At 37.8% G+C, this 72,089-nt stretch overlaps 1 pseudogene; it reads left to right on the top strand.

The window, feature by feature from the left end:
• The first annotated feature begins 45,228 nt into the window (after window positions 1-45,228).
• On the top strand, window positions 45,229-53,772 carry LOC133090578 (nicotinamide phosphoribosyltransferase-like; annotated as a pseudogene).
• Window positions 53,773-72,089: the final 18,317 nt, after the last annotated feature.

Genomic DNA, 72,089 nt, shown 5'->3' with positions numbered 1-72,089 from the left:
AATCCTCAACAAAATAATAGCGAACGAAATCCAACAATACTTATAAAGGATCATGCACCACGATCAAGCTGGATTTATTTCAGTGTCACAAGGATTGTTCAACATACACAAATCAATCAACGTGATACACCACATTAACAAAAAGAAGGATAAAAGTCACATGATTATTTCAATAAATGCACAAAAAAATTTGACAAAATTCAAAATCCATTCATGACAAACTCTCTCATCGAAGTGGGTATAGATGGAACATATCTAACATAATAAAGGCCATTTACAACAAATGCACAGCCAAAATAATACTCAATGGTGACAAGCTGAAAGCCTTCCCACTAAACTCAGGAAAAAGGCAAGAATGCCCAGTCTTACTGCTTCTATTTCACATAGTATTGGAAGTCAGAACCACAATAATTAGACAAGGAAAATAAATAAAATGTATCCAAACTGGAAAGAAGGTGTTAAAACTGTCTCTACTTGCAGATGACATGACACTCTATATATCCTCAAGTCGCCACTGAAAAACTATTAGAACTAATAAATGAATTCAGCAAGGTTGCAGGATACAAGATTAATATATAGAAATCTGTTGTGTTCCTACACACTAATAATGAATTATCATAAAAAGAAATTAAAAATCATTTCCATTTAAAATCATATCAAAAAAATAAAATGCCCATGAATAAACTTATCCAAGGATTTGAAAAACCTATACTCTGGAAACTATAATACATTGATGAAGGAAACTGATAAAGATTCAATGAAATGGAAAGATAGCCCATGCTCTTAGATTAGAAGAATTAATATAGTTAAAATGGCCATCCTACCCACAGCAATCTACAGATTCAATGCAATCCCTATCAAAATACTCATGATATTTTTAACAGAACTAGAACAAATAATCCTAAAAATTCACATGGAACCACAAAAGACCCTGAATTACCAAAGCAATCTTTAGAAAAAAGAACAAAGCTGGAGGTAGCATGCTCCCAGATTCAGACAATACTACAAGGCTACAGTAATCCAAACAGCATGGTATTGGCACAAAAACAGACACACAGTTCAATGGAACAGAATAGGGAGCCCAGAAATAAACCTGCACACCTATGGTTAATTAATATACCACAAAAGAGGCAAGAATATTCAATGGAGAAAAGACAGTTTCTTCATTAAGTGGTGTTGGGAAAACTGGGCAACTACATGTAAAATAACGAGATTAGAACATTACCTCATACCATATATAAAAATAAACTCAAAATGACTTAAATACCTAATGAAAGGTCTGAAATCATAAAACTGGAAGAGAACATATGCAGAGCACTTTTTCACATAAATTGTAGCAATATTATTTTTAGATATCTTTCTTAAGGCAAAGGAAATAAAAGCAAAAACACACAAATGGGTCCTAATTAAACTTAAGAGCTTTTGCACAGCAAAGGAAACCATCAGGAAAACAAAAAGACAACCTATGGAGTGGGATAAAATATTTGCAAATGATATGTCCAACAAGAGGTTAATAACCAAGAATATATAAACATCTCATACAACTCCATATCAACAAAACAAAACAAAACAAACAACCCAAACAAAAAGTGGGAAGAAGTCCTAAATAGATATTTTTCCAAAGAAGACATACAGATGGCTAACAGGCACATATAAAGATGTTCAACCTCACTAATTATTAGAGGAGTGCAAATCAAAATAATCATGAGTTATCACCTCACACCTGTCTTCAGAATGTCTACAAGTAGTTGTTTGCAGGAATTTGTGCACTGACTATGGAAAACAATATGGAGGTGCCTCAAACAACTAAAAATAGAGGTACCACATGATCCAGGAATTCCACTCTGGAGTATATATCCGGAAAAAAGGAAAACACTAATTTGAAAAGGTACATGTACTCTAATTAGCAGGACTATTTACAATAGCTAAGATATAGAAGCAACCCAAATGCCCATCAACATACAAATGGATAAAGAAGCTATGGTATATATGTACAATGGAATATTACTCAGACGTAAAAAAAAAGAAATTCTGCCATTTGCAGCAGTGTGGAGGAACCTAGAGAATGTTATGCTTAGTGACATAAGTAGACAAAGACACATACTTGTATGTGGAATCTAAAAAATAACACAAATGAGTACATACGCAAAACAGAAACAGATTCATAGATATACAAAACAAACTAGTGGTTACCAAAGCGAAGAGGAAATGGGTTGGTATGTTAGGGGTATGGGATTAAGAAATACAAACTACTCTGTATAAAACAGATAAGCAACAAGGATATATTGTACAGCACAGGGAATTATAACCATTATCTTGTAATAACTTTTAATGGAGTATAATCTGTAAAAATACTGAATCACTATGCTGTACATCTGAAACCAACATAATATTGTAAATCAACCAAACTTCAATAAAAACTTGTCACCTGGAATAGGAGAGTCTATAGTTACTCCTGGTCATTTTGCAAGTTAATTCTGATAACACTCAAGGTGGTTGGAATTCAGCAATCTCTTGTTCCCCTAAATAGTGCTTTAACTTATTTTGCCATTTACAAAAATTTATTAAGCATATGCAATGTCATTGTACTTGGTATACATCCATGAACAAAACAAACTAAGATACCTGTTCACATGTAGATTGCATTCTAGCAAAGTTTTTATTATTGTGCCAATTTAAAAAAATACACTAAAGTAAAAGAAATAGCACAATGATCTCTGATGTACTAAGTACTCATCTTCAATATTTATCAACACTTGCTAATCTTAATTCCCATATTCCTCATGGGTTTTTTTTACTGAAATATTTTAAAACTAATCTCAGGCATCATTCATTTCATCCGTAAATTTTTCAGTTGCCCAAATATACTATATATATACTATATATATGTATATATATGCATATATACACACATATACAAAGTATAACCAAATATACAATAATTCCATAAATCATGATATATTCAGTTCATTTTCAAAATTCCACAAGTATTCTCAAAAATGCCTTTTTTTAGTCATTGGCTTACTTGATTCAGGTTCTAAACAACTCTGATATACTGCATCTTATTGTTATGTCTCTTAAGTCTTTCTCATTTTATAATACCTACCTCTCCCTTTTCTAAAGCCATTGATTTGTTGGAGAAACAGTTTTTTGTCCTGTAGTATGTTTCATATACTGCATTTGGCCTGGGTTATTAGCTATTGTGGCACCTGCCTGGCATGATGTAGCTTGAGTCCACCTAAAGAGGTCAAAATGTGAAGACGGGAAATCAAATTATTTCTTATGATCATTATATGTTGATGATTTACAAATCTTATCTCCAGCTCAGACCTCTCCACTGAACTTCAGACCCCTGTATTCTACTGCTTACTGAAACCTTCCCCTCTTTTACATGTCCAAAACAGAGCCTGATTTTTCACTTTCTCTTTGAGAGCTCATATTGCAAAGTTCCCGTATTCAGTAAATGCAACTCCATCTTTCCAGTCTTTCAGGCCAAAACCTTACAATCATCCTTGACTACTCTCTTTCACCCAAACCCTACATATTTTCCTGAAACAAAACCTGTTTATTCCATCTTCAGATCTATACAGAATTTGAGCACTTCATTCCATCCCCACTGCCATCAGTGTGATTCAAACCATCACCCTTTATCTCCTGGATTACTGGAATAGTCTCAGCTGGTCTTCTTGCTTCTGCCCTTTCCCCCAAGTTCTAGTCTCAACACAGCTATAAGAATTATCTTGTTAAAATCTAATCAGGTCACTCTGCTCAACACCTTGCATTAGCTTCTCATCTCGTTCAACATAAAAACCAATGTTTTTACTATGAAGTACTAAGAACTACAAGTCTTATGTTATCTGGCATCCCATTAATTTTCTGACCTTATATCATGTTCTATTGCCTTTTGTCTATTTTATTTCTTGAGCTACGCTGCTTTTCCTGCTGTTCCTTCAACATACCAGCCATGTTCCCCCATGAACTTGCTATTCCCTATTCCTAGAATGCTATTTCTCAGCTCCTTTACTGGTAATCCTCACTAAAATATCAACCTCTTCAGTATTTCATATCTCCCTTCCTTGACTGATTTTTTTTCTCTTTAGCATTATCACTCTATAACCGCTTTAGACTGAATATTTGTGTTCTCCTGAAATTCATATGTTGAAACCTAATGCCCAGTGTGATGGTATTAGAAGGTGGGGGCTTTGGGAGATGCTCAGGTCATGAGGGTGGAGTCTTCATGATGGGATTGGTGCCCTTATAAAAGAGACATCAGCGAGATCCCTTGCTCCTTTTGCTCTGTGAAGATACAGTGAGAAGACAGCCATTTGTGAACCAGTATCTCACCAGACACTAAATTCGCCAGTGCCTTGTTCATAAACTTTGCATCCTCCGGAACAGTGAGACATAAATTTCTGATGTTTATGAGCCACCAGTCTATGGTATTCTTTTATAGCAGCCCAAACAGACTAAGACAATAACTTATCTTGTTTATTATTGCTCCCACTAGAATGAAAGCATCATGAGGGTAGAATTTATTTGCCTGTTTTATTTACTACCATATTCTCAAGCACTAAGAACAGAACCACTCAACAATTCAATAAGCAGTTGTTGAGTAAATGAGCCATAACTGTCATCATCATCATTATCGTCTTCAACGTCTTCCATGCATGTGGGTATTTTCCTTTGATTTCTAGCTGTGTGGTGCCTCCCTCCTTATGTATATATCTGCTTCTTTTTTATTTTCCATTTTATCCTTTTCATAAACAGATTGACAAAAATCCTTAAGTGCTTCTGTATCCTCAGTTTTTTCTACCCTCAGTGGTCAGTGGTACGATGGCAGTAGCTCTAATTACCTCACTAGAAAATTATTTCTTTAGTGTGCAGAACTGCTTCTGTTTTTGGTCCTCCAGGCACAGAGACATCAAGAAAACAAAGTTAATTAGGCATTTCAGTCTAGAGATTTCTTGACAAAATCAAGCCAGAGGATTTCCATTTTACCCTGAAGGTTGGTAGAGTCTGTTTCTGTGAGAAGTGATTCAGAGATGCCCTAGTAGAAAATGATGCTAATCAAGCTATCACTGAAAGGTAATTCAGCCATGAAATGGGTGTTCTGCCCTTTTGTCTAGAGTGAAGGCTGCTAACTTTCTGTTGATGATTCTCTACCTTCCTTATAGAGGACCAGCTCTGCCTTAACCCCAAGGATTTTCTTCTCCCAGTCTTCTGGGCTTTCATCTTGGCAGGAGCTAATAAACAAGGATAATGTACTTTAGAATATGTGTAGAATAGTGGTTCTCAACTGGGGCCAATTTTGTCTCCAAAAGTAAATTTGCCAACATCTGGAGAATTTTTGGTTGTTGCATCTGGGACCATGTTACTGGCATCTAGTGCATGGTGACCAGGGATGTTGCTAAACATCCTACAATGTCCAGGATAAACCTCCACAACAAAAAATTATCTGGTCCAAAATATCAGTTGTGGCTCAGTTGAGAAATGCTGATGTAGAAGAATAATATCTTAGGTCTACAAGTATTACTCATATCATGTGACTTAAAAGCAACATAAAAGAATAAGAATCGCCACTATCTTCACTTGATTTCACTTCCTGCTTGTTATTTTTCCTCTTTCAGCAAACTTTATGAGGCTTCTTGGCTGTTTCTCCTTATCTTCCAGCCCTCTTAAAGTTGCCATGCCTCAGGGCTCAATTCTGAATCTTTTTGCTCTGCATACTCACTCTCTAGTTGACCTCATCCAGTCTCATGACTTTAAACAGCACTGACATGTTAACGATTCCTAAATTCATACCATTCCAGATCTAGAACTCCAGACTTGTATATCCAACTGCCCACTTGACTTCTCTATCATATGCCTATTAGATATTTCAAACCTAATATGTATAAAATTAAACTTCTAATTCCCTCCTACTTCCCAATTCTGCTCCATCCACTGTCACTCAGTTAATGGTCAGGTCGAAAATATTGCAGTCATATTTTATCTTTCTTTTTCTCATGTCCACATTCCATCTGCCAGCAAAACATTGATGGCTTCAACTTCAAGATATATCTAGAATCTGATCAATTCCTGTTATTTCCACTGACCCATTGTCTTAGTCCATTTGAGCTGCTATAACAAGACACTGCAGACTGGGTAGCTAACAAGAAACAGGAATTAATTCCTCTCGGTTCTGGAAGCAAGAAGTGTGAGATCAGGGTTCCAGTCTGGTCAGGTGAGTCCCCTCTTCTGGGTTGCACACTTTTCACTGTATCCTCACATGGTGGGAGGGGCTAGGGAGCTCTGTGGTATCTCTTTCATAAAGCACAAATTCCATTCATGAGGGAGCTATCTCATGACATAATCACCTCTCAAAGGACCCATCTTCTAACACTATCACACTGAGATGTAGGATTTCAAGATGTGGATTTGGATGAAACATAAACATTTAGTTCACAACACCCAGGTTCAAGCCCCCCTCATCTGGTGCCAGGATTACTGAAATAGTCTCCACACTGCTTTGCAACACTGGTTTGTCTATTGAGGTCAGGAGGACTAAATATCTCTCAGTGTTCAAAAATATATGAAAGCATGTTTGTGAACTTACACAAGTAAGTCATATACAAATATGTTTCATACAAGTAAGACACAATTACTATTGCTAATTATATTAGTTTTCTTTTACTGTGTGGGCAAGGAATGCTGCCTGCCATTCCAGTAAATAAAAAAAATGTTGCATGCCATTCCAGTAAACAAGCATCAAGCCATTAGCCACCTCAGCTGCAACCCCACCCTCACCCCGGATAGTGAGCCTTGAGGAAAATTCAGGCTAGAGAAAAATAGGAAGCATTGTGTGCTTTGGCTACTGGCCGTAGTTAGCTAAGATGCATATCTAAAGAATAATTTCAATGAACCTAGACTCTTATCTTCCCGTACATAGAAAAGCACTCAAGTCATTAACTTGAGATGTCTGTTTCTGTGATTAGGAGTAATCTTTTGATGTTCAAGTACATTTTTTTCCAGCAAAAAAACTCCTATATATCCTGGCTTCTCCCTTACCTTTTTGGAACAGTTCCTCAGAGCTATCTGAAAAGCTGCCTCTTGCGCTATAGTCCTCAGAAAGGTCTCCGAATAAAACTTGAATGACAATTTTAGGTTGCGCATTTTACTTCAGTCAATAACTGGTATAACAAATTCCCACAAACTGTGTGGCTTACACAACACGAATTTACTTTCTTATAACTCTATAGGTCAGAAGTCCAACACAGACCTCACTGGACTAAAATCAAGGTGTCCACAGAGCTGTATCCCTGTTAGGAGGCTCTAAGGGAGAATTTGTTGCCTGTCCTTTTCCAGATTCTGGAGGCATTCTGCATTCCTCTGTCTGTGGTTTCCTTCCTCCATTTTCAAAGCCAGCAGCAGTGAGTCTAGTCTTTCACACATCCCATTACTCTGACCTCGACTTCTATTTCCTTTCTCTACTTTTCAGGACCCTTGTGATTACATTGGGCCCACCAAGATGACTCAGGAAAAATTCCTTATCACCTGATTAGCAATCTTAACTCCATATGCATCCTTAATTCTTCTCTGGCAATCAAATTTGCATATTCAGTTTCTGGAGATGAGGACATGGATACCTTTGGGGTGAGAGTTGCAGGGGGGAATTATGCTGATTACCACACTAATCAGAGTTTTTCTAGTCCAGCACTGAAGTATTGATACGTATTGCTTGACTCCTCCAATTTAATTTAATTAGAGCTAACACTGGACATTATATATTTATAAAATAAAACAACAAAAGAGAATATTTTATCATAAACAGAACACTGATGTTTAAGCCATATAGTCTTTCATGGGAATATGTCTTCATTTAAAAAAAAAAAAATCAAGTCAAAGGAAAAAACATTATTTTCAGATGAAATGTCTTCCAAAACCAACTTTTCAGGGTAACGTTAATGTAGAAAAATGAGTAATATATGACCTGACTTCTTCTTTGATCAATTTGTCTGCTTCTCCATATATTCAGTTATTTAGATAGAAGTAATGACAATAATTAGCTGAGTGCCTGCTCTGTGCCAAGCTCAGTTTTAAGTGTTTCAATGTATGATTCATTTAAGTTTGCATGGCATTTTGAGAGAGGTGTTATTCCCTTCTTACAAATAATAGAACTGAAGTTTAGAGTGACTTGCCTACCATAATAAGAGACAGAGTGGGCATTTGAACTGAAACAGGAAAGCCTGAGAGGTTTAAGTGACTCTCCGTTGGGAATTCAGAAAGACAGTAGCAGAAACACATCTGGAATTCACAAGTATCAAATTCAATCCAGTCATTTTGTCACTAATCAGGCAAAAGATTGGGATTATGCTGATTAAGCTTTTTTTTTTTTAAAGAAAGATTTTTCTTTTTTTCTCTTCTGCCTGGGAGAACAAGGAGTTGGGAAAAGCCAATTTCCAGTCGGCATGTTTACCATGTTCTTCATTTGGAGAGAGCATCCAATTCCAGGAATATTTTTGCCAGCAATAAATTCACTTTAACTGGAAAAATTACAGAGGATTATCTTGAGTGCCTGCAGAGCAGAAATGACAAGTCAGAGGAACTATCCATTACGTTCGCTGGTAATTGGATACAAAGTGCTGACCCTAAAAGATTGTGCTCCAATAATGCAATTATTTGCCAAAAATCTTAATAAAAAGTACATTTCTTTTCCTCATGCTTCTCAGAGGCAAGCCACTTTAAAAATCCCAAGCAAAGTCAAATGCAACGATCCAGAATACTTGGTTTTGGTTACATACCTGATCTCTGATCTTTCTATGCTAAGATGATGAATATTAACGGTGCTGTCAGGACCAAAACATTGCTAAATGTGACACCATGAATCATCTCCATTAGTAAATGTAGTGTCAGGTTCTCATATATTTCAGTCTATTTTAAATCCACACTCCATTATTTCATGCTATGCTTGAATGAATCCTGGTGGTTTGATATAGGAAGTGGGTCAGCAGTGAAACCAACTTGTCGTGAATGTCTGAACTCCCAAGAGCATCTTGGAGGCTGGACTCCCAGTTTCAGCCTGCATCACCTTACTTGTTTCCCCAACTGCTGGATTGATGGGACCCCCTTCTCTTCCTCCACAGAAAAATCATTTTATCTTTTAAAACTTATTTTACCACTGGAGGGTGTGAGGATTGGCTAAGACTGCACATGTCTACTTCACTGGTTCTACCATCCAGGTAGGGAGGGGCTGGGTACCCATTTCCTCCCCTAAACCAGAATGACAGCATGACCTTTTACTTCAAAAGTTCATTTCTCCTTTAAAGACCCTGATTTACACAACCAAGTTTCCTTGCCTTTTATACTTAAAGGTTGAGATCTATCAGGGGACCCTAACTGTAAACAGCTTCAGGGTTCTCCAGGAATTATATGCAAAATTTTATGTGTATAAGGGGGAAATATGCATTTTTCAGGGAGAAGAATTCAGCAGATTTTAAAAGCCGAGACCAAAACCGAACCAAAATAAAATAGACAAAAAGTCCTGTGACCCCTAATAGCTTAAAAACCACCTGGAAAGAGGATTGATAAAGTCTTTTCTTTCTCTAAAATTGAAATGTTAATTCAAATGAGCTGATGTTGCAGTTCTGCTTTGACAGGTACTGATGGATACTGGTGCTTGTTCATGTCAGAAACGAGGTAAAAGAGGCTATATATAAATAAATAAATACACAAATAAACAGAAAAGCAAACAAATAGATAAATTAGGCGCTTGTGATGGGCAATTAATGGGGAAAAAAATCCTGCAATTCACAAAGTATCATGAAAGCAAAAGAGCTGCCTGCATCTGCATCCGTGCAGCAGCCTGCATCTACATTTTATGCTGTCAAAGGCCATGCAACAGCACCACCTGCAAAAGCTTTTGCCATAATTAATCATAGCAGGTTCCTTCCTTCTCTACTATTTCCTTTTATGTACAGATATCACTGAAAATACAGCAAGATAAGAGCTTCTATCAGGCTAAGCACAGAATGCTTCAAGCAATTACAAGGAGCACCTAACCTAGTTTAAGGAGTGGATGGATGTGGGAAGGCTTTTCAGAGGAGTTGAAATCTAAGTGTCATGCTCCACTGTAAGGTCAGAATTGGCTAGGCAAAGAACAGATGTTACAGCTAGGGAGAAAGAATATTCCCTGGCAAAAAAGAATAGGATATTCCAAAGCCCAGGGACCACATAGAACATGTTATCTTTGACAAACAGAAAGAAGTTCCAAATGGCTGGAAATTAGAATGGTAGGTCTTGGGCCTTCTATGATCACACTGTCCAAGTAGCCCGCTCTCAATCACCAGTGAATTTTCATGTCAAATTCCTTTATATCACGTGTTGCCATCTGAAATTCCTTTATTCAGTCATTCATTCAACAAATATCAACTGAGCACCTTCTATGTTAAGGTCCCATTCTTTTTTTTTTTTTCAATTTTTATTGGAGTATAGTTGATTTATAATGTTGGGTTAGTTTCTGCTGTACAGCAAAGTGAATCAGTTATACATATACATATATCCACTCTTTTTTTAGATTCTTTTCCCATATAGGTCATTACAGAGTATTGAGTAGAGTTCCCTGTGCTATACAGCAGGTTCTTATTAGTTATCTATTTTATATATGGCAGTGTGTATATGTAAGGCCCCATTTTTTTTGTTGGGGATAGAGCAGGGAACAAGACAGATCATATTCTGCTCACATGGAGCTTAGCATCCACTTTATTTACTCATTTATCTAGTCATCTGTTTCTCTCAGATCCAATAAACTGTCCATTCCGTGAAGGCAGGGACCTTCCATGTCTTCTATATTATTCTCAGCTCAGTATGTAGGACAGTGCTGAGAATGCAAGAAGTGTTTAAATGTTTTCTGAATGAATTAATTATGAAGGGTGTAGTGAGAGATGAGTTTGGAGAAATGACTGGAATTCAGCGTGTGAAGCTCCTGATAAGCCATGGTAGGAAGACTGAATTTTATTTTACATGCAATGTGGATATTTTAAGGAAGAATACATCTTCCAGATATATTCCTTCCGGGCTATGTTAGAAAGGCCATTCTGACTACATTACGGAAAATTGGTTGGTATGGGAAGATTATAGACAGAATAACTGTTTTACATCCTTGCTTCCTCCATGAAACACACTGTTCTTTGTATTCCAGGCCATCATTATCATCTGATTTTCCTCCTGAGTTACAACTCCTGCTGCTTTCTCCCCCTGGTCCTCTTAACTTTGGAACCCTCCCACCCCCTGCCTTGGATGGTGTTGGACTTCTCCATCTCACTTCTTACCTAGTTTACCTCATTTCATCCCTTGGTTTTAAACATGATTTATATGCTGACAATTCCAAATATTTATCACCAGAGGGACCTCTTCTTTGCATCCTAGATTTACCTTATGGATTTCACAGTAGCTGTTCCTCTGTCTGGAATGTTCCTTCCAGTAAGTTCATATAATTTCTTCTCTCATCTTTTTTAAATCTTGGTTTAAATGCCACTTTCTTGGTGAGGTTTTCTCTGATTTCTCAGTTTAAAATGGAAACCTCCTCTTCATTACTCCCTATATTTTCACTGCTTTTATTTTTACCCATGTAATTTATTACCTTCTAAAATACTATATGATATACTTATTTATTTTGTTTATTGTCATCTTCCCCCACCTATAATGTAAGTTCTTGGAGGTAAGGAATTTTTAACTATTTTGCACATACAGACACACATACACACACATACTGATGCACACAAACATGCATACAGACATGCATAGTAATGTTATTAAGTGAGCATTATTCATTAATAATCTGCAACAAAATGAATATCAAAATAATAAAATTGTGGTAGTTATAAATTACTGAGCACTACAGTGTGCCAAAAAAGAAGCCAGACCCTCAAGACGTAAGGATGAATGTCATCACTCTTAATGTAACAGACTTTAATTTGTCTCTGTGTATGTATATACATTCATTCTAACAGCAAATAGTAAAATAGGTGCTTAATAAACATTTCTGACTGACCTATGACTCAAAATATGCTTTTACTATTTTTTGAACTGGACTATACACAAGGAAACTCAGAAAGTAAGTCACTCTAGGTTTTATATAGAAAAAAACTTAAAGGGATAGGGGAGTCTGTGTGTGTGTGTGTGTGCGTGTGCGTGTGTGTGTGTGTAAATGGAAGTACGCAGAATTCCTACATTAAGTGTAGTAAAAAAAAAAAAAGGAGCTTTAATTTCACTCCTTCACTTTTTGGATAGTTTTGCATAGTGGTTAAGCATTACAAAGTCTGGGTTTTAGAATGTATATATATGTATAACTGAATCACTTTGCTGTACAGCAGAAATTAACACAGCGCTGTAAATCAACTACGCTTCAATTAAAAAAATATTGATAGAAAGTCTAGGTTTCTATTCTAGTTTGACAGCTGTGTGAACTAGGGCAGGTAACTTGACCTTTCTGAACTTCACATTTATTATTTGTAAAACTGAAATAACATCAGGTACTGGATGTTTTATGGAGGGGGCAGATAGTAAGGACTAAGTGGGATAATATCTGTTAAGCCCTTAGAGTGACTGGTGCCTAGTGAATATTTAGTTTTCTGACATTCAACAAATACCAGATGTGTATCTACTAAATACTTGGCACTATCTTTAATTCTGTATATACAGTGATACAGAACAGGCATGTTCCCTGAATTTATTACTGTTATCAGTATCATTATGAGCAGGTACAAGCTTCTCATTAACCTCTGACTTTTATCTTTCCTTTCCTTTTCCACTCTGACAATTCAATCCAACTCAAGAAGTTGAATTTATAGAGAAAATCTGCTGTGCTACTCTAGTATGGAAACAAATTCAGTATGGTTTGGCCACAGTCTATATCCATGTTCACTTGGCTGAGAAGCATGTCCTAGTGGGACACTGTCAGTGACCTGGAGCCTTCATATGGTGACAACATTACCAGGGTCTCCAAAAAGGAGGATAACATGGGAGCCATTTTTATGAATTGAATTCAGTTTCCTGAAGAATTCTTCCATATTTTACAATCTTGTGAAAGGAAAAGAAGGACAATATTCCAGTGCCCGGGGAGGTACCTTCTTCATCTCTGAGATAACATACTCTGTAACGAAGAGCCTTTGTAAGGGCAGGGGATTAGGCTGGGTTGACTTGAAGGAGGTGGAACTCTGTTCTTCTCTCACATCACTGCCATGCTTAACACTGTTACAATTATGAACTGGCTTGCTGACTAACGGAATCAAAGTGGCTAAAAACAAGCAAACAAATGAACAAATGCGTTCTGCCAAGGAATAAAATACTGAATTTTAAAACTCGACACTCAAGGAAGGCCTTCAAGATCATATGTCTTTAGTTTAAGATAATAACCTTACGCTTCCTTAATTCCATCCTAGCCTGGGTTATCTCCCTACGTTCCTCCTAGGAGAAAAATATTGACTATATATATATATATATATATATCTGATAGAAGACTTGCATGCAGAATTTATAAATAGCTCTTACAACTCAATAAGACAAACAACCAGGCTTCCCTGGTGGCGCAATGGTTGAGAATCTGCCTGCCAATGCAGGGGACATGGGTTCGAGCCCTGGTCTGGGAAGATCCCACGTGCCGCGGAGCAACTAGGCCTGTGAGCCACAATTACTGAGCCTGCGCGTCTGGAGCCTGTGCTCCGCAACAAGAGAGGCCGCGATAGTGAGAGGCCCGCACACCGCGATGAAGAGTGGCCCCCACTTGCCACAACTAGAGAAAGCCCTCGCACAGAAATGAAGACCCAACACAGCCAGAAATAAAAAAAAAAAAAAAAAGACAAACAACCCGATTTTTAAAAACGGACAAAGGATTTGAATAGACACTCCATGACAGAAGATATATGAATGCCCATTAAGCACATAGAAAGATGTTCAACATCTTTACCTAGGAAAGGAATGCAAATTAAAACCTCAATGAGACACCACAGCACACCATTAGAGTAGCTAAATGAGCTAAATGACAGTGATAATAAATGACAAGTGATAATACTAAGTGAAGGTGAAGATTTAGAGCAACTGGAATTCTCATACATTGCTGGTAGAAATGTAAAGTGGTCCCATCACTTTGGAAAACTATTTGGCAGCAGTTTTTAACAAAGGTAAATATGAACCTGTCATATGAACTAGCATTTTAATACTTGACATCTCCAGAAGAGAAATGCAAATGTATCTGTACATTGGTATCACTGGGAACTTGTTAGGAATGGAGAATCTCATGCACCATCCCAGACTGACGGAATCCAAAGATACACTTTTAAAACATCATTATGGAGTTTGTGTGCACATTACAGTTTGAGAAGTACTGTCCTGAAAGGTATTAAGCTCTCTCAGGGGAAGATATTTCTTTCACATTCTTCAAGTAAGAATTCTCAAATTTTCATGTTTCAGTCGCTCAAATCACCTCTGATAGGTAAATGACATCACTTAAACTAGTGGGCCATGGATGTCACTTAGAATCACAGCCAGAGAACTTTTCAATCCCATGTCATTTTGAGGGTTCATAGAAGGAAATTTACTCCATTGTCAGGTACCCAAACTCATGAGCAGAATACTATCAAGACATATGTATAGCAACGGTGGTAAGCCTAATAGTAGATTATAAAAACAATAAGAAGTTTTACAATTGCTAATAGCATTTTCTATCTGCCTGGCACTGTTGTAAGTGTATGAGTGTATAAGAACACATGTAACAATTTATATCTGACCACAACCCCTAGGAGGTCAGTATTATTATTATTCTCAGTAGCCTGAAAGATGGAATAATTTTCTCTTTTTTTTTTAATGATGAGTTTTTTTTTTAACATCTTTATTGGAGTATAATCGCTTTACATTGTTGTGTTAGTTGCTGCTATATGACAAACTGAATCAGCTATATGTATATGTATACATATATCTCCATATACCCTCCCTCTTGCATCTCCCTCCTATCCTCCCTATCCCACCCTTCTAGGTGGTCACAAAGCACTGAGCTGATCTCCCTATGCTATGCAGCTGCTTCCCACTAGCTATCTATTTTACATTTGGTAGTGTATATATGTCCATGCCACAGACTCACTTCGTCCCAGCTTACCCTTTCCCCCCCACCGTGTCCTCAACTCCATTCTCTCTGTCTGCGTCTTTATTCCCGTCCTGTCCCTAGGTTCTTCAGAACTCTTTTTTTTTTCTTCAGATTCCATATCTATGTGTTAGCATACGGTATTTGTTTTTCTCTTTCTGATTTATTTCACTCTGGATGACAGACGCTAGGTCCATCCCCCTAACTACAAATAACACAATTTTGTTTCTTTCTATGGCTGAGTAATATTCCATTGTATATATGTGCAACATCTTCTTTATACATTCATCTGCTGATGGACACTTAGGTTGCTTCCATGTCCTGGCTATTGTAAATAGTGCTGCAATGAACATTGTGGTACATGAACTATGGTTTTCTCAGGGTATATGCCCAGTAGTGGGATTGCTGGGTCATATGGTAGTTCTATTTTTAGTTTTTTTGGAATTTCCATAATGTTCTCCATAGTGGCTATATCAATTTACATTCTAACCAACAGTGCAAGAGGGTTTCCTTTTCTCCACACCCTCTCCAGCATTTACTGTCTGTAGATTTTATGATGATGCCCATTCTAACTGGTGTGAGGTGATACCTCATTGTAGGTCTGATTTGCATTTCTCTAATAATTAGTGATGTTGAGCAACCTTTCATATCTTTGTTGGCAATCTGTATATCTTCTTTGGAGAAATGTCTATTTAGGTCTTCTGCCCATTTTTGGATTGGGTTGTTTGTTTTTTTGATATTGAGCTGCATGAGCTGTTTGTATATTTTGGAAATTAATCCCTTGTCAGTTGCTTCATTTGCAAATATTTTTTCCCATTCTGACAGTTGTCTTTTCATTTCATTTATGGTTTTCTTTGCTGTGCAAAAGCTTTTAAGTTTAATTAGGTCCCATTTGTTTATTTTTCTTTTTATTTTCATTACTCTAAGAGGTGGGTCATAAAAGATCTTGCTATGATTTATGTCAAAGAGTGTTTATCCTATGTTTTCCTCTAAGAATTTTATAGCATCCGGTCTTACGTTTAGGTCTTTAATCCATCTTGAGTTTATTTTTGTGTATGGTGTTAGGGAGTGTTCTAATTTCATTCTTTTACATGTAGGTGTCCACTTTTCCCAGCACGACTTATTGAAGAGGCTGTTTTTTCTCCATTGTATAGTCTTCCCTCCTTTGTCATAGATTAGGTGACCATAGGTGAATGGGGTTATCTCTGGGCTTTCTATCCTGTTCCATTGATCTATATTTCTGTTTTTGTGCCAGTACCATACTGTCTTGATTACTACTGTAGCTTTGCAGTATTGTCTGAAGTCTGGGAACCTGATTCCTCCCGCTCCGTTTTTCTTTCTCAAGATTGCTTTGGGGCTTCCCTGGTGGCGCAGTGGTTGAGAATCTGCCTGCCAATGCAGGGGACATGGGTTCGAGTCCTGGTCTGGGAAGATCCCACGTGCCGTGGAGCAACTGGGCCCGTGAGCCACAATTACTGAGCAGGCGCATCTGGAGCCTGTGCTCCGCAACAAGGGAAGCCGCGATAATGAGAGGCCCGTGCACCGCGATGAAGAGTGGCCCCCACTTGCCACAACTAGAGAAAGCCCTCGCACAGAAACAAAGACCCAACACAGCCAGAAATAAATAAATAAATAAATAAAATTAAAAAAAATAGCTTTACAAAACAATGACAAAAGAATGGGTAATTTGATATATATGGGCAAAACTTGAAATTTCAAGATAAGGACACTGAAATCATTAAAAAACACATTAAAAAAAACCTATTTAAAAAAAAAAAGATTGCTTTGGCTATTCGGGGTCTTTTGTGTTTCCATACACATTGTGAATTTTTTAGTTTTGTTCTGTGAAAAATACCATTGGTAGTCTGATAGGGATTGCATTGAATCTGTAGATTGCTTTGGGTAGTAGAGTCATTTTCACAATGTTGATTCTTCCAATCCAATAACATGGTATGTCTCTCCATCTATTTGTATCATCTTTAATTTCTTTCATCAGTGTCTTATAGTTTTCTGTATACAGGTCTTTTGTCTCCTTAGGTAGGTTTATTCCTAGATATTTTATTCTTTTTGCTGCAATGGTAAAAGGGAGTGTTTCCTTAATTTCTCTTTCAGATTTTTCATCATCAGTGTATAGGAATGCAAGAGATTTCTGTGCATTAATTTTGTATCCTCCTACTTTACCAAATTCATTGATTAGCTGTAGTAGTTTTCTGGTAGCATCTTTAGGATTCTCTATGTATAGTATGTCATCTGCAAACATTGACAATTTTACTTCTTCTTTTATGATTTGGGTTCCTTTTATTTCTTTTTCTTCTCTGATTGCTGTGGCTAAAATTTCCAAAACTATGTTGAATAATAGTGGTGAGAGTGGACAACCTTGTCTTCCTTATCTTATCTTAGTGGAAATGGTTCCTTGTCTTCCTTATCTTATCTTAGTGGAAATGGTTTCAGTTTTTCACCATTGAGAATGATGTTGGCTGTGGGTTTGTCATATATGGTCTTTATTATGTTGTGGAAAGTTCCCTCTATGCCTACTTTCTGGAGGGTTTTTATCATAAATGGGTGTTGAATTTTGTTGAAAGCTTTCTCTGCATCTATTGAGATGATCATATGGTTTCTCTCCTTCAATTTGTTAATATGGTGTATCACATTGATTGATTTGCATATGTTGAAGAATCCTTGCATTCCTGGGATACACCCCACTTGATCATGTTGTGTGATCCTTTTAATGTGCTGTTGGATTCTGTTTGCTAGTATTTTGTTGAGGGTTTTTGCATCTATGTTCATCAGTGTTATTGGCCTGTAGTTTTCTTTCTTTGTGACATCTTTGTCTGGTTTTGGTATCAGGGTGACGGTGGCCTCATAGAAAGAGTTTGGGAGTGTTCCTCCCTCTGCAATATTTTGGAAGAGTTTGAGAAGGATAGGTGTTAGCTCTTCTCTAAATGTTTGATAGAATTCGCCTGTGAAGCCATCTGGTCCTGGGCTTTTGTTTGTTGGAAGATTTTTAATCACAGTTTCAATTTCAGTGCTTGTGATTGGTCAGTTCATATTTTCTATTTCTTCCTGGTTCAGTCTCAGAAGGTTGTGCATTTCTAAGAATTTGTCCATTTCTTCCAGGTTGTCCATTTTATTGGCATATAGTTGCTTGTAGTAATCTTTCATGATCCTTTGTATTTCTGCAGTGTCAGTTGTTACTACTCCTTTTTCATTCTAATTCTATTGATATGAGACTTCTCGCTTTTTTTCTTGATGAGTGTGGCTAATGTTTATTAATTTTGTTTATCTTCTCAAAGAATCAGCTTTTAGTTTTATTTATCTTTGCTATCATTTCCTTCATTTCTTTTTCATTTATTTCTGCTCTGATCTTAAGGATTTCTTTACTTCTGCTAACTTTGGGGTTTTGTTGGTTCTTCTTTCTCTAACTGCTTTAGGTGTAAGGTTAGGTAGTTTATTTGAAATTTTTCCCATTTCTTGAGGTAGGCTTGTATTGCTATAAACTTCCCACTTAGAACTGCTTTTGCTGCATCCCATAGGTTTTCAATCATCGTATTTTCACTGTCATTTTTTTCTAGGTATTTTTTGAGTTCCTCTTTGATTTCCTCAGTGATCTCTGGGTTATTTAGTAATGCATTGTTTAGCCTACATGTTTTCGTATTTTTTACAGATTTTTTCCTGTAATTGATATCTAGTCTCATAGGATTGTGGTCAGAAAAGATACTTGATACGATTTCAATTTTCTTAAATTTACCAGGCCTTCATTTATGACCCAAGATATGATCTGTCCTGGAGAATGTTCCATGAGTGCTTCGGAAGAAAGTGTATTCTGTTGTTTTTGGATGGAATGTCCTATAAATATTAAGTCCATCTTGTTTAATGTATCATTTAGAGCTTGTGTTTCCTTATTTATTTTCATTTTGGATGATCTGTTCATTGGTGAAAGTGGGGTGTTAAAATCCCCTACTATTATTGTGTTACTGTTGATTTCCTCTTTTATTGCTTTTAGCATTTGCCTTATGTATTGAGGTGCTCCTATATTGGGTGCATAAATATTTACAGTTGTTATATCATCTTCTTGGATTGATCCCTTGCTCATTATGTAGTGTACTTCTTTGTCTCTTGTAATAGTCTGTATCTTAAAGTCAATTTTGTCTGATATGAGAATTGGTAATCTACTTTCTTTTGATTTCCACTTGCATGGAATATCTTTTTCCATGCCCTCACTTTCAGTCTGTATGTGTCCCTAGGTCTGAAGTGGGTGTCTTGTAGACAGCATATATACAGGTCTTGTTTTTGTATCCATTCAGCCAGTCTATGTCTTTTGGTTGGAGCATTTAATCCATTTACATTTAAGGTAATTATCGATATGTATGTTCCTATTATCATTTTCTTAATTGTTTTGCACTTGTTATTGCAGCTCTTTTCCTTCTCTTGTGTTTCCTGCCTAGGGAAGTTCCTTTAGCATTTGTTGTAAAGCTGGTTTGGGGGTGCTGAATTCTCTTAGCTTTTGCTTGTCCGTGAAGGTTTCAATTTCTCCATCAAATCTGAAAGAGATCCTTGCTGGGTAGAGTAATCTTGTTTGTAGGTTTTACCTTTTCATCACTTTAAATATGTCCTGCCACTCCCTCTGGCTTGCAAAGTTTCTGCTGAAAGATCAGCTGTTAACCTTATGGGGATTCCCTTGTGTGTTATTTGTTGCTTTTCCCTTGCTGCTTTTAATATTTCTTCTTTGTATTTAATTTTTGATAGTTTGATTAATATGTGTCTTGGCGTGTTTCTCCTTGGATTTATCCTGTATGGGACTCTCTGCGCTTCCTGGATTTGACTGAGTATTTCTTGTCCCATGTTAGGGAAGTTTTCAATTATAATCTCTTCAAATATTTTCTCAGTCCCTTTCTTTTTCTCTTCTTCTTCTGGGACCCCTATAATTCGAATTTTGGTGCATTTAATGTTGTCCCAGAGGTCTCTGAGACTGTCCTCAATTCTTTTCATTCTTTCTTCTTTATTCTGCTCTGTGGTAGTTATTTCCACCATTTTATCTTCCAGGTCACTTATCCGTTCTTCTGCCTCAGTTATTCTGCTGTTGATTCCTTCTAGAGAATTTTTAATTTCATTTAGTGTGTTGTTCTTCATTGTTTGTTTGCTCTTTAGTTCTTCTAGATCCTTGTTAAACGTTTCTTGTATTTTCTCCATTCTATTTCCAAGATCTTGGATCATCTTTACTATCATTACTCTGAATTCTTTTTCAGGTAGACTGCCTATTTCCCCTTCATTTGTTTGGTCTGGTGGGTTTTTACATTGTTGCTTCATCTGCTGTGTATTTCTCTGTCTTCTCATTCTACTTAACATACTGTGTTTGGGGTCTCCATTTCGTAGGCCGAAGGTTCGTAGTTTCCGTTGTTTTTGGTGTCTGTCCCCAGTGGCTAAGTTTGGTTGAGTGGGTTGTGTAGGTTTCCTGGTGGAGGGGACTAGTGCCTGTGTTCTGGTGGATGAGGCTGGATCTTGTCTTTCTGGTGGGCAGAACCGTGTCCGGTCGTGTGTTGTGGGGTGTCTGTGAACTTAATATGATTTTAGGCAGCCTCTCTGCTAATGGGTGGGGTTGTGTTCCTGTCTTGCTAGTTGTTTGGCATGGGGCATCCAGCCCTGTAGCTTGTTGGTCATTGAGTGGAGCTGGGTTTTATTGCTGAGATGGAGATCTCTGGTGGAGCTCTCACCTATTGATACTACATGGGGCCGGGACTTCTCTGGTGGTCAAATGTCCTGATCTCGGCTCTCCCACCTAAGAGGCTCAGCCCTGACATGTGGCTGGAGGACTAAGAACCTGTCAGCCACACTGCTCAGAAGAAAAGGGAGAAAAAAAATTAAAGAAAAAATACTAATACAATAAATTTATTAAAATAAAAATTTTTTTTAATTATCAAAATATAAACCTTAAAAAGTAAAAAAAAAAAAAAAAAAAAAAAAGAAAGAAGAGAGCAACCAAAGCAGTAAACAAATCCACCAATGATAACAAGTGCTAAAAACTAAACTAAGATAAACATATAAATCAGAAACTAGTCAGTCACATACTGCAAACCCCAAGTCTACAGAGGCTCCCAAAGTCCACTGCCTCAATTTTGGGATGATTCGTTGTCTATTCAGGTATTCCAGAGATGCATGGTACATCAAGTTCATTGTGGAGATTTAATCAGCTGCTTCTCAGGCTGCATGGAGAAATTTCCCTTTCTCTTCTTTTTTCGCACAGCTCCTGGTATTCAGGTTTGGATTTGGTCCCTGCCTCTGCATGTAGGTCAGCCTCTGGCATCTGTTCTTTACCCAGACAGGAGGGGGTTAAAGGAGCAGCTGATTAGGGGGCTCTGGCTCACTCAGGCCAGGGGAAGGGAGGGGTACAGAGTGCGGGGTGAGCCTGTGGTGGCAGAAGCCAGCGTGACATTGCAACAGCCCGAGGTATGCCGTGTGTTCTCCCCGGGAAGTTGTCCCTGGATCACGGGACCCTGGCAGTGGTGGGCTCCACAGGCTCCCAGGTGGGGAGGAGTGGATAGTGACCTGTGCTTGCAGACAGGATTCTTGATGGCTCCAGCATCAGCCTTAGCGTTTCATGCCCACTTCTGGTGTCTGCGCTGATAGTCGCGGCTCACGCCCATCTCAGGAGCTCCATTTAGGTGGTGCTCTGAATCTCCTCTCCTCACATAGCCTGAAACAATGGTCTCTTGACTCTTAGGCAGGTCCAGACTTTTTCCTGGACTCCCTCCCAGCTAGCTGTGTCACACTACCCCGCTTCAGGCTGTGTTCACGCAGCCAACCCCAGTCCTCTCCCTGGGATCTGACCTCCGAATCCTTGATCCTCAGCTCCCAGCCCCCATCCGCCCCAGCAGGTGATCAGACACGCCTCTCAGGCTGGTGAGTGCTGGTCAGCACTGATCCTCTGTGCGGGAATCTCTCCACTTTGCCTTCTGCACCCCTGTTGCTCTGCTCTCCTCCGTGGCTCCGAAGCTTCCCCGTCCCCCCATGAAGGGGCTTCCTAGTGTGTGGAAACTTTTCCTCCTTTACAGCTACCTCCCAGAGGTGCAGGTCCCATCCTTATTCTTTTGTCTCTGTTTTTCCTTTTTTCTTTTGGCCTACCCAGGTATGTGGGGAGTTTCTTGCCTTTGGGGAAGTCTGAGGTCTTCTGCCAGTGTTCAGTAAGTGTTCTGTGGGCATTGTTCCATATGTAGATGTATTTTTGATGTATTTGTGGGGAGGAAGGTGATCTCCTCATCTTACTCCTCCACCATCTTGAAGGTCCTCTCGGGAATAATTTTCATAGAATCCATTACCGAGGAAAAAAATAGTTAAACAAAAAAAAGGAACTAAAGTATTCAAATTTTTTCTGGACAAGTAGATTAGAATGCAATAAAGCTTTAACTGTAAATAAAGTAAAATCCAAACCATAAAACTTTCTTGAAAGAAAGGGAGTTTGTTTTACAGTTTAATTGATTTGAAGGTAGAAATTGCTGAGTGGGTTCTGATTACCTTTCTGAAGATGCAAGCAATTGGCAACAATCATACCGCTTACAAGCCATTTAAGCAACCTCAATTAAATTAGTGGTAATTCTAAACTACTTCATCTTGCATAGAGATTGGTTTAATTTTTATGTAAATTCAAATTCTGGTTGTGCAAATCCTAATTGTCTAACAACAAATCAAGCTAGATTATTTTCAATTATCTTTGTGGAAATCTGAAAGCTGCATTCAAAGCTGTGCTAGGGGTACACAGAGACCAATATCATCCCTGCAAGAAAATCTTGTGAAGAAAACTCAAAGATCAAGCCCATTTTGTTGACTTAATGTGACAAATAGGCAGGCTGAATGAAATTAGAAAGTGACAGATTGAAGATCAGCAGCATTCAAGGGTACCATAGAAAAGAAAATGAACTGGACCAGGAGTTTATACCTCTGACTTAATTCTGATTCTGCCATCTACTTACTGTGTAATCTTGAGAAAGTCTCTTTCTATTAGTTAGCTATTACTTTGTGATTAAAAAAAGCCACACACTTTCAATGGATTAAAACAACAAGCATTTATTTCTTACTTAAGAACCTGCAGGTTGGCTGGGGTTTGGCTGATCTTGGCTGACCTCACCTGGGCTTGGCTCCAAGCTATCATCTGAGTCCAGGTCTGCTCCACATGTCACTCATCCTTCTTGGGCAGGCATTACCTAAGGCATGTCCTACCCATGGCCAAAGGCAGGAATGCAAAAGGGCAAGTTCAACCATGCAAGTGCATTTCAAGTCCTGGTGTCATGTCTATCTGCCAAATAACTGGCCAAAGCAAAGTACAAACCAAGCTTAAATTGAAGGGGGAGGGAAGTCTACTTCATCACTATGAGGCCATGACTAGGTGTGGATGATCAATAACTCAAGCTGTCATATTCTTCCCCTTTTCTTTAGCTTCCATATCCATAAACCAAGAAGGGTGGATTTCATAACTATCAGGACACTTACAGTTCTTAACATCATTCTGCAAATGTAGAAGCAATTCCATGAGATTCTATAGTACCATTTATAAACTACTGCCCTGCAGGCTGGATTAAAACATGGTTCAGCTTGTTTGCAGAGAATTTTAAAATAATCTTAATTGGTTGAAATTATTTTTAAAACCAGCATATTTCACACAAAAATCCAGAATTCAGATGTTTCTTGTAGGCCTATAATATTTGGCAATGGTGATACTGACTAGCAGCTGCCTCCTTTCCAAAGGGCATGCCTCTCCAGATCACCACTGCCCCCCAACCTGTCCTCTACAGACACACTCCACTGTCATACACCCAGCCCACTCTCTTATTTATATTACTTGCTCTAACCCTATGGCCATTTTGTGTTTCTATCTCAGGATTTCAAGCTTGAGCCCCTGCTCTTCTTCTATCACCAGCTACTCACATGCCTAGATAAGTCATTTAACATACCTGGATTATATTTTTCTCATTTGCAAATAGAGAAGGGGAATTCTGGAAGTAAGACTTAAAGAAGGGGCTTTCCTGCTCTACCATCCTGTAATTCTAAACATGAGAGGTCAAAGACTATGATATATGTGAAGATATGTCATGAGGAAAGGAAAATGATTTATTTCAAGAAGTGACTGAGTGGCTTTTCAAATGAAGATATGCAGACCAAGTTCTGGAAATTGAAAGCCAGCAGGGCAATCAGGAGTGGTGCTTTCACTGTGGGTCTCAAAGGAGCCCAAGAGAGAGAAGGGGCAATTAGAGAAAAACAGAAATTGTTGAGTTGGGCTGAATATCAGCAAGGTTTTCCTAATAGGTAAGTCTTTAAACTGGCATGCTTTCCCAGGAGAAGTGGCAGAAAGTTATTTAAAATAGGGCTGAACAAAGCATTTCAATAACCCACTGTAAACAAAATTCTCACGTAAACCAGGGTTATTGACTCAAGGATAGGTTGTTTCTTTCAGTCATTTTGTAAGTTGATTTAGGCTACAATTGAATAAATAATGAAAAAGATCAAATCCTGGGATGGGGCTGGGAGACTGACAAATCCATTCTACACTCACATACATTCTTCAGACCTATTAGTTTAATGCAGATGGTTAAGACATCTCCAAAATGATGATCTATTTTGCACCAGCAATGTGTGTTAAATGCACATGTACAAAGCATGAATGTAGACATATTGTTTTGTACATTGTTATGAATGTAAGGTCTCAGGCTGTCACCCAGTTTCCCCTTAAGAAGGCAGAGATTTTTGTTTTTTTCCTTATCTGCTGCACATATTTTTTGGAGGTATTTTGGGATAATAGTGCTTGTTATTCAATTATTTAAGACACAGTGTTTGCTGACAACTCAATATTCTATTTTTTCCCTCTCTTCTCTTTGAATAGGAAAGTGCAAAATGGGTAAAGGGAAATAACTGGCTTGGCTTGGGAATGGGTGAGGAAAACAAACAAACAAACTAAAAGCAGGGAAGCAAAGCCCCCCATCCCCACCACCCCTGCCCATCTCATCAGCCAAGGTATTAAGGGTGACCAAGGAAAAAGCTTACAAAAACACTTTGAAGTGCTACAGCAAATACATGCTCTCCTAGAGGATTAACATAATGAGAGCAAGCAGGACCCTGGAATCAGCTCATTGTCATAAAGGGCAAATTTGATTAGAGGCATACAAGAATGTGACCTGATTACATTTATAATAATCCATTATCCAAAGCTGTACCATATTCATTTATTGAACAAACATTTACTATGCATCAGAGTTATTCTCCTAAAAACTGAAAAGATAGCAAAGGTTGTTTTCTATACACCCCCACCTCTCCCAGTCCATTTCTAGCACTTTAAATGCACTAACTCCTTTGGCATTTTTGTGCTGCCAGGTAATCATCTGACATTCATGAAAGTTATCTGATAAACGTGTTAAGGATTAAACAAATTCCACCTTGTGGATCTAGAGAAGGAACTGATTAAAACAATGATGTGAATCATTAATGAGGACTATAATAGAGAGAATCTATGTGGGAGGAAGAGGACTATTTCACAGGCGGAGAGTACTTCCAAAGTTTTGAGCCTTCTCTACACAAAGGTTATCAAAGAATCAGTCCAGGGAATTCATAGAAAAAGGAGACACAAACCACCAAAAAGTGTAAGAAAAGAGGTACACCTCACAAATCTTCAAGAGAGTACAAAATAACAAAATACAATTTTAATTTATTTAATTGGAGAAAACACTATGAAGCATATGAGGAGCTAGGAGGAAATACGTCCTACCACACATGCTGGTAGACTGTAGATTAGTCCAGCACTTTGGAGGCAATGGTCACATCTGTTATAATGTTAAATGCCTATCTCCCATGATCTAACAGTTTGACATCACAGAATCTACTCTAGAGACACTGATTGGTTCTTAATAGAAGGCATGATCAAGCACTGTTTATATTAGCAAAAATTTGGAAACAACTGAAATATCCATCAATAAGGGAAGAGTTCAATTTGGATATTTGTATATAATCTCCAATTTAAAAATATTTTAAACTAATCTAAATGTACAACAACAAATAAACATGCATGCATATAATAAGCAAATCACTATACAGATCAAACAAAATGTGGCTGTAGGCAAAATTCAGCCCAAGGACCCCCAATATACAACCTCTGCTTCAATAATCATTCAGATCTTTTATATTCTTTAATTCAAAATGCACCTTTTAAAGTGAGTAATACTAAGTAACAAATATAAATTTTTTGAGTATCTATTAGGTGTAAGTTACTATGTCTAGTGTTTTATATATACATTTTCTTGTCCTTGCAGAAACCATGCACAACAGTTACTTTTCCAATGTTACAGTTGGGGATTGTTTGGGAATTTCCATTCACAAAGGACAAGCTTTGTCACCAGTGTGATCTTGAAATAGTCTCAGCCAGAGTGGGGCTGAGTTTATGTTCCCAGAGAACAGGGTCCACTTTAAATAGCTTTACAACTGAGCAAATCCAGAAAGATGCTAGAGCCATGTACGTGCCTTCTTTCGCTGCGCACACAAACACTGTACCTGGGGGAAATGTTAGGTGCATCTTTTATTGGTTGACAAAGATGGCCTTAACATTCCCCTCAGCTTCATCCAACTCAGACAGGCTTTTTCTCTTCTTGACTCTAGGCACTGACCTCCCTTTTCTTGAAGAATTTTTTTTAAAGAAAAGTTGTAATTAGAAATTCTTTCTCTGCTCCTTCCAGATACAAGTCTTTTTAAAAGCCTCTTGCCACTTGAGACTGTCTTTCTCAAAGACTTGAGAGCCTTTGAGATGAAAATTTTCAGGGAGATAGCACCCCTGTCTCCTAGTTTGCATGGTAGGGCAGGAGCCCAACTTTGGTGTACCACTTGTTCCAAGTTGTAAAACTACTTCTTGTCACGCAGATACAAGAAAGTTTACTTTTCCTCCTGGTAAGACCAGTTAGCAAAACCAGATGGCCTATAACTAGCCCCCATCTCTCCCTCACCCACCGCCTTCCCCAGCTCTTAAAAACTCTCTGGTCCTTTGCTTCGGTAAAGTTGATTTCAGACTCAGTTCTGGCCTCTCTCCCCTACTGTAATCGCCTTCAAAAAAGCTGCCCTTGCCTGTTTAAGTTTGGTGAAGTTTTTTCTTTGACATGATCTATTTTGTATTTTTCAAGTGATTGGGGGAAGCTGAGGGATGTATCAAGGAAAAGCACTTAAGGGAAAAGGATAGAAGGGTTTATTCAATATACAGAAGGCAGCAGCCCCTCATACCTCTTGTGTCAAGAAAACAAACAAACTTTCCGAAACATATATTAAAGCCAAGTCTGGCAGGTTATATAAAAAGCCACCTTACATTTATTTAGCATTTAATATTATTTAGGTACTTTTGCATTTCCCTAGTCTTTGTCCAAGTATCATCCATTTTATAAAATCTCTCTTCCAATTAAGACGTGTTCTTTGAAAGTGACAGAAGAGCTAACTCAAATGGGCTTAAGCATAAAAGGAGTTTGTTGTATCAGTAATTTAAAAGTGTAGGAGTGGGCTTCCCTGGTGGCACAGTGGTTGAGAATCTGCCTGCCAGTGCAGGAGACACGGGTTCGAGCCCTGGTCTGGGAAGATCCCACATGCCGTGGAGCAACTGGGCCCGTGAGCCACAATTACTGAGCCTGCGCGTCTGGAGCCTGTGCTCCGCAACAAGAGAGGCCGCGATAGTGAGAGGCCCGCGCACCGCGATGAAGAGTGGCCCCCGCTTGCCGCAACTAGAGAAAGCCCTCGCACAGAAACGAAGACCAAACACAGCCATAAATAAATAAATAAATTAAATTAAATTTTTAAAAAGTGTAGGAGTATTCAGGCTGGTGGGATCTAGGTGCTCAACAATATCTTCAGTGGTTGTTCTCTCTCTTTAGGCCCTGACTTCTTTCCTGCCTCCATTTTAAGCTGGAGCTCCCTTTGAGGCTACAAAGTAGCTGCCAACTTCAGGGTTATAGCATATCCAGTGGAAAAAGAGGACACTTCTCATGTAGTTTCATCCAAAGATTTAGAATTGGCTTATAATTAAACAAACTTGTATCTTTTGATCTTCTCTGACCTTGTCAATGAAGAATGCAAATGTTGGAAATGGCCTGACCTGAGTCAAATGCTATTCCACTAAAGTAACAAGCATTAAAAGTGAGGAAGAGTAGGTCTGCGTCTTTATTCCTGGAATAAAGACGCAGACCTACTAGAGAATGGACTTCAGGATATGGGGAGGGGGAAGGGTAAGCTGGGACAAAATGAGAGAGTGACATGGACATATATACACTACCAAATGTAAAACAGAGAGCTAGTGGGAAGCAGCTGCATAGCACAGGGAGATCAGCTCGGTGCTTTGTGACCACCTAGAGGGGTGGGATAGGGAGGGTGGGAGGGAGGGAGACACAAGAGGGAAGAGATATGGGGATATATGTATATGTATAGCTGATTCACTTTGTTATAAAGCAGAAACTAACACACTATTGTAAAGCAATTATACTCCAATAAAGATGTTAAAAAATAATAATAAAATAAAAATAAAAAGTGAGGAAGAGAATTCTTCCAGCAGAAAAGCAGGGTATTTTGCCCAACAAAAAAGAAATGAAAACTATACTAATCAGGTTACACCAACAAATTTCCACTGCAAATGGTTACAGTCAACCCCACTGATGAACAAAATGTTCTGCTTCCACTCAATGAACATGATATTTTAACTGTACTTCCTTCAAAACATGTGGCTTCTCTGTCTTCATATTACAACTCATTGTGGTTTCCTCAAAACAAAATTAGGTTTATCTTTTTATCCCTAACTCCTGCTGCATGTTTGCAGTAGGCAAAGGATAAATGGACCTTGATAAGTTTCTCAATCTTCCTAAGCCCCAGTATTTTCATCCTCCCTGAGAGCAATCATATTCATTTCTATTCAAACATTGATTTATTCATTCAAAACTATTTATTATTTCCAATAACTAAAACTAAAACCATGACACTACTAGCAACTAACATTTATTGAGTGTTTACTATGTGTCAGTCAGGATTTGAATTACCTTCTAGCCCCTCTTCTCTCTTCCACTTTATTGCCTATAATACAAAATTGCCTATAATTTCCCTCTTGCTTTTATACTCTAGCTACGCTGGCTTTCTTGCTGTCCCCAGGCAACCAAAGCTCATTCCTATGGCAGAAGCTTACTGAACCCTCTCACCAGAGCATTCTCCCCTCAGTTTTTCACATGGATGGATAGTTCCTTTTTGCCGTTCAAATATCGGCTTGAGGATTAGGTCTACAGAGAGGCCATGTTGAACACTCAGTGTGCATTACCACCTACTTGAACCCACTTACTCTTCACACATTAACCTTTTTCTTCTTCTTCATCCTCTTTTTCTTTTCAGTTTCACTTACCACTTCTTAACTTCTCTTGTGAACTTGTTTCTTTTTTTCCCCTTTGTTCACCCTCTCCTGGTAATATAAATTTATGAGAGCAAGGATCTCATCTGTCTTGTTTACAGCCATATCCTTGGTACCTAGAAACATGCTTGGCACATAGCTGCCAACACTCTGTTTTACAAATGCATCTCTTTTAACCCTCATAATGATTCTATAAGGTAGGTACTATACCTTATTATACCTATTCTATAAGGTAGGTACTATTAATCATCCCAACTTTATAGAAAAGAAAACTAAAGCCAGAAAGCTAAGTGCCTAAGTGCCTAAGTCACACAGCTAGTAAGTGCTAAAGCTAATATTTGAACTGCAGAATTCTGACTCTGGCACTCAGCTTTGAAGCCAGGGTCCTAAACGTCTGTGGCCACTCTGTGCAGAGTGCTTAGCATAGAGGGGTGAACAAAGCAGACAATGCCCCGTCATTCATGAGCTTACAATCTGGAGGTATCTAGACTTCAACAAGTAATCAAACAAATAACTATAAAATTGCAATTGGATAATAAGTGGGGGAAGGAAAAGCACAGGATTCAATGAGGAACACATAAAAACAAGACCTAATCTATGAGGGAGTCAGGGAATTTAAGACTTTAAGGGTGAGTAGCTTTCAGGCAGGGGAAAGAAAGTGAAAAGGCAGACTACAGATTAGTGGAATGGCATTGGGAAATCCCTGAGACATTTACCTAGTTCCAGGCAGGAGATAAGAACTGGGGATACAACTGGGGATACTGTTTTCACCCTTGAGGTACGTTAGTTGATTAGGTGAAAAAAGAAAACAGATGTCAAGAGGTATATGAAGCATGATATTAGGAGGACACTTCAAAAGGCCTTTCAATTTTTAAAAGATCAAATAGTCCATAAATAATTTGAAAATAGAGAAATAAAACAATTAATTAGGTTGATTTATAGTTATATATTGAATTTCTCTAGCTACAAACTCAGAATAGACCCTCTTTTAAGGATCCACTGAATATTTGCAAAACATTGCCTTGTATTATTCCAGAACCATAATTTCAGGCAACAAATCAAGAACCAAGTAATATTACAGTCAACATTCTCCATAATCAATGTCATAAAGCTACAAATTAATAACACCAGCATAAACAAATCAATTCAAATAACTTGAAATTAGAATAATAATAGCTCACATTTACTGAATGTTTACTACATACTTTCAGAGTGCTGAGATTTGCCTTAACCAGCTCATTTAATCTGCACAAAATCTTTATAGATACTGCTATTGTTACCATTTCACAAGTGAATAAGCTTATAACAAGAGAGAGATTATATAACATGAGCCCAGTTACTCAGCTAGTAACTTATATATGAGGGATTTAAACTTAGCAGCCTAATTACAATGTGTGTGTGTGTGTGTGTGTGTGTGTGTGTGTGTGTGTGTAACCACTTTGCTATTCTGTCTCTCCAAAGTAGTTTTGGGATTAAAGAAGGAATTAAAGGCACAATAGTATTTAGAGGAGAAAATAATGATAATATAAGCAAAGTAAGAAAAGCAAGAATAATTACTTATGAGCAAAACATGTTGATAATTCTTGAAGGCATATAAGGGGTACATAAGGGTTTATTGTGCTGCTTGTCTATTTATGTATATGTTTGAAAGTTTCCATGATATAAAGTTGTAAATAAAAGATAAGAGCAGAGATTAATCAACTAAAAATAATCACTCTTAGCACCAACAATACTTCAAGCTCAACTTTCTCATTGTTCACTCCTTTTTATTATGAATATTTTTATCCAAATCTCTTGTGTAAATAGTTACCCTTTACTAAATACTTACTACTCATGATTCCCTATATTATTGTATTTAATTCTCGTAACAACATTATGGAATACACATTACTGTCTCCATTTCACAGATGATGGAAAGGGGGCTCAAAAGGTTTCAGTAACTTGCCTAAAAGGTCTCAGTTAGGAATGGAAAAATAGAAATTTGAGCCTGAATTTTTTTTTTATCCTGAGGTCTTTACCTGTATACTATACCACATGACCACAATTATGTAATTATAAACCTTTTGATGGTAGGACACTTTTAAAACTTACTTTTTAAAAATTCCTATAGCATCTAGCTGGTTTTTCATGAATACATACTTCATGATAGGAATGAGGGAGAGGAAAAATGAAGAAGAATGGAGAGTATCTTACTTTACCTTTATATAAACAGTATCAGTAAAAATTTAATCTTTTTTCCAAGATAAACAATTAATTTGCCCAGAGTTGAACAGTCTATTTTTGATGGGTTTAAAACTTCAGTCCAGTTATTTCAAATTATGTGCAATATCTGGAAGGAACTGTTTCATTCATTGAATGTGCCTGCATGATGGCAGCAAAATGACTCTGGTCACAATAGAAAACTCTGTAAGATTTCAAGTTTGTGATTTTTAAAATTTCTATTAATGTTTCATATTAGTCTGAAAAGGTTTTGATTCTGTACTCATTTGTCCTCCCTAGTGCTGAGTCATCTGAAAAACATAAAGTTCACCAAAGCAACTGATAAAATCTTATAAAGAAAAACCATTAAGGAATGACCTTAGAGACATTCTTCTAAAGAATTTTAAAAAACTGGTAATTCACACATCATCTTACCCACAGCCAGAGCAAGAATGATTTTGTCAAAATTTTTAGCTGATTTTTCTGCTAGACTATGTTGATGAAATTCATATCATTTGCAAGTTGGGAAAAACAACTTGAAAATCAGACTGTTAATAAGATATTATTTGTTCAGAGTGGATCTCCATGGGTATCTAGTGGGTACTGGTGTCTTTTCTGTACACTCACAAGCCTAGCAGTAAATAAGCTACTTGTGACTTTTTCTTTGTGATCAGAATCAGGTTTGTTGGTTTATAAATTTTGAAATCATGTTTTTTTTTTTTAAAGAAAACTGGCACAATATTAATCTACATTCAAATTCTGATAACTTGTCTATTTTGTAATATTTCTCATGCATTCTGAAATGTATTTCACTATTTGTGAGAATTAAAAGAAAACAAAGCCACCTATCAAAATAGAATTCATTTTTCCTTGCAACCTTCTCATACCATATTCATCTTATGAGTATCATGAAGACTGACTAGAGTCACTTTTTTGCCTTAAATTCCAAAAATATATGCCTTGAGTGCTTCCATTTTTCCTACATCCACTGTCATGTCTACTTCATCTGATGGTAAATGTCATTGAAATATCTCATTTTGACACATTTCTCTCTTTCAAGATATATCCTGCAAATATGTGCTTAAACTTTTGCTGTGATGTGGGCAAAGAACACTCTGGCCTTTAAGATATGTACTAGCATTTAAGTGGCTTTAAGATGTTTTAAATGCTATCTGTTCATTATTAATATAAAAAGAATTATAATACCAACCCAGCTAAAAATCCTTTACTAATTCTGTTTAAAGATTAGAAAAATTGGCAACCATTCTCTAGCATGTAGCATCTATTTATTTGTGATTGCTAGAAATTTGAAACAGTCTTAATGTCCAGCATTATAATGTTTAAAATTATAGTTTATTAAAGTAATGGAACACTGTGTAGAATTTAAGAATAATGAGTTCTCTGTATAAAAATCTCTAGCTCATATTGTTGAACTAAATTGAATCAGGTGAAGATTAAAAATACATATTTACATGCCTGTATCTATATATGTGAGTATACATTTAAGTAAATCTGAAAGAATAACCCCAAATCATGGAGGTATAAAATTACGAGAAGGGTTTGCTTTCTACCATATTAACTTTTTGTCATTCTACATTTTACCACAAGCATATATTAACCTTATAATTAGAAAACAATATAATTGACTTTTTCTACTTCTGGAAAATGTTATAGATTATTTTTGAATAATTTCACTTCCTACTGAAATTGTTCTATGTTTTCATAGATAATTTGGTATCGTTGACACCACAGAACTATTTTCTTCTCATAGAAGAACTTTACAAGTCTACAATAATGATAATGGCAATGAAAATCAACAACTGTAATACTTGATTGACTTAGGATATGCTAAGCCCTCTGTAAATTATCACGTTCAATCCAAAGCATGTTACTTTAGGGAAAATGTTATTATCCATATTTTACAAATAGGGCACAGCTGAGATTCAAACCTTAATCTATCTGACGTCAAAGCTCATGGCCTCACCTCTACTATCCTATTAAACCAAGTCCAATATAAAGTTAACAAGTGCCAAACCAAGAAAAATTTTCCAGAATTCAAGTAAATTTCTTTTACTTCTTTTGGATAAACTTGGTAGAGTTACCAAATAGTCAGAATGAGAAGCATGCTTAATAGAGAAGGGATAATAATTCCTGTTTGTTCAGGTCTGCAGCCGTCAGATCTGTTTCTTGATGGAAATGATGAAGCTACAGAGCATCATATCTGCACAAGGCATCCCATTCTCCTCCCAGAGGCCTGGGGATGCTGAACTGTACTGCACTGTCACATTCTCAGACCAGACCACCCTTTGACTTTCACTCTCTTTAGGAACACCTAAGTCCTTAAGGAAGTCCATTTTCTGTAACCGGTTGGGAGCCTCTAAAGAAAGGTTTGATTTTAAGCAGCTAAGTCATGAGTCTTCTCCTTGACCCCCAATTCCAATATAGCTTATTTATGTAGACAATGCCAAGTTTAAAAGGAGTCTGCCTAGGCATACAGTCATTTAGAATGCATGGTGGAGCCCAGGTTAGTTTACAGAGCTCTGGAATGTAAGGAAATGTGGTTGAGTACCACCTGACAACCTTAGAAGGAAGCTCTCCCAGATTGGTCTATTTTAATGTCTAGTATTTCTATAGTAGTTCTTCTCGGTTACTCCTTATACTCCTTTGAGTTGGGAATCACAATATTTGTCAAGTATGAAGACAGAGTCTTTCTAAAGCTTGGCAACATGAGACAGAGAGTGTCTAAAAGTGCCAAGAATGTGCTGCAATGACAATTGCATTCTGACTGATAGAAATATTCTTTCGCCAATATATTGTTTATAGTAAAGAGAATATCTTCTCTATGCAAGTGGTCCAAAAAATATTTCCCCTGTATAGTTCCTCTCTAAAAACCACATTCCTTGCTACTCTTCTGAATGCCTTCAGCAGAGAGAGAAATGAGAAATTCAGTATCACATAATGCTTTACATCAGAATTTTAAGCTCCTATGATTGGTCACTTTTGGGTTTGCTCTCTGAAATATTGAGTATCTTTGTTACCAACTGAGCATTCCTTGTATAAGTGGAGTCTACATAAACTGGTTAGTTTAGATTCAAAGTCAGACTTTACTGGTCTCTTTGTAACTCTCCTTTGGTCATTTTACTGACTATATCCCAAGGATGATGAGTTAAAATAGAAAATGGTTTAAGAACTTCTTTAAGTTGTCTAGTTAGAAAGGTATTCAGTCATAAAAACATGTACATGGAAATTTACAGAATATCTGCTTATGAAAGCTGTATTCCTTTGCCCACTAATACTCATCATTTCTTTGAAATAAGCTTAGTGTTTGTTTTTCAAGTGTGGTATGACAAAATTCCTTCTATTGGGCCTCAGTACTCCACTGGTCTAAAAAAGACTAAAGGGTTATGTATTTGTACTGAAGAAACACAAGACAATTCTAAATATTTTCCTAGATTAGACACTTGCACATTGATGATTTCTAAGATGCAAACAACAATAATAAAATGGCCTGGCTGACAATGAGACTTTGATTATAAATAACTATTGTTTCAGTTGTCTAGCTTATGCTCAGTCTAACAATTTTGAAAAAGCAAAAATGTATGCGTGGGAAGTTATAAGCTATTCTACCCTTCTCAGAAGATAATCTTATAAATACAAGTTTGGTGCACTTCTTTGAAAACTACCCAGAGTGGAAATAAATAGTATAACTTACGTGGCTCTTGAATGCAAATAAGCACGTTGGTTTAATTTTTAAAACAAATAAAAGAGATTGAAATTGGATAATGTATCGCTGGAAAAGCTGAGGTCTAACCTCTGAGAAGATGTGTATGTGTGTATTCCTTTGTGTGTGTGTGTGTGTGTGTGTGTGCATGCACCGTATATGAGTAAGGTACAACAAAAGTGTAGGTGTATATGTGCCTATGCACATGTAAGCATCAGAATTATGCTTTTGAGAACTTCAACATAAAGACTTTTCCTGTACTTGGACAACTATGCATTAAAGTGTGAGAAGTGTTTTTTAATTTTTTTAAAGATCTGAGATTTGCTTATTTTGCAAGTAAGAGTTTGTTTTGATGCATAAAGCTCTTTTAATCCTATGCAAAGTTGATCAATAAAGAAATAACTATCTCTCTTATCACCCTAGTCTCTTAAACAAGTGAAAATTAAGGCAATTAGAAGTTGATTAATTTGCCAGTAGTCAATTTCCAACTAAAGTTTGTTCACCACTCAGATTAGTTGTATAAAAACATTGTATTTAGTCAAATAATTCAGACTGAGGTTTGGTTTGGGGCAGGGGGTGCAGGGAAATGAAGTAGGTAACACTTTAACAAGCTATTGAACTGAAGTGGCTAAATGTCTTCTCTTCAAATCTTCACACTTTCTAGGAATAAAATTCTCAGCTCGCAGCTGCCAACCAAGGAGTTATTTCACACCTCTAGTTCTCAGTATCAGGAACTCCCTCCCCAAAGCCTCCGTGGTTACTGAGGTCTGAGCTGGTTGCCTGACCTGACATTTAAGGTCAGCTCTATGGTGCCTTGAAAGCCTTCCAGTGGAGGCTTTCAAGAAAAAGCATTCAGACAGAAACATGTAAGAGGGGACTTTTCACATCTTGCACCTAAGATCAATTTCTCTGAGTTCTTTATGTTCATTCCCTTTGGACCCTGGAGATAAATTTATCCATTCTACAGCAGCAAGACATTTCACACCTGCTATACGCTTGGCATTTATAGAACATTTACTGGGTGGTTCTGGTTACTCTGCTGCGTAGAAAACAACCCTAAAACTGAATGTCTGAAAACAACAATGTATTATTATCTCTCACAGTCCTGAGAGCTGACTAAGCTCAGCTGGGCAGTTCTCACCAAAGGTCTCTCACAAGGTTGCACTCAGATAGCAGCAGGGGCTGGAGCCACTGCGAGGCTCATCTAGGCTGGGATCCAAGAAGGATTCTTCCCTCACAGATCTGTCCCCCCAGGGCTCCTTGTCCTCCTTCTTTCTCTCCACATGGTCTCACCTCTTCTATGTGCCTCTCCACATGGCCTGGTCTTCTGACACCACTGTGGTCTTAGGATAGTCACACTTCTTCCACGGTGTTTGACTTCCAAGAGAAAAGAATGGAAACTGCTGGGCCAGTTGAAAGCTCCCCTCAAAACTGGCACAGTGTCGATTTGGCTGTATTCTATCATTCAAAGGAGTCCCAGGGTCTGCTCAGATTCAAGGGTGCAGAGTGGTAGACTCTGTTTTTTTGTGGGGGAGTGACAAAACCACACTGCCGAAGAGCGTTGGGACGGGAGCTACTGCAATTATCTTTGGAAAATGCAATATGCCACATTTGGTGTCTCAGGCATGGAGAACAACAGTCCTACTCTCTATTCATATTCCAGATTGTGTTTTCAAATCCTTAAAGCCTTTGGGAATGGTGTTTCTTCTCTGTTTCTGCCATTTCCCTTCCCTGTTTCTCTTCCATCAAAATTTATTGAGTTTCCACAAAGGGATAGCCTCTCTGTTATAGTCACATCCTTGAATTCAGATAATGGTCTCAGTCACACATTGTTGTACTAAAAAATTCTATTTTAATGTACCCCTACTCTTTTTTTTTAGAAGAAGGATAAAACATTATGGTTAATATGGAAGAGAATAAATAATACAGGAATAACCCAGCCATGTTAAGGAGCTAGTCCCTGCTCCTGGTAATGATGGCTACATGAATGCTAAGAAGCAACCATTTGTCTATTTATTTATTGATGGCTCTGATACTGCTTAGTACTGGAAACACACTGGGGGACAAAACAGATATGGTACGTGTTATAGGTTGAGTTACTTCCCCCCCAAATTTATATGGTGAAGTCCTAATCCTCAGTCCATCAGAATGTGACCTTATTTGGAAATAGGGTCATTGCATATGTAATTAGTTAAGATGAGGTCATAAGGATGAGCCTTAACCCAAGATGACAGGTATCCCTATAAAGAGGAGAAATGTGGAAACAGACAGATATGCAGAGAGGGAAGATGATTTGAAGAGACACGGAGAAGACGGCCAACTACAAGCCAAGGAGCAAGGCCTGGAACAGTCCTCACAGTCCTCAAAAGGAACCAACCCTGCCAACACCTTGATTTCAGACTTCTAGCCTCCAGAACAGTGAGACAGTACATTTCTGTTGTTTAAGCCACTGATTTTGTGGTACCCCTAGTAAATTAATATAGTCCTTATTCATAGAGCTTATCAGCCAGACATTAATCAAATAATTCCAAATAAGAGGGATATAATTACAAAATTGAACTAAGGAATATGAAGCAAAGCAATACAATTCTGTGAGAGCAGAGACTAAAGGAATCTTTCCTAGGCTGGTGGGTCGCAGAAAGTTTCCATTAGAAAATGATGCTTGAGGTGAGCAATGAAAAGTGATGAGGAGTAAACAGAATGAAAAGCAAGACAAGCACGTCCCAAGTCGGGGGAGGCTGTGGGGTGGGGACAGCATGTGCAAAGGCCTTTGTCAGCTGACACGCAATGCAACTGAGAAACCAAAACAAAGGAAGTGTGCTTTTAGCACAGGGAATGGGAGGGGCAGTAGTGCAAAATACGGCTGGTAAAATAGGCAGAACAGCCACGCCTTTGCAGGCCTTGTTAAAGACATCTTTCAGTATCACGATCACTGAGAATCCCTTAAAGAGTTATAAGTTGCAGGTGATATAATCATATTTGAGTTGTAAAAGACTACTCTCACTCTTTTTGGGAGAACATGTTGGAAAGTGCTCAGACCAGGGGCAGGGGAGGAAGATCTGGACTCAAGGAGACTGAGTGCAATGGCGTGTAGGTAGGAGGCTCAGAAAGGTGGGAGAGAAGGCCAGCTGAATCCAGAAAAGGGCCAGGGAAGTAGAAAAGGATACTTGTGAGACATATTTAGGAAGAGAAAAGGATAAGGTTTGCTGATGGGAGGAGTAGAGGTGATCGTGGCTATTTCTTTTTGCCTTCACTCAGTCAGGGTAGCTAGAAGAAGATCCATTTTGAGGGAGATGTTTATGGATTTCACACTGCTCATGTTTTATGGGCATTGGGGAGCTGCAAGTTGAGAAATCAAAAAGGCAATTGAATGTATAGGGAGCTCAAAAAGCGAAGTCTGAGATATAAATTTGAGGGTCATTAGCAAATAGATGGTGATTAGAGCTTTGCATGTGGTTGAGGTTGCTACAAAAAAGGGTACAAAGTAGGGAGAGACAAAGGCCTAGAATGGAGAGCTAATTAACTACATTTATTTGATTTTTTTAAATTTTCCTATTATTTTATAAGGAAATGATACGAGAGTTTGTATCCAATTTCTCCTGACAAATCACTTTTTTAAAAAATTGAGGCCTTTGAAACAAACCACACATCTCCAAGTTACAGTACAACCTTGAGTAATTGTTAATCATATGTGTTTTCATTAAAAAAAAAAAAAAGAAAAGCAATTGCAGTTTGGTTTTTTCACTTCAGATTACAGAAGGGGAAAATTTTTTTCTTAAGTATTTTAGATAAAAATAAAGCAAGAATTGATTTTGCTTTTCATAGCTTAAAAAAAAAAAAAGCAGGTTGTTTTGTATCTTTAAAAACAACCTGCTGTCCATAGGGAGAAAGAGGTCTTATCTGATTATGACAATGATTGGATTTTTTTGTACATACAGACATTTGGTACAGGCACTATCTTTGAATCATTCCAATTCTAGCACCATCACGACATGATTTGTACGTGTTTATTGCCTCTGTTAAAATAGAAAGATACATACATGCGCTGTTTCCTTTTTAAAGGAAACCCACTGGGTTGTGTCATTGCATTGGCCCTCAGAAATTGTTAAATTATGTCTTTGTTAGTGTGGAGAGAAAATATAAGCATGCTTACTTCACCACCCTCTTATGGTTCTCTTATCAAGCTTTCAGATGTTCACAGCTGTTAACTCTAGCCATGAAATGGGCATAGCTGGAAACAAAATAGGGGACTAGAATAATTTTTCAAAAGAGTAAGCAATGATATCCCATCATTGGGGTGGGTTGTTCATACACTTAAGTGAAATATGTGCTGCAATTCTGTATGTGTACTCCATTGCTTTTAATAATGATACCAGTGATAGTGAGAGCAGGGGAAAGTGCTGATTCTCTTTAAATTTGATAATAACTCTCTGTAACTTTATTAATATATCATTATAGCTCAAAAATTTGCATACAGTTTGATCCAGCAATTTTATTTCTAGAACTGTAAGAAATTAATCATGAAATTTTGAAAGGTTTAATCCACAAGAATATTAATCTCTATTTGGCTCTGAGAAGCAAAAACTTAGAACCATAGAACACAGGTTAAAAATGGTAAGGTCCATCTATATGATGAAATAACTTGCAGCTATTAAAATCAGGATGTCAAAATATAATGAAATGGAAATAGTCACTATATAAGAACATTTTGTAAATACACATATGGAATACCACTTCTGTGCATGCATGTGAAAATGACTATTAAAAAAGTTTGAAATTGTATGCACTGAATAGTTAATAAGACAATTCTTAAGTCTGAGTGTTAAATATACAGGTGATACATTTTCATTTTTGTGGCTTTTTTGTATATTCCAAATTTTTCTCAATGAATGTGATTTTCCATAGATATAGCAAAGAACTAATTTAAAAATATGATTACCGTAACCAAAAAGATACCTATTCCTTTGTCCCTCACCTACTTGCTAATATTTGGCATCCTAAAACTAGGGATTTATTCCTCTTCAATCCTGCAAAAATATTTCCTTGAGAAGAGAATTTACAAAGCAATAATAGTCATTTACATTTCAGTTTAAATAAGCTCATTGGCTCCTTCCAGAAACCTAAGTTTTATGGGTACAAATGAGGCTGCATCACAGGACAAGAGGACCCCCAAGAGGAAGGTGAGTTCACTCCTGAAGGCTTACCCTACCTGTGGGAACCTGTGCCTTTTCACATTTTACCAATCTAAGGAGAAGTTGATGCAATTTAGTAATCTTAGAACTCTGCTCAAGGTCTTGGCATTTAACACTTTTAACAATGGATAAAAATGTTTGCAGTTTATTATTTGTTTTTAAGCAGATTCAGATGGATGCTTTATCTCCTACTACCCTAAATGTGTAATAATAAATACGGATCTAAGATACATTCCTATATTGCCTAGGCTCTGGCATGTTAATTCTGTTTGTCTTCATTATACGTTTAAAATAACTTGGACTATTCTGAATCTCTTCCTTCTTCTTAGACTTTTTCATCATTTATTCATTTCCATTGGGAAAATTCATTTTTGAGTAGGATGCCATTCAAACAACCTAAATATTAGGTTTAGACAGCAGATTAAACTAGAATTAGGCTACATCACTCAAAAACACCCTACTCCTTCTAATACTTTTATTACCACTAATGGTACTATGAAGGAGAAAGCATTTATTGATCTTCTATGATTTGGGTACTTTACCTAATTAGATTACATATTAAATATTTCACATATATTTATATAAATTAATGTAATTATATAAGCAACCCTTTAAGGTCAGTGATTTGTTCTTGTGTGATAGATGAGAAAACTGAAATTCAAAGATTCCAAACAACTTGTCCAACATCACACAGCTAGGAAGTACCAAATTGGATTCAAACCTTGGTCTCATTCAACTCTAAGTTTCCACTTTCATCCAGTGTGCTATGCTAACTATCTAGATTTTTAGAAGAAAAAAAACAGCGACCCTCCACACCACTACTAACATTGGAATCACTACCACTATCACCACCAACTAGAATGTGATGTTTAGGGCCAATTTCAATAATAGGACGCATCACTGTAGCCAAGCTAACTGTTTGCCACTCCCAATACATTTTCATGACAACAGCTTAAAGTCAGTCACAGAGTGTGAGGTTCCTAGATGATGTGTGCTCTCTAAAGCACTCAGCTAGCCCAAAAGCCACTTGGAATTCTCTGACATCCATCTCCATTTTTCTTGACATAGCTGTCACGTCACACTTGAGTTTATTTCCACTATCTATCCTCAGAAACTCTGCAATCAAGTTATTTTAGACAACTGATGATAAACTACCACTCAAGTCACCATTTTGGATGATTTGAGGCACTTATTTATTTTATCTCTTGGTAGACTTTTTCAGCAGCCTGTAAGCTTATACATATAAATGACAACCTGGGTTGAGTATATTTTCACTGCACTTGACAAGCTCACTGGACCGAAAGACCTCTAGCCCAGGTGGGAATAAGCATGCTGAAAGGTCTAAATTACTTAAACATATTTCCTCTCAATCAGACATTTGAGTTCTCACCAGGCTTGTTGAATGCAATTGGCCATTTTAGTTAAGGCCCATTGGAAGGAAAGGGAAAATAACATTTTAAAGAATAGATGAATAATCTCATTGATATCATACCTGCTCCCTCAGACAGGCATTTTCTATTATAGATTTGGTGGGACTGAGAAAGAAGCAATAAGGAGACTAGGGTATAGCCAAAGAAAAAATATAGTTTTACACGCAGTATGTTATATATAGCATATATATATTTACATATACATATTATATTTTTGTATGTATGTGTGTGTGTATGTGTGTGTGTATATATATATATATATATATATATATATATATATATATGTATATATGAAATTGGGAAATGACTTAGTTGCTCTCTCAAAATACCAATAATACCATGCACTGCTTAAGGAATATTTAAAAGCATAAAGTATATGACCAGCACTTTATTAATAACAACCACAGCCAACATTTATTAAGCACTTACTATGTACCAGACACCCTGTGCTACACAGATGCACACAATTATATGTATTTAATTCTCACAATAGCCCAGTGAGTTCCCATTTCACAGGTAGGATAACTGACACTCAGAGAGGGCTGAATAATGAACTCATTCAAATGTACATGGTTAGTAAGTGGCAAAGCCGAGATTAAACATACAGGTCTTTTGGCTCTGCAGTGATGATGCTAATCTATACACTATACATTCTCCCTAATGATCCCGGACAGATACCAGAATTTCTCAAGTTGTGGCCTGATGCTATCTCTATCAGATTCACCTGGTATGTGCTAAAACACAATTCCTATGCTCTTTTATTCCCTTTCCAAATTAGAATCTCTGGAAAACAGGTCCCAAAGATCTACATTTTCAATTTGCTCCAAGCGTGACTTTTCAAAAATGCCAGTATTTGAGATCAAGTGTGGCTAACAGGAGGCTCATGACTGTGGGAATAATACAGTAGAAAGACAGTGGTATCAGAAGTCAGGCAACCTGGGTCTTAATTCCACCCTGCAAGTAATAAGTTCTGTGACTTTGGACAAGTTACCTCACCTTTCTGGGCCTGTATTATCCCATCTGTAAAGTGGTGATATTAGATCAGATGTCTACTATAACATTTTGAAAATACTTTAAATAGACCCCCACAATACGGGAAATATTAGTTCTGTTACGCTCTGCGTTGATCAGTCTACTCATAAGTCCTGTTTGCAGGGCCGGCCACTGTATTTCAGAGAGACTTTCACTTTCTGGAGTAGAGTCAAGACTGGCCAGCACCACAGCCAGGCAAGAGCATGTGGGTCCTTCCCTGGCCTTCAACACTCTTCTAGGTTTAATTAAAGATGGGTGAGTGAGGGCTGCCATTCCAAACATGCCAGAGTTGAGGCAGAGAAGTAGATTTCTTCTGACCAGCAGCATATTTTCGTGGAAAACAAGTGATATTTCCTATTTGAGAAAAGCAGGGACTTTTAGAACTGACAGCAACAGCTCCCTAATCTATTTGAGCTAAGAGGTAATCATTTCCAATCTCCGAAACCATTCCTGCAAATCCAACAGCATGCATGTCATTTGTGGCTCACACAAATGTACTGGCCTTTACAAGAGAAGTAAATATGTCCTCAGTGGCTGCTTTGTATTGGCAATTAACTGATCTGTTGGCAGAATCTGGCATCTGCATATGCAAATGCAAGCTTAGCAGCACACCGTAGAATGCAGGGACACACTTCATTTTGCAGGCATATTTTGGGAGCCTGGAAGAAAACGTGGTCTTTATTTTAATCTGCAGTGGCTTGTCCAGTGTTTTCCATACAAACATGTTTACTAGATGGGTGTTTGATATTTGGGTCCCAAAATAAACAGTTAATGAATATTCATGTATGTTGAATGCAATCAGAGAAAGAGCCAAGAATAGACTGTCAGAGTGCATATTCCTACACCCCATCTGTAACCATTAGGATAACAGGACTACACTACCCCTAGCAAGGCACAGAGTTGTTCATTCAACAAACAGCTATCATTGCACATTACATATGCACCACTGAAATAAACAACGGAGGCTTTTTTCTTTAATTTCAAGGAGGAAAAGTTACCCGAAAGTAGAGAATAATGGTTTAAGAGTGTTTATTCAATAAATATTTATTGAGTACATACTTCATGTGTATGAGATACTGATAGAGGCACTGAAGCTTCAAGCAATGAATTTTTTTTAAAGTGTTAAAAATTATTTCCCTTGCAGAGTTCATGTTTAGTTTGAGGAAGACAGACAAAGATTAAATGAATATGAAGTATGATAGATGGTGATGAGTACTATGAAAGAGAGAAAGAAAGAGAGAAAGAAAGAAAGAAAGAGAAAGAAAGAAAGGAAGGGAGAAGGGAACAGAGGTGCTGGTGAAAGGAGATTGACTTAAATAAGATCAGGAAAGTCCAACCGAGAAGATACAATCTGAATGCAGATTTGATGAAGATAAAGAAGTGAGCCACGGGGTTATCAGTGCAAAGAGCATTGTAGGTAGAGAAAATTGTAAGTGCAATATTTCTGAAGCAGGTGAGTGCCCAGTAAGTTAGAAGAATGGATGGCTAACATAGAGGAAACAAATTTTAAGAAAGGAGTCAGAGAGATAAGAGGATGCCCGATCATCTAAGGCTCTGTAAACCATAAAAAGTTTGACTTTGACTCTGATTGAGATAGGAAGCCATTGGGATTTGAGCAGAGGATGACATCACTGAACTTGTATTTTAAAACAGAGACATTACCCATTGAGCTGAAACTAGACTATAGCAGACAAGGGCAGAAGAAGGAAGTCTGGTGGGTTGGGTTTTGCTATTAACAAGTTTATGAATGATGGAGGCATGGATCAGGGTAATAGTGGTGAAGTTTGTGGTAACTGGTTGGATTTTGAATGTTTGTGGAGTTAATATGATTTCTTGGACCATCTAATTTTCATTTTGAAATATAATATACATGTAGAAAAGTAAGAAAAACATCAATGTAAAATTTACCAAATAATGTAAAGCAAACACCAAGTATCCCCCACCCAGGTTAAGAAATAGAACATTGCCAGCACTCCAGATACTCCATAGATTTAGCACATTGGAAGAAAGACTGGGTGTGCTAAGTAGAAGCATGGAAGATATAAAAAAGACCCAAATCAAACTTATAAAGATGAAAATTACAAGGACTTAAATAAAAAATTCACTAGATAGGATGAACAGCAGAATAGACATTGCAGAATAAATGATCAATGAACTTTCCAGATGATGTCTTTCATGAAAAGGGATAGAACTATGTTCTTGAGAAATATGATGGACATCTTCCAATAGAAATAAAAGCTGCTCCTGCAGGTTCTGTCATTCTCAGAGGAAGTTTCTCTTCACAGTAGAAAACACAGATTCAGAGTGTTACTTGCTAACAAACTGGATTGAGACTATCCTTCTTCAGGCCTAATATCCAATCACAGTGGTCACAAATGCTAAAGAGCAGAAGACAATATTGGCCAAATATTTATTAGAAACTTCCAATAACCTAGATGGTCTTGTATGTAAGTTACATGATGTTGGCTACAGAGGAGTCTCTTTTTAAGAGACTGCTGGCATTGGAGCCTCTGCTCACTTGGTTAATTTCAAAGGAAAAGATAGAGTAGCAGGAATTGGTTTAATTAAAAATACTATGGAGGGAGACCTTCAAGATGGCACAGGAGTAAGACGTGGAGATCACTATCTTCGCCACAAATACATCAAAATTACATCTACATGGGGAACAACTCCTACAGAACACCCACTGAATGCTGACAGAAGACCTGAGACTTCCCAAAAAGCAAGAAACTCCCCACATACCTGGGTAGGGGAAAAGAAAAAAGGAAAAACAGAGACAAAAGAATAGGGATGGGACCTGCACCTATGGGAGGGAACTGTGAAGGAGGAAAAGTTTCTACACACTACGAAGCCCCTTCACTGGTGGAGACAGGGGGTGGGTGGGGAGGGGAAGCTTCAGAGCCACGGAGGAGAGTGCAGCAACAGGGGTGCAGAGGGCAAAGCAGAGACAGTTCCACAGAGAGGACTGGTGCTGACCAGCACTGACCAGCATGAGAGGCTTGTTTGCTCACCCGAAGGGAAGGTGGGGGCTGGGAGCTGAGGCTCGGGCTTCAGAGGTCAAATTCCAGGGAGAGGACTGGGGTTGGTTGCGTTAACACAGCCTGAAGGGGGCTAGTGCGCCACAGCTAGCCGGGAGGGAGTCCAGGAAAAAGTCTGGAACTGCTTAAGAGACAAGAGAACATTGTTTCAGAGTGCTAGAGGAGACGGGATTCAGAGCACCGCCCAAACGAGCTCCAGAGACGGGCGCGAGCCGCGACTATCAGCACAGACACCAAAGACAGGCATGAACTGCTAAGGCTGCTGCTGCCGCCACCAAGAAGCCTGTGTGCAAGCACAGGTCACTATCCACACCTCCTCTCCCGGGAGCCTGTGCAGTGCGCCACTGCCAGGGTCCCGTGATCCAGGGACAACTTCCCTGGGAGAACACACAGCACCCCTCAGGCTGTTGCAATGTCACATCAGCCTCTGCCACTGCAGGCTCGCCCCGCACTCCATACCCCTCCCTCCCCCACGGCCTGAGCGAGCCAGAGCCCCCTAATGAGGTGCTCTTTAGCCCCCTCCTGTCTGGGCAAAGAAGAGATGCCAGAGGGTGACCTACACGCAGAAGCGGGGCCAAATCCAAAGCTGAACCCCAGAAGTTGTGCGAACAAAGAAGAGAAAGGGAAATCTCTCCCAGCAGCCTCAGGAGCAGCGGATTAAATCTCCACAATCAACTTGATGTACCCTGCATCTCTAGAATGCCTGAATAGACAAGGAATCATCCCAAAATTGAGGCGGTGGACTTTGGGAGCAACTGTAGACTTGGGGTTTGCTTTCTGCATCTAATTTGCTTCTGGTTTTATGTTTATCTTAGTTTAGTATTTAGAGCTTATTATCATTGGTAGATTTGTTAATTGATTTTGTTGCTCTCTTCCTTTTTTAAAATATATCTATATATATATTTTTTCTTTCCTTTTTCTCCTTTTGTGAGTGTGTATGTGTATGCTGCTTTGTGAGATTTTGTCTGTATAGCATTGCTTTTATCAATTACCTGGGGTTCTGTCTGTCCATCTTTTTTTTTTTTTTTTGTATAGTTTTTAGTGCTTGTATCACTGGTGAATTTGTTTTTTGGATTGGTTGCTCTCTTCTTTCTTTCCTTTTTTTAAAATTATTTTTTAATGTATTTATTTTTAATAAAATTTTTAATTTTTATTTTAATAATTTTTATTTTATTTTATTTTGTTTTATTTTTCTTCTTTTTTCTTTCTTTTTTTTTTTTTTTTCCCTTTCATTCTCAGCTGTGTGGCTGACAGGGTCTTGGGGCTCCAGCCAGGCCGTCAGGCCTGAGCCTCTGAGGTGGTGGGAGAGCTGAGTTCAGGACATTGCTCCACCAGAGACCTCCTGGCCCCATGTAATATCAAACGGCAAAAGATCTCCATCTCAGTGCAAAGACCCAGCTCCACTCAATGAGCAGCAAGCTACAGTGCTGGACACCATAGGCCAAACAACTAGCAAGACAGGAACACAACCCCACCCATTAGCAGAGAGGCTGCCTAAAATCATAATAAGGTCACAGACACCCCAAAACACACCACGGAACGTGGTCCTGCCCACCAGAAAGCCAAGATCCAGCCTCATCCACCAGAACACAGGCACCAGTACCCTCCACCAGGATGCCTACACAACCCACTGAACCAAACTTAGCCACTGGGGGCAGACACCAAAAACAACCAGAACTACGAACCTGCAGCCTGCGAAAAGGAGACCCCCAAACACAGTAAGTTAAGCAAAATGAGAAGACAGAGAAACACAGCAGATGAAGGAACAAGGTAAAAACTCACCAAAACAAACAAATGAAGAGGAAATAGGCAGTCTACCTGAAAGAAATCAGAGTTATGATAGTAAAGATGATCCAAAATCTTGGAAATAGAATAGAGAAAATAAAAGAAACGTTTAAAAAGGACCTAGAAGAACTAAAGAGCAAACAAACAATGATGAACAGCACAATAAATGAAATTAAAAATTCTCTAGAAGGAATCAATACCAGAATAACTGAGGCAGAAGAATGGATAAGTGACCTTAAGATAAAGGAAGATAAAATAGTGGAAATAACTACCACAGAGCAGAATAAAGAAAAAGGAATGAAAAGAATTGAGAACACTCTCAGAGACCTCTGGGACAACATTAAATGCACCAACATTCAAATTATAGGGGTCTCAGAAGAAGAAGAGAAAAAAAAAGGGACTGAAAAAATATTTGAAGAGATTATAGTTGAAAACTTCCCTAAGATGGGAAAAGAAACAGTCAATCAAGTGCAGTAAGTGCAGAGAGTCCCATACAGGATAAATCCAAGGAGAAACACACCAAAACACATATTATCAAACTATCAAAATTTAAATACAAAGAAAAATATTAAAAGCAGCAAGGGAAAAACAACAAATAACATACAAGGGAATCCCTATAAGTTTAACGGCTGATATTTCAGCAGAAACTCTGCAAGCCAGAAGGGGGTGGCAGGACATATTTAAAGTGATGAAAGGGAAAAACCTACAACCAAGATTACTTTACCCAGCAAGGATCTCATGCAGATTCGATGGAGAAATTTAAAGCTTTACAGAGAAGCAAAAGCTAAGATAATTCACGTCAACAAACCAGCTTTACAACAAATGGTAAAGGAACTTCTCTAGGCAGGAAACACAAGAGAAGGATAAGACCTACAATAACAAACCCAAAACAATTAGGAAAATGGTAATAGAAACATACATACCGATAACTACCTTAAATGTAAATGGATTAAATACTCCAACCAAAAGACATAGACTGGAGGAATGGATACAGAAATAAGACCCGTATATATGTTGTCTACAACAGACCAACATCCGACCTAGGGACACATACAGACTGAAAGTGAGGGGATGGAGAAAAGATATTCCATGCAAATGGAAACCAAAAGAAAGCTAGAATACCAATTCTCGTATCAGATAAAATAGACTTTAAAATACAGGCTATTACAAGAGACAAATAAGGACACTATATAATGATCAAGGGCTCAATCCAAGAAGAAGATATAACAATTGTAAATATTTATGCACCCGACATAGGAGCACTTCAATAAGGAAAATGCTAACAGCCATAAAAGGGGAAATTGACAGTATCATAATCATAGTAAGGGATTTTAACACCCCACTTTCACCAATGGACAGATCAACCAAAATGAAAATAAGTAGGGAAACACAAGCTTTAAATGATACATTAAACAAGATGGACTTAATTCACATTTATAGGACATTCCATCCAAAAACAACAGAATACACTTTCTTCTCAAGTGCTCATGGAACATTCTCCAGGATAGATCATATCTTGGATCACAAATCAAGTCTTGGTAAATTTAAGAAAATTGAAATCATATCAAGTATGTTTTCTGACCACAACATTATGAGACTAGATATCAATTACAGGAATAAATCTGTAAAAAATACAAACACATGGAAGCTAAACAATACACTACTAAATAACCAATAGATCACTGAAGAAATCAAAGTGGAAATCAAAAAATACCTAGAAACAAATGACAATGAAAACACAAAGACCCAAAATGTATAGGATGCAGCAAAAGCAGTTCTAAGAGGGAAGTTTACAGCTATACAAGCCTACCTCAAGAAACAAGAAACATCTCAAATAAACAACCTAACCTTACACTTAAGGCAATTAGAGAAAGAAGAACCAAAAACCCCCAAAATTAGCAGAAGGAATGAAATCATAAAGATCAGATCAGAAATAAATGAAAAAGAAATAAAGGAAACGATAGCAAAGATCAATAAAACTAAAAGCTGGTTCTTTGAGAAGATTAAAAAAATTGATAAACATTAGCCACACTCATCAAGAAAAAAGTGAGAAGAATCAAATAAATTGAATTAGAAATGAAAAAGGAGATGTAACTACTGACACTGCAGAAATACAAAGGATCATGAGAGATTACTACAAGCAACTCTATGCCAATAAAATGGACAACCTGGAAGAAATGGACAAATTCTTAGAAAAGCACAACCTTCCGAGACTGAACCAGGAAGAAACAGAAAATATAAACAGACCAATCACAAGCACTGAAATTGAGACTGTGATTAAATACCTTCTAACAAACAAAAGCCCAACACCAGATGGATTCACCGGTCAATTCTATCAAACATTTAGAGAAGAGCTGACACCTATCCTTCTCAAACTCTTCCAAAATATAGCAGAGGGAGGAACACTCCCAAACTCTTTCTATGAGGCCAACATCATCCTGATACCAAAATTGGACAAAGATGTCACAAAAAATAAAACTACAGGCCAATATCACTGACGAACATAGATGCAAAAATTCTCAACAGAATACTAGCAAATAGAATCCAACAACACATTAAAAGGATCATACAGCATGATCAAGTGGGGTTTATTCCAGGGATGCAAGGATTCTTCAATATACGCAAATCAATCAAGGAGATAAAACATATTAACAAACTGAGGGAAAAAAACCATATGATCATCTCAATAGATGCAGGAAAACTTTTGACAAAATTCAACACCTATTTATGATAAAAACCCTCCACAAAGTAGGCATAGAGGGAACTTACCTCAACATAATAAAGGCCATATATGAAAAACCCACAGCCAACATCATTCGCAATGGTGAAAAACTGAAACCATTTCCACTAAGATCAGGAACAAGACAAGGTTTTCCACTCTCACCACTATTATTCAACATAGTTTTGGACGTTTCAGCCACAACAATCATAGAAGAAAAAGAAATAAAAGGAATCCAAATCGGAAAAGAAGAAGTAAAGCTGTCACTGTTTGCAGATGACATGATACTATACATAGAGAATCCTAAAGATGTTACCAGAAAACTACTAGAGCTAATCAATGAATTTGGTGAAGTAGGAGGATACAAAATTAATGCACAGAAATCTCTTGCATTCCTATACACTAATGATGATGACAAATCTGAAAGAGAAATTAAGGAAACAATCCCATTTACCACTGCAACAAAAAGAATAAAGTACCTAGGAATAAACCTACCTAAGGAGACAAAAGACCTGTACGCAGAAAACTATAAGACACTGATGAAAGAAATTAAAGATGATACAAATAGATGGAGAGATATACCATGTTCTTGGATTCTAAGAATCAACATTGCAAAAATGACTATACTAACCAAAGCAATCTACAGATTCAATGCAATCCCTATCAAACTACCAATGGCATTTTTCACAGAACAAGAACAAAGAATTTCACAATTTGTATGGAAACACAAAAGACCCCAAATAGCCAAAGCAATCTTGAGAAAGAAAAACGGAGCTGGAGGATTCAGGCTCCTGGACTTCAGACTATGCTACAAAGCTACAGTAATCAAGACAGTATGGTACTGGCACAAAAACAGAAATATAGATCAATGGAACAGTATAGAAAGCCCAGAGATAAACCCACGCACCTATGGTAACCTTATTTTTAATAAAGGAAGCAAGAATATACAATGGAGAAAAGACAGCCTCTTCAATAAGTGGTACTGGGAAAACTGGACAGCTACATGTAAAAGAATGAAATTAGAACACTCCCTAACACCATACACAAAAATAAACTCAAAATGGATTAAAGACCTAAATGTGAAGGCCAGACACTATAAAACTCTTAAAGGAAAACATAGGCAGAACACTCTATGACATAAATCACAGCAAGATCCTTTTTGAGCCACCTCCTAGAGAAATGGAAATAAAAACAAAAATAAACTAATGGGACCCAATGAAACTTAAAAGCTTTTGCACAGCAAAGGAAACCGTATACAAGACAAAAATACAACACACACAATGGGAGAAAATATTTGCAAACGAAGCAACTGACAAAGGATTAATCTCCAAAATTTACAAGCAGCTCATGCAGCTCAATATCAAAAAAACAAACAACCCAATCCAAAAATGGGCAGAATACCTAAATAGACATTTCTCCAAAGAAGATATACAGATTGCCAACAAACACATGAAAGGAAGCTCAAGGTCACTAATCATTAGAGAAATGTAAATCAGAACTACAGTGAGGTATCTCCTCACACCAGTCAGTATGGCCATCATCAAAAAATATACAAACAATAAATGCTGGAGGGGGTGTGGAGAAAAGGGAACCCTCTTTCACTGTTGGTGGGAATGTAAATTGGTACAGCCACTATGAAGAACAGTATGGAGGTGCCTTAAAAAACTGAAAATAGAACTACCATACAATCCCACTACTGGGCATATACCCTGAGAAAACCATAATTCAAAAAGAGTCATGTACCACAATGTTCATTGCAGCTCTAATTACAATAGCCAGGACATGGAAGCAACCTAAGTGTCCATCGACAGATGAATGGATAAAGAAGATGTGGCACGTATATACAATGGAATATTACTCAGCCATGAAAAGAAACAACATTGAGTTATTTGTAGTGAGGTGGATGGACCTAGAGTCTGTCATACAGAGTGAAGTAAGTCAGAAAGAGAAAAAGAAATTCCGTATGCTAACACATATATATTGAATCTAAAAAAAAAAAAGGTTCTGAAGAACCTAGGGGCAGGACAGGAATAAAGACGCAGACATAGAGAATGGACTTGAGGACACAGGGAGGGGGAATGGTAAGCTGGGACAAAGTGAGAGAGTGGCATGGACATATATACACCACCAAATGTAAAATAGTTAGCGAGTGGGAAGCAGCCGCATAGCCCAGGGAGATCAGCTCGGTCCTTTGTGTCCACCTAGAGGGGTGGGATATGGAGGGTGGGAGGGAGACGCAAGAGGGAAGAGATATGGGAACATATGTATATGTATATCTGAGTCCCTTTGTTATAAAGCAGAAACTAACAAAGCATTGTAAAGTAATTATACTCCAATAAAGATGTTTAAAAAGAAATTGCTATGGAACAAAAGATCCTGTTCTAGTCTGTTCTGTTCTAGTGGCAGAACACAGTACCATAACAGCTTGAGGTGAAGACCATAAAAAAGATGTGTTTGAACATAAAGAAACCCAGTTTTTATCAGCGCCTGGATTTGTAGTCTGCAATAACTATAACATTTATAATGTGTGAGAGATAATAGAGGGTAAGGATCTAAGACATTTAATGTTTCCAAAGTGTGCAGAGGCACCATTAATAATCATACCGGTTTCTTGAAACCTTCTTAATACTGTATTAAAGACTATGATATTTTAGGTAAGAATTTCCCTGCTACTGAGAACTCAATGAGCTGCAAGTTGCTGCCCCCTTACCTTAGAGTTAGTCAAGGGGGTGTTGCAGATGTAACACCTTAAAAGAGATTGTGGAAGGTGTGAAGCAAAAAACAAAAATGGAGCGTTGAAAATGTTTCTTTTGGTTCTGGTGGAAGTTTTTCTACAGCAATTAACAAGGTATCTCTTGAACTTTTCCTTCAAGTATAGTCATGTTGTAATTACTGGCCTTGGGATTAATGTCTTCAAGGACTTCGTTGCTGATCCCAAGAAAAGGCCCAGGAAGGGCTGATTATCTTTACATAGGATACCAGCAGGGAATTTTGTTGCATTTGAAAAATACCTTGAAGAATAAGGTCATGATTTTCTCCATACAGTCTTGAAGAATGGGATGATGACAAAAAGCTATTTATTTGATGTAGTAAGACAAAATGCAAAACTGGATATGGAACGTCTCCAGCTGGATATGGCAGCATCTCAATAGGCTTTGTTTTATGACTGGATATGTGTGTGTGAGTATATACACATGCATGTATGCATAGATCTGTGTGTGAGTATGTCATGCACCATGTTTTTCATACAGGCATATGGGGGTTCTTTGTGTTTTATGGTACATTTCAGTGAAATTATTTGCTGGTTTATGAATATACTGCCCTTTCATTTTTTTTTCTTTTTTCCCCAATGTTTAGGTGATCTCAAAGTAGGAAATACATTTAATCATGTAAAAGATTAATGCTAAAATAAGCTTTTTGGGCCTTTTGCCAATAGACAGTAATTCAGTCTGGTATTGATCTTTTCATGAGTAACAGAATTGAGAAATTTTATATATAACTGAAGATCATAAAATAGATTTGCATAAAATATCATGATTGCTTCATGTTTATATTTAACTTATATTTTTGTATAAACAAGACTGTGTAAGATATATTTAAAGTTTTAATGATTTAACCATCTTTCCAACTTTTCATGATCTTTAGGAATGCAGACTTTTAAGAAAATGAAATTACACTCCCTTTTGTCCATTAATCAGCAAATAAAATATGGCCTTAACAAAGTTGTTTGTGTCATTATACAGTTTGAGAATTATGTCAGGATATACCCTATAGAATTACTAACCTCAATGCCCCTTGTAGAGTATATATTAATCATTCTATATTAAAGAAAATAATGGTTGTTAATGGAATGCCAAGGCACTATACAGTGATTATATATGTTAGTTGTGGTATCATACCAGTGAAATGTCAAATTTGAAAGGTCTGTACTACAATTTTACATGAAAGAAATTACTCGTGGCTCTATCATGCACCTTGACAGTTTAAGGAGATAATGTTCTTTAGAGAGAAATTCTGCTTCCACTATAGATTATGTACATAAGTATAAACTTTGACAAAAGTGGAAGGAATGTATTTTAAAGTAATTGCACTTCTGGATTTATTTTTCATATCCTATATTTGATATGACTAAAATGAATTACTGGAACGATTAATAAGTGTACGTAAATTAAATGTTTTGATCCTGTTATACTTTTCATTAAGTTTAAAAAAAATTAAATTAGATATAAAATTGTAAAAAAAAAAAGATTAGTGAGCTTGAAGGTATAGCAATAGAAATTATTCAAAATAAAATAGAGAAAAAGTACTGGGAAAAAAATGAAATCAGTGAGCATGGGACAACTTGATGTGGCTTCAACTATAAACATTTAGAATTACTCTCCCCAGAGGAGAAGAAAGGGGAAAATACATATATTTTAAAAAATTGGCTGAAAATCTTGCAAAGTTGATGACAACTATACACCCACAGATTCAAGAATCTCAACAAACCCCAAGCATGAGAAACATGAAAGAACCTATCTTTGTTCCCCTGTATATACCATGTCTATTTGCATTGGCTGATTTGAAGATTTTCTTTCTTCACTAGTTTCAAGCAATTTGATTAAAATGTACCTTGGTTTAGGTTCTTTTATATTTCTTGTTTGTTATAAGTATTTCATATAATTAGTTTTTATTGTGATTGTTATAGGTAAAATTTTGTCCCCCCAGAATAGACACTTGGAAGTCCTAACCCTCAGTAACTCAGCATGTGACCTTATTTGGAAATAAGGCCTTTACAGAGGTAATAATTAAAATGAGGTGGGCCCTAATCCAATATGACTGATATCTTTGTAAAGAGGAGAAATTTGGACGCAGAGACAAGTATGCACAGAGGGAAGACAATGTGAAGACATACAGGGAGAACACCATGTGATACAGAGGATTGGAGTGATGCATCTACAAGCCAAGGAATGTCAAAGATGGCCAGAAAACCATCAAAAGGTAGGAAGGGCTAGGAAGGATTCTCCTACCTGTTTCAGGGGGAGCATGGCCTTGCTGACACCTCTTCATTCTTACTAGCCTCCAGGCATTTAGAGTATGAGAGATCCTGTAAGTGCTCTGAAACAAGTGAGACCAAAGATGGTTCTTCAGGCAGCCCCCAGGAATGTTGGACCATTGGATGTTCTCTCCAATTCTTTACCTCTCCAGGGAGAAGCTGGGAACTGAGGCCTTTCACCTATTTGCTCTGTGCTTAAACCAGGAGAAGGGCTGCGGTGATGAGCTACATACTAGATCAAACCACTGTCTTTGTTCTTACTAGTCCTCAGGTGGCTAGAATATGCTGGGTTGTGTTAGCACACTGAGACAAACAAGACAAAAGCCAGTCCTTGAGCAGCTCTTCTAAAAGTTGGTGCATTTGCCATGCGGTCCAACTCTCTTTCCCTCCCCAGGGAGAAGCTGAGAGCTGGAGTTTTTCATGCCTTCACTTTGTGCTAAGCCAGGAAGAGGGGTTATGCAGAGTGCCAGCCTAAACCACCATCTTGGTTTCCTTCTGGTGTCTAGAGGACCTCAGGTCCCAGTAGTGTTACATGACTGGTAAAACAGAAGCTAGTCCTTTGGGGAGCTCCTGGAAAAGTTGGAGCAATGGACTGCAGTCTAACTCTTTCCTTCTCCAGTGAGAAGCTAGGAGCTGCAGTGTTTCCTTCTGATCGTACGGCACTATACCAGAGGTAGGGATTCTGGCAAGAAGGTGTCTTGAATTTCCCTACTGGTTTCAATGTGTCTGGTTTCACACTTGCCCAAGGTGTAGGAGCCTCTCAACTAGCTACTGGATTTCTCACCAAGGGAATTTTTCTCTGAATTGTTGTTGAATCAGTATGCTTATGGGTGAAGGGGAGTCCAAAGCTTCTTACTTATTCTGCCATCTAGCTGACATCATCCTGCAAGAGCCAACTAGTTCTTAAGCAGGTCTAATTCACCGCATAGAGTTTCTAAAAATACTTAAGGAAACTATGCAATGTTCTAAATATCCTGAGGAAGTACTTACAAGAGTATTGGAGTATAGATTATTATTGCCAGTTTGATTCCATTTCCCATCCTGTGGAAGTCTGGAGAAAATCAGGTTGCAAACCTGTAACATGTGCATAATGTTGGGAAAGGGATTAGTAGGGTAGGCTTATTGATTAAATTCTAGTTATGTAGCATTTTATTGCACTGCAGTTGGCAAACGTGCTTTACAAAAATGACTTTATTCTCCCTAAGGAGGAGGCAGCAATGTGCTGATGTGTGTGCATTCTTCCCAACTTCACTTTCAGTGACATCACCTTGATAGCTTGAAATCAGTCATGATGCGGGCATTACACCATGGAAATTGGCAAATGCTATAGACCAGGGATTTTTTTCTTTTGGAAAATCAGCTGTTAAAGATTTACCAGTACAACATCTGGAGGATTATGAGTCTAAAACACTGTGCACTGTGGATGTTGAGATAGAATTTGGTCTGGGTCCCAGGGAGACAGACTGAGATGAAGATTTTTATGTAGGAAGTTGTATTAACCATGTTTTCAATTTTTTGTATTTTGATGCTTTGACATCTGGGGCCTTGCCAACACTGGAGGGGCCACCCAATTCTTAAAGATAGTAAACAATTTGCTCGCCAGTACGCTTTTTAAATGCGAACCTAACAATCCAGAACCCATACCCCAGCCACTTGTCCTAACCACCCCAGGGTCAGGCAACAGATAACTAAGGTCAGCCTCTATGCCCCACAGCCCAGTGAAATTGTCACAAGATAGCCAATACTAAGCTTGTAGGTAACAAACTATCTTTCCAATGGCAATCAGTTCCTGATTGTTGGCCTTACCATGCCTAAATCATAATAAAACCTATCTTAAAACAGCAGTTCTTTGGGAGTTCCTTGGTGGCCTAGTGGTTAGGATTCCAGGCTTTCACTGCCGTGGCCCTGGGTTCAATCTCTGGTTGGGGAACTGAGATTCCGCAAGCCACATGGTGTGGCAAAACACACACACACACACACAAACAAAAAAAAAACAGCAGTTCTTTGAGGAATGCTCTCAAGATAAACACATTTGAAGAAGAGATGGAAATAAAGTTGGGAAGAGAGAAGATTTACCTACGATTTTGTCGCAAGAAAGGCCTCAGTCAACCCCACAGAAATGGGAAAAAGTGGGATGACCCTTCCATGTGATTCCCTTTGAGTCAAGGGGCCCAGCTTTCATAACCGTGTATTGATCAGGGTAGGGTGTATCCAGACCCTAGATAGGGGGCTTATCCTTGGGCTTTGAAGAAACTCTTTGGCTGAAAGCATTACCCAGAGAGGGACTCTGCTAAGTGCTGTTAGCCACCAGTATTCTCAGCAGCTGTGGGAAGCTCTTTAGTTCTGAGAGAGGGCTGGGGACGTGAACCCCTGCATGTACTACAAAACAGGAAGATAAACTCAACTACCAAGTGCTGTCTACCTTAGATGATTCATGAGCTTTCTGATGGAGTCAACATCATTCAGGAGAATAAATGCTGTAGTTGAAAAGGTGCTAAAAATTCATGTTAAGAGTCAGATATGTCCTTTCAACCTTGGCAGAAAAATAAATGTAAAATAAATTAGCCATTTACAACTCTGCAAAACCTAACATGCTGTGAAGATTTATCAGCTGGACCATGAAAAAAAATGACTCTATTCAACAAAGCCATTAAAAATGAAAACTGGTGCAACTGAAGTCCAAATAAAATAAGCTCCAAGAGTAGAAGAAATGTGGAAATAAAAATTTGTTGGATCTCTCTCTCTCTCCCCCTCTCCCCTTTATTTGGCTTTAGAATTTCATACAATTTTATAAAGCTGGTGGCTGCCAGAACAGGATAGGGCAATTGGCAAGGGCTGAGAAATCTCCTCAACCCCAAGAATAGTGAACACAAGGGCATGTAGCCAGTGTGGATTCTGAGTGGCAGCCGGGTGATTCTAAGGAAATTTTCTATTTGTTCCTAGTTGTCTTCTTTCTAGTAACTAGAGAATAAAGATTGTACAAACCACACTTACCACTCTTTCATTATTCTAATAACCGATGATAAAAATATTAAAAAATGTTAAAAAGATATCATAGTTGAGCCACAAAGTTCTATGGATTACTCTGTCAAATGAATGGGAAACAAGCAAATGAGAACGGGCTTTATTCAAAGAAAGTTAGCAAATTTATATAGAAAAGGCAAACACCCAGAGATTTCATAAGAGTTCAAAGAAACTACTGCAGAGAAGGAGAGGGAGCCAGTCAAGGGAGCAGCGAGAAGTGAAGACACTTCACCATGAAGAGGTGAGTATGATGTGGAGGTTTCTCCAGGGACACAGCTTCTTTAGAACATGTTGTTTGGGCTTCCCTGGTGGCGCAGTGGTTGAGAATCTGCCTGCCAATGCAGGGTACACGGGTTCGAGCCCTGGTCTGGGAAGATCCCACATGCCGCAGAGCAACTAGGCCCATGAGCCACAATTACTGAGCCTGCGCGTCTGGAGCCTGTGCTCCGCAACAAGAGAGGCTGCGATAGTGAGAGGCCCACGCACCGCGATGAAGAGGGGCCCCCACTTGCCGCAACTAGAGAAAGCCCTCGCACAGAAACGAAGACCCAACACAGCCAAAAATAAATAAATAAATAAATAAATAAATAAATAAATAAATAAATAAAAATAAAGGAATTCCTTTAAAAAAAAAAAGTAAAATAAATATCCTTCTTTTAAAAAAAACTTGTTGTTTGAGTACAGTGGCTTAGTTGCTTCTTAATGCTTTCCTTCCATACTATTTCAAATATCTGTATACCTACAGGGTCCCTTACTTGGTTCTGGAAAATCCAGCATATATTTATTGTTCTAGTCTTATCCTTGATGCAGGTGAAGATACAAAATTCACTATTAAAAACAGCTAACATATTTTGAGCATTTCCTATAAACTAGACTTTACATAAATCTATTTAAACACTCACCACAGTCCTTTGATGAGGAGCTTACTATTATTTCCATTTATGGATGAAAAAGGTGAAGCTCAGGAACATTAAGTAATGTGCCCTAGGGTATGAGTCTGTAAGCTGGTAAAAAAGATCAGAACCATAGTCAATTTGACTGCAGAGTCTGAACTTCACATCATTTTGCTGTCTATTGTCTAGCCTATAAGGAGAGATTCATTATTACTAATAGAATCCAGGAGGAAGGAGAAATTGATTTTGTCCTTGAAGAATTAGTTGGAATTAGAGAGTTAAAAATGGTAGTTTTATGGAGGGAGAAATGTTTGTACAAAGACACAGATTCAGAATATTGTAGGACATCTTTGGGGAACACAAGTGGATACTGTATCAGGAATTAGTAGAAGATAGGGTTAGGGCAAATTATTCAAGCTTAAGATATTCACCTTTCCCTTTGTTTAGTTACTGGATTTTCTAACCGGAGAAAAGCACTTGGTTTGTAGCCCTTAAGCATGTCCCTAAGAGAAGAGTTGTCTCAGAGGAGATAAGAAATAAGGTAAGTTATTGCCTTAGAAATTACTGATCCTTAAGGATATCTCTCCTCACCTGAATCTCCCAAAATATTCTCAGGCAGGCTGGTGCCACTATGCAGTCAGGAAGCAGTTTCTCTATCACCCTAGCCAATCTCTGATGTAATTACCCACCCAAAGCATACAATGGATAAAAAAGGCTGGGGGTCATTTTGAGTGGGGGTAACTAGCTAGCCTGAGTCATACAAAGGGACTTTTGGAGTCTTGACCAGGGTCAGGAAGTAGATCAGTATATCATTCTGCTAGTGGAGATCTAACTTTGTTTTTTTTTTTGGCCACGCCCCGCAGCTTTTGTGATCCTAGTTCCCCGTAAGGGATTGAACCCGGCCCCAGCAGTGAAAGCACTCAGTCTTAACCACTGGACTGCCAGGGAAGTCCCAAAATCTAACTCCTGATTTCCGTTCTGAGCTGCCTTCTGGAGGGTCACATACCCATAGGAGAACAGACCATGCAGCAGGGAGAGAGAAAAGGGAACATTTGAGGGGGCTCAAATTTCAGACTAGAAAGTAGCAGAATGAATTTTACTCCATACAGAGCCTCTGCTATACTTTATATCCTCAGAATACATATAAAAAAATCAAGTCTAATCCCCTCTGTCTCTCTCACAGTTAAAATGGTTAAAATTGTTCTCAGCAAACCATAAAAAGCAACTTAGAGGAGAAGTGAAACAGACATTTTTTTGTTGCTTCTCCAACATTTATCTCCCCAACAGCACCAGTTTTTGTTTTTTTTCTAACATCTTTATTGGAGTATAATTCCTTTACAATGATGTGTTAGTTTCTGCTTTATAACAAAGTGAATCAGCTATACATATACATATATCCCCATATCTCTTCCCTCTTGCATCTCCCTCCCACCCTCCCTATCCCACCCCTCTAGGTGGTCACAAAGCACCGAGCCGATCTCCCTGTGCTATGCAGCTACTTCCCACTAGCTATCTATTTTACATTTGGTAGTATATATAAGTCCATGCCACTCTCTCACTTTGTCCCAGCTTACCCTTACCCCTCCCCGTGTCCTCAAGTCCATTCTCTATGTCTGTGTCTTTATTCCTGTCCTGGCCCTATGTTCTTCAGAACCATTTTTGTGTTTTTTTTTTTTTTTGATTGCATATATATGTGTTAGCATACGGTATTTGTTTTTCTTTTTCTGACTTACTTCACTCTGTATGACAGACTCTAGGTCCATCCATCTCACTACAAATAACTCAATTTCCTTTCTTTTTATGGCTGAATAATATTCCATTGTATACATGTGCCACATCTTCTTTATCCATTCATCTGTTGATGGACATTTAGGTTGCTTCCATGTACTGGCTATTGTAATTAGAGTTGCAATGAACATTATGGTACATGACTCTTTTTGAATTATGGTTTCTCAGGGTATATGCCCAGTAGTGGGATTGCTGGGTCGTATGGTAGTTCTATTTTTAGTTTTTTAAGGAACCTCCATACTGTTCTCCATAGTGGCTGTATCAATTTACATTCCCACCAACAGTGCAAGATGGTTCTCTTTTCTCCACACCCTCTCCAGCATTTATTGTTTGTAGATTTTTTGATGATGGCCATTCTGACTAGTGTGAGGCGATACCTCATTGTAGTTTTGATTTGCATTTCTCTAATGATTAGTGATGTTGAGCATCCTTTCATGTGGTTGTTGCCAATCTGTATATCTTTTTGGACAAATGTCTATTTAGGTCTTCTGCCCATTTTTGGATTGGGTTGTTTGTTTTATGATATTGAGCTGCTTGTAAATTTTGGAGAGTAATCCTTTGTCAGTTGCTTCATTTGCAAATATTTTCTCCTATTCTGTGGGTTGTGTTTTCATCTTGTATATGGTTTCCTTAGATGTGCAAAGCTTTTAAGTTTCATTAGGTCCCATTTGTTTATTTTTGTCTTTACTTCCATTTCTCTAGGAGGTGGCTCAAAAAGGATCTTGCTGTGATTTATGTCATAGAGTGTTCTGTCTATGTTTTCCTCTAAGAGTTTTATAGTGTCTGGCCTTCACATTTAGGTCTTTAATCCATTTTGAGTTTATTTTTGTGTATGGTGTTAGAGAGTGTTCTAATTTCATTCTTTTACATGTAGCTGTCCAGTTTTCCCAGCACCACTTATTAAAGAGGCTGTCTGTTCTCCACTGTACATTCTTGCCTCCTTTATCAAAAATAAGGTGACCATATGTGTGTGGGTTTATCTCTGGGCTTTCTATCCTGTTCCATTGATCTATATTTCTGTTTTTGTGCCAGCACCATACTGTCTTGATTATTGTGGCTTTGTAGTATAGTCTGAAGCTAGGGAGCCTGATTCTTCCAGCTCTGTTTTTCTTTCTCAAGATTGCTTTGGCTATTCAGAGTCTTTTGCGTTTCCATACAAATTGTGAAATTTTTTGTTCTACTTCTGTGAAAAATGCCATTGGTAGTTTGATAGGGATTGCACTGAATCTGTAGATTGCTTTGGGTAGCATAGTAATTTTCAAAATGTTGATTCTTCCAATCCAAGAACATGGTATATCTCTCCATCTGTTTGTATCATCTTTAATTTCTTTCACCAGTGTCTTAGTTTTCCGCATACAGGTCTTTTGTCTCCTTAGTTAGGTTTATTCCTAGGTATTTTATTCTTTTTGTTGCAATGGTAAATGGGAGTGTTTCCTTAATTTCTCTTTCAGATTTTTCACCATTAGTGTATAGGAATGCAAGAGATTTCTGTGCATTAATTTTGTATCCTCCTACTTCACCAAATTCATTGATTAGCTCTAGTAGTTTTCTGGTAGCATCTTTAGAATTCTCTATGTATAGTATCATGCCATCTGCAAACAGTGACAGCTTTACTTCTTATTTTCTGATTTGGATTCCTTTTATTTCTTTTCTTCTCTGATTGCTGTGGCTAAAACTTCCAAAACTATGTTGAATAATAGTGGTGAGTGTGGACAACCTTGTCTTGTTCCTGATCCTAGAGGAAATGGTTTCAGTTATTCACCATTGAGAACGATGTTGGCTCTGTGTTTGTCCTATATGGCTTTTATTATGTTGAGGTAAGTTCCCTCTATGCCTACCTTCTGGAGGGTTTTTATCATAAATGGGTGTTGAATTTTGTCAAAAGCTTTTTCAGCATCTATTGAGATGATTATATGGTTTTTATTCTTCAATTTGTTAATATGGTGTATCACATTGATTGATTTGCGTATATTGAAGAATCCTTGCCTTCTGGGATAAACCCCACTTGATCATGGTGTATGATCCTTTTAATGTGCCGTTGGATTCTGTTTGCTAGTATTTTGTTGAGGATTTTTGCATCTATGTTCATCAGTGATACTGGCCTGTAGTTTTCTTTTGTTCTGACATCTTTGTCTGGTTTTGTTATCAGGGTGATGGTGGCCTTGTAGAATGAGTTTGGGAGTGTTCCTCCCTCTGCTATATTTTGGAAGAGTTTGAGAAGAATAGGTCTTAGCTCTTCTCTAAATGTTTGGTAGAATTCGCCTGTGAAGCCATCTGGTCCTGGGCTTTTGTTTGTTGGAAGATTTTTAATCACAGTCTCAATTTCAGTGCTTGTGATTGGTGTATTTATATTTTCTGTTTCTTCCTGGTTCAGTCTCGGAAGGTTGTGTTTTTCTAAGAATTTGTCCATTTCTTCCAGGTTGTCCGTTTTATTGGCATATAGTTGCTTGTAGTAATCTCTCATGATCCTTTGTATTTCTGCAGTGTCAGTTGCTACTTCCCCTTTTTCATTCTAATTCTATAGATGTGAATCATCTCCCTTTTTTTCTTCATGCGTCTGGCTAATGGTTTATCAATTTTGTTTATCTCTCAAAGAACCAGCTTTAGTTTTATTTTTCTGTGCTGTCGTTTCCTTCATTTCTTTTTCACTTATTTCTGATCTGATCTTTATAAAGTCTTTCCTTCTGCTAATTTTGGGGGTTTTTTGTTCTTCTTTCTCTAATTGCTTTGGGTGTAAGGTTAGGTTGTTTATTTGAGATGTTTCTTGTTTCTTGAGGTAGGATTGTATTGCTATAAACTTCCCTCTTAGAACTGCTTTTGCTGCATCCCATAGGTTTTGGGTTGTCGTATTTTCATTGTCATTTGTTTCTAGGAATTTTTTGATTTCCTCTTTTATTTCTTCAGTGATCTCTTTTTTATTCAGTAATGTACTGTTTAGCCTCCATGTGTTTGTACTTTTTACAGATTTTTTCCTGTAATTGATAACTAGTCTCATAGTGTTGTGGTCGGAAAAGGTACTTGATACGATTTCAATTTTCTTAAATTTACCAAGGCTTGATTTGTGACCCAAGATATGGTCTATCCTGGAGAATGTTCCATGAGTGCTTGAGAAGAAAGTGTATTCTGTTGTTTTTGGATGGAATGTCCTATAAATGTCAATTAAGTCCATCTTGTTTAGTGTATCATTTAAAGCTTGTGTTTCCTTATTTATTTTCATTTTGGATGATCTGTCCATTGGTGGACGTGGGGTGTTAAAGTTCCCTACTATGATTGTGTTACTGGTGATTTCCTCTTTTATGGCTGTTAGCATTTGCCTTATGTATTGAGGTGCTCCTATGTTGGGTGCATAAATATTTACAATTGTTATATCTTCTTCTTGGATTGATCCCTTGATCATTATGTACTGTCTTTCTTTGTCTATTGTAATAGTCTTTATTTTAAAGTCTATTTTCTCTGATATGAATATTTTACTCCAGCTTTCTTTTGATTTCCATTTGCAAGGAATATCTTTTACCATCCCCTCACTTTCAGTCTGTATATCTCCTTAGGTCTGAAGTAGGTATCTCATAGACAGCATATATATGGGTCTTGTTTTTGTATCCATTCAGCCAGTCTATGTCTTTTGGTTGGAGCATTTAATCCATTTACATTAAAGGTAGTTATTGATATGTATGTTCCTGTTACCATTTTCTTAATTGTTTTGGGTTTGTTTTTGTAGGTCTTTTCCTTCTCTTGTGTTTCCTGCCTAGAGGAGTTCCTTTAGCATTTGTCGTAAAGCTGGTTTGGTGGTGCGGAATTCTCTTAGCTTTTGCTTGTCTGTAATGCTTTTAATTTCTCCGTCAAATCTGAATGAGGTCCTTGCTGGGTAGAATAATCTTGGTTGTAGGTTTTCCCTTTCACCACTTTAAATATGTCCTGCCACTCCCTTCTGGCTTGTAGAGTTTCTGCTGAAAGATCAGTTGTTAACCTTATGGGGATTCCCTTGTATGTTATTTGTTGTTTTTCCCTTGCTGGTTTTAATATTTTTTCTTTGTATTTAATTTATGAGAGTTTGATTAATATGTGTCTTGGTGTGTTTCTCCTTGGATTTCTCCTGTATGGGACTCTCTGTGTTTCCTGGACTTGATTGACTATTTCCTTTCCCATATTAGGGAAGTTTTCAACTATAATGTCTTCAAATATTTTCTCAGTCCCTTTCTTTTTCTCTTCTTCTTCTGGGACCCCTATAATTCAAATGTTGGCGCATTTCATGTTGTTCCAGAGGTCTTTGAGACTGTCCTCAATTCTTTCTTTATTCTGCTCTGTGGTAATTATATCCACTATTTTATCTTCCAGGTCACTTATCCGTTTTTCTGCCTCAGTTATTCTGCTACTGATTTCTTCTAGAGAATTTTTAATTTCATTTATTGTGTTGTTCATCACTGTTTGTTTGCTCTTTAGTTCTTCTAGGTCCTTGTTAAATGTTTCTCGTATTTTCTCCATTCTATTTCCAAGATTTTGGATTATCTTTACTACTATTACTCTGAATTCTTTTTCAGGTAGACTGCCTATTTCCTCTTCATTTGTTTGGTTTGGTGGGTTTTTACCTTGCTCCTTCATGTGCTGTGTGTTTCTGTGTCTTCTCATTTTGCTTAACTTACTGTGTTTGGGGGTCTCCTTTTCGCAGGCTGCAGGTTCGTTGTTCCGGTTGTTTCTGGTGTCTGCCCCCAGTGGCTAAGTTTGGTTTAGTAGGTTGCGTAGGCTTCCCGGTGGAGGGGATTAGTTCCTGTGTTCTGGTGGGTGTGGCTGGATCTTACCTTTCTGGTGGGCTGGACCACGTCCCGTGGTGTGTTTTGGGGTGTCTGTGACCTTATTATGATTTTAGGCAGCCTCTCTGCTAATGGGTGGGGTTGTGTTACTGTCTTGCTAGCTGTTTGGCATAGGGTGTCCAGCACTGTAGCTTGCTGGTTGTTGAGTGGAGCTGGGTCTTGGCATTGAGATGGTGATATTTGGGAGAGCTTTCGCTGTTTGATATTACGTGGAGCTGAGAGGTCTCTGGTGGACCAATGTCCTGAACTCAGCTCTCCCAATTCAGAGGCCCAGGCCTGACACCCGGCCAGAGAACCAAGACCCTGTCACCCACATGGCTTTACAGGTCAATGTGTTTTCATTTTTTCCTCATGTAAATCCTCCTCTAAGCAAGATGAACGTCTGCCAGCAGACAGCTTTTGGACTCTAAACACAGCTCATCCCTGGTTCTCCAGCTTCCCAGCCGGCCAAGGTGAATTTGGATTTACCAAGACTCTGCAATTCCACTGCCAATTTTTTTTTTTAAATAAATCTCTCTCCTCTCCTCTCCTCACCTCCCGTCTTCTCTCTCTACTTTTCTCCTGTTTTCACCTCCCCTTGTCCTTCTCACACCAGTTTTATAGTAGTTTACTCTTTTCCTGTTTTCAGCCATGGGGCTTGAATGAAATTGACATCATCCTTAAGGCAATCGTTCTATGGCAACCCACTGGTCACACTAATTGTTTAATGGATTAGTATGGAACACCCTCAAAACAATTACCAAAGAAACACTAACTTCTAGAAGAAAACATAGGAAAAAACCTTTTTGACTTTGGTCTTTGCGATGACATTTTGGATATGACACCAAAAGCAAAAGCAACAAAAGCAAAAATAAAGTGGGACTACATCGAACTAAAAAGCTTCTACCAGCAAAAGAAATAATCAACAAAATGAAAAGGCAATCTACAGAGTGAGTGAAAATATTTGCAAATCATATCTGTGATAAGGTTTTAATATCCAAAATATACAAGGAACTTATACAACTCAATATTGAAAAACCAGCTAATCTAATTAAAAAATCGGCAAAGAATCTGAATAGACATTTTCCCAAAGTATACAACTGGCCAACAGGCACATGAGAAGGTGCTCAACATCACTAATCATCAGGGAAATGCAAGTCAAAACTACAATGAGATACACATCACACATATCAGAATGATTATTATCAAAAAGTAAGATCTAATAAATGTTGGTGAGGATGTGGAGAAAAGAAAATCCTTGTGCACTGTTGGTGGGGGTGTAAATTGGTACAACCATTATGGAAATAGGATGGAGTTTCCTCAAAAATTATAAACAGAACTACCATATGATCCAACAGTTCCAATTTTAAGTATGTATCCAAAGGAAATGAAATCACTATCTCAAAGAGATAGCTTTACCCTCATGTTCACTGAAGCATCATTTACAATAGCAAGATATGGAAACAACCTAAGTGTCCATCAACAGATGAATGGGTATGTGATACACACACATACATACACACACAGAAATATTCAGCCATAAAAAAGAAGAAATTCCTGCTATTTGTGACAACATGAATAAACATGGAGGACATTATAATCTCACTTATATGTGGAATCAAAGAAACTGAACTCATAGAAACAGAGTAGATTGGTGGCTACCAGGGATGGGAGGTGGGGATGGGGTAGAGAGGAAAACGGGTAAATGTGGTCAAAGCATACAAATTATTAGTTATAAGATGAATAAATTCTTATAAGGTACAGCATGGTGACTATAGTTACTTGATTACTTGAACATTCCCAGGAGAGTAGATCTTAAAAGTTCTCAACACACACACACAAAAGGTAATTACGTGAGATGACAGATGTGTTAACAAACCTTATTATGGTAAATATATCTATATCTCTATATATCACATTGCACATCTTAAACTTACACAGTGTTATACTTCAGATATATCTCACTAAAGCTGAAAAAATAATAATATAGAAGAAACACTGAGAATTCTGGGAAAGCAAAATTTCTTCTCTATCCCTTAGGGGTTACAAAAGACAAGCTTCTCTATATTCCTCAGCGCTTAGTGGAAGAATAATGGAAGGTTTGACACTGCTACTGTTCTTTTCCTACCACATTGATAAAGCCATGTTAGAGAGAACATAGTTGAGATATGGTAGTAAAGTTTGAGTTTGGAATCAAGCAATACCTAAAACCAGCTTGTAAGTTTTTCAATTAGGTGTGCAAATAAAGACTTTTTAAAAAGCTCATTGGGTACATTTTTCTGTCTTTTGCCATGGTAAGTGACCATGGTAGGCCCAGCCTGGTCTGCCATGTTCAGCCCTTCCCAGGCCTTGTGAGGAATTTATGGCATCTGTTTATGGACTGTTACAATGTAATTGAATCAATGTCAAAAATATGCTTGTGGCTCTGTACAAAATTTTACCAAGAACCCAACTGTTAGATCTAATTAATATCGTGCAAAAGGTGAGTTACAAAATAAGGTAATCATGCCTGAATTTCAGCGATGTGTGACCATGAGTTTAAGAGGCTTGGTAAGTCCCTCTTAGAGCCTCCTTTGACCTGGCAACACTTCACCCTAGACTGGAAGAATACCAAGAGCATCTTCCATGAGGAACTGGGAAACTCCAAAAACCTTTCCTACTCATTGCCCTGATGTTCTATGCCATGCTGTTGTGAGAATGCGTCGTCTTAAGTTATCACAATAAACCATAAGTTCTATTTGATTTGTGTATCAGAGGGATCATTTGGAACCAGGGTCTAAAGCACTCAACTGTGAGATGCACTCAAGTGATTCAGGATAGGTAGGTCCAAGATGAAGGCACATAGATTAAAAATACTTCTACTGATTGTTTAACTGTGTTGCCTAAATGTCAACTCAGGTCACAAAGACATAGAACTGCCATACCAGGTAAATTCTCATGGGGAATCAGCTCAACTCTCCTTTTTAAAAATCGGAGCTCCTTTGGCATCAATGGATGTGGTCTGTGTTTTCCCTGGCCTGCTAACTGCACCAGTGAGTATGAGTTCTCTCCTTTGTTTACATGTCACAGAAAAGGGGGATTTGAGGAGATGTGTTCATATTGATTCCTCCCAAGGCAACCCCCTTTCTGACCTATATTTCATCACTGGTACCCATGAACCACCCTAATGTCTTCTCACCTTTCCTTTTAACTTCTTGCTCTTATGTAGCCTCTGCTTTCTCTTAGTTCTAGAGCTCAAAAGGATTTCCCTCTCCTTAGGCTCTTCATAATACCTGGACTATTCTCTACATTCCATACCTTGTTAAATCTTCCTTATTTATTTTAGTCTCCATTAAAATGACATATCCTCAGCTAGATCAGCTATCCCCACAATAATCAATCATTGCACCCTATACTTTCTGTTCAGAAGCCATATCATATTTTGTGTTTATTTATACATACCCAGATATAATTGTGTGATGCCTTGCCTATGACACTAAAGTAAGCTTATCAAGGGCAAGAACTTCATATATTTATTTATTTTTATGTCCCCAATGCTTAGCATGGTGCCTGGCACTTAGTAGACATTGAGTAAAAGACTTGTTTTCAATGAAATGACTACATATTTCCTATATTCTGAAATATATGAAATAACTCTCTATATATTCCTTACATACTCTAGAGAAAGGCAGGATTAAGAACAATGTGAATATCAACTAGAGCTTTAATAGCCATTGAGTGCACACTTTTCACAGACATTCTGGGTACACCCAGTAGCATCACTTTTTTCCACTTGCATTCTGGCCACCCAGCCTGCAGAGCTCTGAAAGAGGCTGCTGGGGCAGAATGGGAGGATCTACCAACCCATGAGCCCTGCCCTTGGCCTTTCTGCTGTTGCTTTCTGAACCTGACTAATGTGCTCAGGGTAAATGAATTATTCTCTTCCTGTCCGAGCATTTTTGAGAAAGAACAGCTGCAAAGCCTGATGAGTCCTGGAAGATCAAAACAAACCAGGATACTGTTGTCGGCTTGTCAGGCCCCATTGCAGAGCTTCCTAAATGCTGGCAGCTTTGGCATTTGATTACTTTCAGCACAGCCCCCGAGGAAGCATTATCTCAGATGTTATTTTAAAAACAAATTCTTTTAAGTAAAATTTGCTGCCTTCAGCCCCTCTCTTCCTTGCCTTTCATTATGAATAAATCCAGTCAGTCTTTGGCTAACCTATCCCTCGCTGTTCTGGTCAAATGCCACCACTGGTTCCAAAAGAATGACTCTCAAATATTGTTACTGATAGACAAGTCTGAACAGAAACTGCCCTTTTTCTTCTTTCTTCCCTCGGGAGCAATAAATCATCTACTCATCCCAGGTGATTGCCACAGACAGTCCACTTAGAGCAGTATTTCATGATTTAACAGGTATAATGTTTTTTCAACAGACCATTTCTAACCATTCTCCCTGCACTCCCAGGACAACTCAACTTTTTTTCTTATTTTCAAAGCACCTAAGGGCCCACTGAATAAACGTCTTAGGAATATGGCCTGTGACATGTTGTGGATATTTTCCCCAGTCTCTCCTTTGCAGGAAGAGTAAAGAAAATAGTCACACTGGACTTGAACCAGAACTGTTGACTGAGGCGCAATCTGCAAACGAAACAACTTGTGGTTTTAGGAAGAAACCATGGCTGCTTTCATTTTTCTTGCCCTTTAATTTTCACAATATCTGCTAAGTGAAATTTGACTTCAGATTAAAAAAGAGGCTTAAACGGATTTGTCCTTGAATCTCAGCTGTTAAAAAATATCTTACTATGTCCATTGACTTTAAGGAAAAGTAACTTCTGCAATTTAGCATGAGGGCATTTTACTTTTACTTTTCTACTAAATTACACATACAGCTTAAAGTATGCTAGGGAGGCTTTACATGAGGAGTATACTCAATACGCATGCACAACAAAATGTATTTTGCTGTTTGCCTAATCTTCTGGTTTTATGTTAAAACCTTTAATTTTCCCATTAATATCCAAAGCTCGACTGTGCACAAAATAACACATTAAGGGTGACTTTTATGGTACTTAAGTTCCATTTACACTCCTTTTTTGCCCATTCATATTAAGGAAAAATTTTCAAATTAAGTAAAATACAATATTTTGGCATAAATGAGACAGGAGACCAAAACCAAAGCAGTGTCACTTGTTACAGAGTCCAACACTCTATTAGCACACTGCAATTTCTCCTCACTGATTTTGGAGATGAGGGAATTGAATGTTGCAAAGGAAATTGTCATCACATGTGCCAAAGAAGGCTTCTTCCAATTTATTACATTTGTGCCAGGCTCCCCTTTTGCACTGTCTTAAATTTCATTCTATGAACTAAAAAAATCTTTGTCAGTGTGAAGGTCATTAATTTTAATTAAATGGAAATCATTTTTTTACACTTGCAAGAAAAATGAGGATTAGTCTCAACAACTTTCATTAAATAAATAGAGCAAATTAAGATTTATAATGTATCTCCAGATGGATCTAAAATGGTCTCATCAAAAGCCTATTAGTTGACAAGGAGGGAAGTGTCTCAGTGGGTTATGGTAACAAATGAACCCAGAATGCAGAAAACAGGATCTGTTTGCTAAACTACTGTCTGCAGTTGATTTTACTTCAACGTTATATTACACTTCCATTGTAACATTATAGTAGGGACGTAAAGATAACATCAACTTTATAGGCTTTGGTTAAAATAACTAATTTATTGCAATCACAACCTGTATTTCTATAGCTTTTGGCAGCTTATAAAGCACTTTTACATGCTACCTATTTTTGAGTGATTTATTAGAAGTAGTATATGCTTTAAACATAAAAGTGCTGGATCACAATTCTATCTTAAACACTTACTAGCTCTCACAACAGGAAAATAACTTCAACTCTCTGAACCTCAGTTGTCTTATCTTTGAAGTGAGGATAATAATTCCAATCT

The sequence above is a fragment of the Eubalaena glacialis genome, chromosome 4 (assembly GCF_028564815.1).
Source record: "Eubalaena glacialis isolate mEubGla1 chromosome 4, mEubGla1.1.hap2.+ XY, whole genome shotgun sequence".
Lineage (NCBI taxonomy): Eukaryota > Metazoa > Chordata > Mammalia > Artiodactyla > Balaenidae > Eubalaena > Eubalaena glacialis.
Note: the sequence above shows the minus strand (reverse complement) of the source record. Positions and strands in the feature narration are given on the sequence as shown.